At 43.5% G+C, this 53,727-nt stretch overlaps 3 protein-coding genes across 3 annotated transcripts; all 3 read right to left on the minus strand.

Annotated features, from left to right (window-relative positions):
* Positions 1-993: 993 nt before the first annotated feature.
* Positions 994-10,120, minus strand: LOC309700289 (uncharacterized protein; the record flags this gene model as incomplete). The annotated part of the gene is made up of 7 exons (XM_082523775.1): positions 10,038-10,120; positions 2,875-2,916; positions 2,388-2,654; positions 1,959-2,201; positions 1,681-1,875; positions 1,153-1,238; positions 994-1,035 (listed from the first exon to the last, which is right to left on the minus strand). The coding sequence occupies exons 1-7, from the start codon at positions 10,066-10,068 to the stop codon at positions 994-996; spliced, it is 906 nt and encodes a 301-aa protein (XP_082379901.1). The 5' UTR covers positions 10,069-10,120.
* A 10,835-nt stretch (positions 10,121-20,955) lies between these two features.
* On the minus strand, positions 20,956-30,522 carry LOC309703579 (uncharacterized protein). Its single transcript, XM_082528493.1, has 10 exons — positions 30,082-30,522; positions 29,904-29,998; positions 24,425-24,466; positions 24,006-24,287; positions 23,698-23,931; positions 23,369-23,602; positions 22,972-23,040; positions 22,786-22,815; positions 22,661-22,702; positions 20,956-21,786 (listed from the first exon to the last, which is right to left on the minus strand). The coding sequence occupies exons 1-10, from the start codon at positions 30,108-30,110 to the stop codon at positions 21,560-21,562; spliced, it is 1,284 nt and encodes a 427-aa protein (XP_082384619.1). The 5' UTR covers positions 30,111-30,522; the 3' UTR covers positions 20,956-21,559.
* A 521-nt stretch (positions 30,523-31,043) lies between these two features.
* LOC309700305 (E3 SUMO-protein ligase ZBED1-like) lies at positions 31,044-45,977 on the minus strand (the record flags this gene model as incomplete). The annotated part of the gene is made up of 4 exons (XM_082523812.1): positions 31,044-31,075; positions 44,401-44,619; positions 44,815-45,412; positions 45,519-45,977. 4 exons carry the CDS (start codon positions 45,975-45,977, stop codon positions 31,044-31,046), a joined length of 1,308 nt encoding a protein of 435 aa, XP_082379938.1.
* Between the last annotated feature and the right edge of the window lie 7,750 nt (positions 45,978-53,727).

A 53,727-nucleotide genomic window follows, 5' to 3' on the forward strand; every position in this document is an offset into this window, starting at 1 on the left:
TCTGTTATTAATCTCTGTCTCTCTTCCACAGCATGTCTTTATCCTGTCTTCCTTCTCTCACCCCAACCAATCACAGCAGATGGCCCCGCCCCTCCCTGAGCCTGGTTCTGCCGGAGGTTTCTTCCTGTTAAAAGGGAGTTTTTCCTTCCCACTGTTGCCAAAGTGCTGCTCATAGGGGGTCATATGATTGTTGGGTTTTCCTCTGCACGTATTACTCTAGGGTCCACCTTACAGTATGAAGCACCTTGAGCTGATTGTTGTTGTGTTTTATTGTATAAATAAAATTGAATTGAAAACTTTACATTTGTGTGTAAATGTTACCTGCTCTCAGTGATGAATACACAACACCTGGATCAGCTGACTGCTCTGTAACACACACAGAAGGTGAAGTTTCCTGCAGTGAAACAGATCAAGCCTCTTTTCTCTTCTTCCACATCAGTTACTTAGCAAGTGATTAACTCAGAGCTCTGTGGTCTTTCCCCACAGCAACCTGACACCAGAGCAGAAATCACCTTCAGCCTCTCAGACTCTTGAACCCCTCCCAGCCCAGATGTGAACTGTTTGTGACACCACCCTGACATAAGCGCCATCAGAACAGTTTCTTTCTCCCAGTCGTCGTAACCCTTAAGTCTCTCATCGATCCTCATTCTGTGATGTTAAACCTGTTAAACTGTGACTCGCCTCTTGCCAACAGTCCACTTTCTCATACCGACCCCCTTCAGGTCTTGGCTCAGCTGCTGGACTCCCATCCAGATGTTTGTGTTCTATGTACAGTGTCTTGAAAAAGTATTTATACCCCTTCATCCTGTAAAGTGTGGTGTGAATCTGTGTTCAGCCCCATTAATCTGACTACATTTTGTATTTCCTACCTTCTTCCTTGATCTGCTCTGTTTTTCTCTCCGCTGTGCTGCACATTTATTGTTATGAAAAAAAACCTGATCTAACAAAATTAACAAAATTCATTTGATTCATTGGTACCTGCAGTGAGAATCCTCACGTCAGAGTAGACAACATGTGTATCAGCTTGATGTGTATCTGGAAAATACAAACACACACACTCAGGTCATGTTACAACTACAAGCAGAGGAAACACAAACAGATGATGTTTCAAATCTGTAATCAGCTGCAGTCTGCACAGAACCTCAAACATACTGACTCATGCTGAGCCACACTGACGGATTCTGGTTCACCTGTAACGAAGTAGATGTTCTGGCAGTTTGGTGGTCTGGAGCGTTCAGCTGTGTGTTAACACAATACCAACAATAAAGACAGCAGTGATTTTAGAGATACATTTGTTAACATTGTGGGAAGGTTCTTGAAGCCATTTCCAGACAAAGGTAACTGACCCCGAGGTCAAAGCAGACAGCCTTCAGAGGAAACACAGAAACCCACAACCTCAAGCCTCTTTCCATCATTTCAGTCAGATGTTTCCAAACCTCAGTGTGATCACACTTCAGAAATATGACTGCATAGGAAATAAGTCTGGTTGCTCAGCTAGCCTGCCTGTAGTCCAGCTGTTTCACCCACTGAAACATCTGAAGCTTTACCAAACCAAAAGTTCTCTTAAAGGAGCAGCTGAGAGCAACCAACATAGAAACATCTGGCCTCAGACTGCAGCAGCTGGGCTCCTTGTTGTGATGAAAAATAAAACATATGAAGTCAATGTGACAGAGGTCGTACCATTTGCTACATTTTGCTTTTTGCAGTAGAAAAGAAGTGGAACTAGAACCAAGAGCAGAACCAGAAGAACCACAGGAACCAGGCCTGCTATGAGTGCAGTGAGAAAGGAGGTGAGACCCTGAGGAGGTGATGAAGCAGTGTCAGCAGAAGAGTTCACAGGAGGAGTGGAGTCTGAGCTCCTGTGCTGAGGAGGATCTGCAGGAGAGATGATGCAGACGGTTCAGTCATTTTATCAGGAGATCATGTCTGTAAACAGGAAGTGATGTCACTGTTCTGACCTCTGACCCTCAGAAAGCTCTGAGGAGACGATCCAAATGCTTCAGTAGCACAAGAGTAGAGACCTTCATCAGACTGTTTGACCCTTCTGATGACGAGCTCTGCTGCTGTTCCAGATCCAACATGACGTCCATTAAAGGAGAAATAAGCAGCAGCTGTGTCACCGCTCCTCTCTCTGCAACGCAGAGTGACATCACTTCCTGTCCACACAGGAAGTGCAGGAATCTCCAGGATCACACCTTTATCTGACAACAGAAACACAAACAGAGCAGAGTCAAGAGCTCCTCTCAGACGAGCTGCTTCCTGTCTGAATGAGCACCTTGCTGTCTTCCACAGTGACAGTCTCACACTCTCAGCTCACTGACAGACATGTATCCAACATCTGGAAACATCTGCACAGAGACACAGCTGGAACATCTCCCTGTCTCTACCTGAAACACTGATGGACACTTCATCGCTCTGCTGTCCAGATGAGTTCTCACAGAAGTAACGTCCATCAGAGGAGACGGAGTGATCCAGAACACAGGAGGAACCATGAACCCTCCCAAAGCCTGCAGCTGCTCCACAGTCCTCAGTGAGTCCTCCTCTGGTCCTCTTCACTGTCCATCCATCAGCTGTCTGTCCATCATCAACACAACTCAGAGACACTGAAGATCCTCTGAAGACCTGCTGAAGGTTTGGACTGACAGACAGAGACACTGGAGGACACACACACACACACACACACACACACACACACACACACACACGCACACACGCACACACACACGCACACACACACGCACACACACACACACACACACGCACACGCACACGCACACACACACACACGCACACACACACACACACACACACACAGTAAGTGTATTTGTGTTCTTGTTGGAGTCTCACTGATGGTTTTCACTTCCATCAACTCACCTGCAGAAACAGTCGGTGCAGACAGCAACAGCACACACACACCTGTAACAGGAGGACAGAGGTCACTGAGGGTCAGAGGTTACTAAAGGTCAGAGGTCATTGGTTATTAGGGACAAGTTACCCCTGGAAGGGTCTTCCAAGGGAATTTGGTATTTGCATGAGCCATTCTTCTTTCAGGTGTCGAGAAAAACCTGTTATTTTACTGTCACGTTGTTATCATTTACATGCCCTGTCATTATTTCATCATTACTTCATTAGTCTGTGTTACTTATCATCAGTTTATCATGTATCATTTATCAGTTATTTCAGAGCACGCAGGATAAAACCCATTCTAGATGTAATACTCTATCATGTGGTGAAAAAGCACCAGCAGAAGCGGTGGGTCCAGCTGGGCCTTCTACATTCACTTACACACATATTGCAGGTCTACACAAAACATGCACATAGAGAGTTATGTAAAACACGCACGTTCACATACACACTTATTAAGGACAGGGAGGTCGTTTCAGGACATCCTCTCTGTTGAACACATAGTCTCACAAACTGCACAAAATATCACACACTTGTTTGTCTCTAAAGTATCAGCTGATGTTTATATAAGGAGAACTTTGGACTATGGGGAGACTGTTATCATTTCCAGTAAGATCTAACTGTGTGACGTCATCATTGGTAATATAACAACAACAACAACAACAATCTTTATTTATAGAGCACATTAAAAGCCCGGGGCATGCCAAAGTGCTTTACATGAAACAATAAAACAATAAAATGATTTACACTAAAACATCAGAATCATATAGGTGTGGGATTATGTTCACAGGTAAAAACCACTAATAGGAACAGTCAATAGCACACAGCTGTAGCAAAGAGAACTGTACCATCATACACAGTGATAGAGGACATAGGCAACGCAACAATAAAATAATAAAATAATTAAGACTATAACGTCAGAGTCATATAAGTGTGAGATTATGTTCACAGGTAAAAACCACTAATAAGAATAAACTATAGCACAGAGCTATAGCAGAGTAAAGCTGTAAAGCTGAACCATCAAACACAGTGATGGAAAACATTGACAGCACAGGACAACGCAAAACAACCAGACACATTAGAACATTAGAACAACACACTAGAAGCAAGGCGAGAAATTAACTGGTAGGAAAAGCAAGTTCAAACAGATATGTTTTAAGCCGTGATTTAAAAGATTGAATAGAATCAGACGCCCGGATGCCAATCGGGAGACTGTTCCACAGCTCAGGTGCAGCTAGAGCGAACGCTCGATCACCTCTAGACTTCAAACGAGATCTGGGCTGAACCAACAATAACTGTGAGGAAGATCTTAAGGCCCTCGTAGGAAGATATGAATTTAAGAGTTCCTTAAGATAACTTGGCCCTGTGTTATTAGTAATTTTAAAAGTAAACAACAGAATTTTAAATTGAATACGAAATTTCACAGGCAACCAGTGCAGATCAGCAAGGACGGGAGTGATGTGAGCAAACTTCCTAGTTTTAGTTAGAATGCGTGCAGCGGCATTCTGGACTGTCTGTAATCTATGTAAAAGGGTAGAGTGGAGACCATAATAAAGTGAATTACAGTAATCTAGTCGTGACGTAACAAAGGCATGGATAAGCTTTTCCAAGTCATTGTGCGGGATGTAATGTTTGGCCCTGGAAATAAGGCGAAGTTGGTAGAAACTAGATCTGACGACAGCAGATACTTGTTTGTCAAGTTTAAATGAGCTGTCAAGTAGCACACCCAGATTCCTAACAGTGTCAGGGAAAGAACTGGTGAGAAAACCAAAAGCATCATGAAGTTTGGCACGAAGAGCGTCACTGCCAAAGATCATAATTTCAGTTTTCTTATCGTTAAGGATAAGAAAATTTGCCAGAAGCCATTGCTTGACCTCGCACATGCACTCTCGAAAGTTACTCACGGACATAGCTAGATCATCATTCAGCTCAAAATAGATCTGGATGTCATCAGCATAATAGTGAAAGGCAATGTGGTATTTCTCCAAAATGACACTTAAAGGAAGCATATACAGTGAGAACAGGGTAGGGCCTAGCACAGATCCCTGGGGAACACCACAGCAAACAGGTACAGCGGAGGAGGAGGAGGTAGCCAAGTGAACCGAAGAGAGCCGATCGGAGAGGTAAGATTTAAACCAATCCAAGGCGGTGCCCTTGATGCCTACAGTGTGCTCTAGTCTCGCCAATAGTATGTTATGGTCAACCATATCAAATGCCGATGAAAGATCCAATAGCACTAGGACAGAGGGGCGTCCATTGTCAGCCATTAGTAAAAGGTCGTTAAAAACTCGAAGCAGTGCTGATTCAGTGCTATGGTGTTGTTTAAAGGCCGATTGATATTTATCATTAATGTTATTCTCATCCAGGTAGGTCTGAAGTTGAAGCAGAACTACCTTCTCAAGAATTTTAGCCACAAAGGGAAGTTTGGAAATCGGCCTATAATTGGCATAATCATTTTGATCAAGATTACTTTTTTTTTAGAACAGGTTGGATTATGGCATGTTTAAGAGCTGATGGTACATAGCCGGACAGCAAGGAGGAGTTCAATATGGACAAAAGACAAGGTCCAATTGTACTAAAACAATCCTTGACTATACGGGATGGAAGAACATCATGTACAAGATTAGTATTATTGAGTTTCTCAATTAGATGCTTCAGAGTAGAGAGAGAAACGGGTTCAAATTGACAAAAAGTAGTGGAACAATTGGGGGTGGGCATACGGTCGGTCACCAAAGGGAGGGTAGATTTAAGAGATGCGACTTTATCCAAAAAATAACTTGAAAATTTTTCACAAAGGCCCGGGGAGCATGGCAGAGGCATAAAGGGGCAGGGGTTTACCACAGAGTTGAAAATTTTGAATAAAATTCGAGGGTTGTTTCCATTTGTGGTGATAATTTTAGATAGGAAAGCAGCTTTAGCCATTCTGGCAGCTGATTGAAACTTCGAGCGGCTAACGCATAAAGTGTCATATGATGACTGGAGATTATCCTTCCTCCACCTCCTCTCATCCCGTCGACACATACGTCGTAAGGCACGAACAGAATCATTTAACCAACATTGTGAGTAGGTTCTGGGGCGTTTCATTCTGATCGGTGCTACAATGTCAAGGATAGAGGAACATGTAGTTAATAGAGTATTGGCGAAATTCTCAAGCGTATGTGGGGTAAGACAGTCTGACGTAGTAAATGAAAAGTTCACAAAAGAATTAGAAAATTTCAACAGAGTATCGGCATTCACAGTACGCGTAGGACAAAGAGGAGCCTCAAAGCGTGATCCGGTGTTGCCAAGGTCAAGATCGAAAATAACCGGAGAATGGTCGGAAAGTCCAGTGTTTCTAATTTCCTTAATACATATATCCACATCGTATGAAAAAACCAAATCAAGGGTGTGGCCCTTAACATGGGTAGGCTCATTCACCCATTGGGTAAGATTAAAAGAAGCAGTTAGTGCTAGAAAATCGTTGGCCAATTTGTCATCCATACAACAGACATGAATGTTAAAATCACCAGAAATAATAACAGAACCATATTTAAAAAGAATGGATCCCAAGAAGTCAGCAAATTCAGAAATAAACATCTTGTGGTATTTAGGCGGACGATAAACCACAACACACAGAGTAGTCCGAGGGGCAGTCAATTCCAATAACTGGGCTTCAAAGCTAGAATAGGTTGGGGAGGGTAGCAGCCGTGCTTCATGTTTGTTTTTAAAAACCGAGGCTAGGCCACCACCTCTACCAGTGAGCCTTGGTGAGCTAAAGAAGGCACAGTCAGGAGGGAGAAGCTCAGAAAAGGGGATAAACTCACCCGGAGAAGTCCATGTCTCCGTCAGAAATAGAACATCCAGTCCCGTGGTAAGGAAAAAGTCATTTAAGAGAAAGGCCTTATTTGAAAGAGACCTAACATTAAATAAAGCCATCCGAGTCCGAGGAGCTAGGTCATTAGCGGTAGCCCGTCGCAGGGTGTTTAGATTGCTGTGTTGAACACCGCGGCCAGGCGGTGTAATCCAAGACCGAGCAGAGTGATAGGCCACTGGGCAGGTAGGATAGGTATGAGGGCCAACAGGGCATATCCAGCGATGACTTAACAATTTAGCCGCAAAGCAGCTCCTGGAGTAGAAGATAAATCGTGACAGCTCACGACTTGCAGAAGGGTAATCCATAGCCATGGCTCTAATATAAGCCTTGACGCGAACGCGGGCACCACTCCTTCTACCCCGTTTCCTGAAGCGTTTCCTATGCAGAAAGGGAAAAGGTAAGTAGGTCGTTCTGGTGGAGGAGACGGGCGGCAGAGGAGTGGCACCACCCATAGCCCCATAACTGTCCAGACGTTGAGGACAGGAGAACCGAAGATTCAGGAGCGTGTCTCTATCATAAGTTATTAGCGTACAATCGCCTATAGAACATAAAACCAAGGATAAAATAACAAAGAGTACTACGCCGAAGCGCAGTTGAGGTCGCAGACGGTCAGCCATGCACACCGGCGCCATCTTGCCTCCAGACTGTTTGGAGCTCTGCCTTTCACCTGACTTTTCACACCATGTGCTTTGGGACTCGATGACTATCTTCTGTAACTGTAGATACCGGTCTGATACTTCCTGGCTGAGCTGCTGTAATTACTAAATGTTTAAACTGTGAAATAATTTCACTTCCCACATAGCACACAGGTCTGGGCCGGATCTGGTGTCAAGCCGGCACTGCTGGCTGACGTCTGGCATGGTAAGTCATCCAGATATGGGCCAGGCCTGACATAGATGGCACTGTTTATGACACTGCCAGAGGCATGCCGCATCTAGCTCGATTATGGTTTGGTTTATGTGACCCAGGCTCATAGAAAACAGGTCTGACCCAGATCCGGCATCAAGCTGGCACTTCTGAATGACTGGTGTCATGGCAGGGTGTATGTCAACCAGATGTGGGCCAGGTCTGACAATGATGGCACTGTTTATGTACCTATTTTCCTATTTTAGTTAGAAGACCCTAGAGTTGGATGTTTCAGACCACTTTTGGTCTCGTCTTGGTCTTGACAGACTTTGGTCTTGGTCTTGCTGTCTCGGTCTTGCTTTCTCAGATCGACATAGTGTTCGGGAGATTTGGAGTCAACCATCGGTGGAGCAGGGGGGTGGCTTACTGGGCAGAAGCCCGGGGTCTTTTGGAGTGTAATTTGTTTCATAGTTAGATGCCTGACTGACAACTGTATAAAACAAAAACTACACACAATATTCGAAGCATATAGTGTACAGTTGTAAATTCCCCCTAATTTTGGTATGATCCGAGCTCAGGCACTAGGCGACTGAGAGCGAAGGGGGAGAAGCTGCTGCCTGCGAGTTTGCTCCAGACAGAGGAGAGCTTAAGTTTGACCAGGTATCAAAGCAAATCATTCGTACTGAACTAATAATGTAAATATGACGGTGTATCACAAAAGATTGATATCAAACTGATCACTTGGTTGCGTTACTTGCTCTTCGGGTGAATCAACAAATGGATAAATAAAAAGCCGAACAGCAACGCTGATTTTTTAGAGTCTTAGCTTACATTTCATATTTTCAGTTGTTTCCCTCCACGGCTAAACAAACTCTCTAAATCGGTTTCAGTCATGTACTGATGAACACAACAATGGACATAAGGAGCTTCTTTCAAAGAAAAAACTCAGGTAGATGTTATTTTATATATTATGCTTTGGATGTTGTTCAGTATATTTCTATGCAAAACAAGAGGAATTTCAACACACAGCAGTATATTCACAGTTTAAACCAGATATTTACACTTTATGGAGAAAACATAAAAACTTTTTTTTACTTTTAAACATCAATTTAGATTAAACTTGTTTTGTTTTAGATAAATATTGAAATATCTTTCGAATTAGTTAATTGTCAGAATAAAGAGACACAGATGTCTATCACTTTGATCAAATTTAGGAGTGCATGTACACTAAGTTTGTTAATTAAAAAGAAAACTCCAGACGATTCCATTCTGAGCTGAAGAAGCTTCTGATTGGTTCGTAGAGTCCATGTGAGTAAACTGGTGGCACAGCTGTGGATGCATATAAGGCAAAACACAGAGCCTGTTTCTGTGACATGGGAACATCAGGAGATGTCAACCAAAACACCAGGAAAAGAACTGTGGAGCTCCATAAGTGTGGCTCAATTTTGAATACAATTTGAGTCCATTTGCAATTAAGAAATACAAACAATTTCTCTCTTTACTCTTATATTCAACAAATATGTTTTTTATATTTATCAATCTTTTTCTAAAAAAAATCAACATTTAGTCTGATTTGATGTTTGACAATTAAAAAAAGTGTTTTTATCTGAAGAGTTTGTAAATATCTGGTTTCAACTGTATATTTGATGATGTTGGTGTTTGGCTTGATTGTCAGCACACTTGGCCACCAGTGTGTGTGCAACTGGCCTTGTGCTGGCCCATGTGTGGGCCACCTCTGGCAAACCTGATCTGGGCCACCAAATTCGTTGTGGTATGTGGGCCATGTGTAAACTGACCTCAGGAAATCACATGATAGGGTGGGGCTAGGTTTCACAATGAGCTCACCTGAAACCTTGGCTGATTGTGACCTACACCCGTTTCCACACCTTGGCTCATGTGATTAGGTATCAATAGGGAGTCCATGTCCCTCTTGGGGATACAGTCCCATAGGGCTTAAATCTGGCACTCTCCACCATTTGGCCCAAGAAATGAAGAAGCTGCTTGGATGAAACACCTTAAAGGAACTTAAAGAAGTCCAGACGCTCTTTCCAAGCTCCTTAGACAACATTTAGAATAAAAAAATTCACAAACCAACGTGTTTCAACGGTATGACCCTGTTACAGTACTAGCCTCGTGTTCACTGAGCTCTTTAGAAAGGTCCATTCTTTCATTGATGTTTCTAAAAGCAGTCTGCATGGGAACTGCTGGATTTTATACACCTGTGGTCATAAGATTAAAAACACCTGATTTCAGTTATTATTAGCTCTGGCCCACGATTTTTGGTATTTTCTAATGAATACCATCTCTAATTGATGCAGTTACGTCTGATGATAGTCTGGTGTCCTCTATTTCTAATGTAAATGTGTTTTTTCCTCTGCGAGTGTGTGTTGAAGCTCAGATCATGAATCAATGAGTAGATAAACATTTGACTCACCAAGGAGCAGAGAGGCAGACGGGGTCTTCATGGTGTCTGAATGCTTTAAGTCTGAGCAGCGTAGACGTCTTCGGCTTCACAACTTCCTTGGTGACACTTTCACTGCCTGAGCAAACGCTCCACTGATGAGAAGCACACCCACACAGCGCCTGGTTAAGTTTCGATAACTTTTTGCCTTAATAAATGAAATTCTCATTTTAAAAATTGCATTGGTTATTTACTCAGGTTGTATTTGTCTAATATGATATTTGTGCCTTGGTTATGAGGGTGCTGATGATAGCAGTTACTCTAATCCTGGAGACGATGCTTCAGAAAGACTTCAGAGTGTCTGATGCGTCTGTGTCTCTGTAGAGCCTGAAACATACTCATTGCTCAGGTTCATTCCAGCACTTTCAGCAATCTCCCTCCAGGATTCTGCCATCTGTGAGTCTTTATACTGTGATTATTATTCCTCATCCTTGAAGTTATTCTCTCACTCATCCATTAAAACAGAGTCGGCTGTATGGAATAGACCAATCACAAAACTTGAAGATTGTGTCAACACAACGACGTAGGTTTACCTCAAGTTACAGCGCAGAAAACAGGACGTCTCTTAGAGAACTGTGTGGTTAGCATGTAGCTGTGCTATAGAGAAGAAGCAGAGGTAGAACTCCAATGAGTCTTTGCAGATCGAAGGAGAGCCGTTAGTTTTTATTATTTAACTATTGATGCCACAGGTAGTCCTGCTGAGACTCAGTGTCTCATTTTTAAAACAGACCTGGTTCAGCTGAATGCTGGTGTTGTAGTTTGAGTGCAGCTGTTTAGCATCTCTCGTTGGCTCGTGACCACAGGGTGAGGTGGAGATACAGACTGACTGGCAGATTGATAATGTTGCTTTCACTCTGTCATTACTTAAGTTTAATACGACAATTTTAAAAAAGCTCATTATCTGCTGTTTCCAAACGTTTTCTACATTTTACACCTAAAAACATGGCTTAGAAGATCTTTAATCATAAATTCTAATCTTATGCCTTCTCACCCACCTCTAGTCACTTCATACCCCCAGAGCCCACATTTGACCTTTTATGGGCCCAGAATAATTGTTTGACTTTTATGAAATATTTCTAGTAGGAATTGTGATTAATGGGATTCAGGTTGGTTGATGTGTTCAACCAAAGCACCAGTGTCAGAAGTTTAATAGCTTTTCTTTGAAGGTCACAAAGACAGGTGAAACTGTCCAAACTACAAATTAATGAAGAAGTTCCACACACAGATGCAGAGATGATCCTCTCTCATCAGGCCGTGCAACAATGCGTTTGGAGGATGTGATCGATGGTTCAGTTCAGTTTAACGTGGGCGTTTCATTAAAGACAAAAACAACAGAAGATGATTTGAAGGGCAAACAGAGAAGAACAAAGACAGCAGCACAGAGCTGAACTGATCTTATCAAGACTGTCACGTACTGTGTGACAACAGCTCATCCCACCGAGGCGTGTACCTGCTTTCATAACGTGTGTTTAAATGTGCATGTTGATGATGCTTTAGCCTCAGCAGAAGTGACCGCAGAGACAGAGACTGAGATCTCTGACTCTGTGTACTGGAAACATGAACCACAGCGAATACTGACAGACTGAAAGATTTAGCTCAGAGCGCTGTGGTCTGCTAACATTATCACAGCACACTGAGATAATTCAACCACTGTTAGCTCTTCTTATTAAAGTCTGTAAAGAAACAAGTTTATCAGGTCTGAACTTCAAACACTTGATTATTCATTATCTTCAACCATGCACATGTCTTTGAGGATGTGCTCCATGAGTCACTGATGAGCTCCTTTATTTTCTTTGCTTTAAAGTCACAGGGCCCCCCCATCTCCCAGAAGGGGGCTGACAGAGCCAGCTGAGCACCCAGCCCCAAACACCAAGAACCACCAATCTAAGTTGCCCAAGAATCCAACTGAAGGGGGGGCTGGAAGGTTACATTTCAAACACTATGGCTGTACCGGTGTCTTCATCCTTCGCGGTCTACGTGGGCCATGTCCTTGGAAGACCGAGAAGGTCGGAAGCGCAAGGCTTGTGAAAGGGGTGGGTGTGAACATTAAACTTGTTGCTGCCTTTCATAGTGTGTAACTTGAAGGCCCTGAGTACTCTGAGTACTTTCTCCCACACTGGAAACACTGGGATGATCACATTATTTGAACATTACCTAATAAGACTGATTCAGCACAGACAGTTATGTTAAACTTTCCTAGCAGTCCTTCACAAACAGGGAACAGTCTGTCTATTCTCTCCATCTGTCAGCTGCTGCTGGCTCTTCCTCCTCCTCTTCCTCACACACTGCTGAGTTTGTCCTGGTGGATCATCAGGGCTGCAAAGCCTCACAGATGATGTGCAGCAGTGTGTCCCTCAGTCTGTCCTCACTCTGGACACTTGCAGTCGTCACACATGGAAATCAAACGTGTGATAAGCTGCAGGATTCAAACACAAGTGTAACTTATAAACACATGTTCATACTTTTATTCCACAATCAGAGAGAAAGAAACAGAGAGAGAGTGCAGGACAGACAGACAGGTGACAGTCTCAGGTGTACACACTGCTACACAACAGCACAGAGAAGCAGGATTTAGTGTTTGTGTTATTACGAGTGTAAACAAGAAGAGTTCCAGATGGTGCAGTGGACACATGTGTGACTGCTGTGATTAAAGCATCTTTCTTTCAGCTTAACGAGTGAACCGTCAGCTCGTTCAAACACACGTTAAAGTCCGTTTGGCTCGACACCACCGAACAGAGGCAGCAATATAACACAGCTAACATTAACAGTGCAGTGAATCCTGCTGGTGCCGTGATGTTCAGGACTGCAAACCGAGCAGCATCACTGACTTTCAGCTTGTTGTGTTTGTGGATATATGACTGACTTTAATCATCCACAAAATCATCACATCTCTGTAAGATTAAGGTCGACTATTATTAAAACCAAGTAACCGCTGAAAGTACAAACATCACTAATGTCACATCACATGTGGCCGACAGTAATGTTTTAATGTTCTTCATTATTAAACATTCGCACATAAATAAGTGACATAATATTCAGTACTTACTTTTCCAAGTTTACTCTTTGGCCGCCCTCATCCGCCGTTTTTTTTTTTTCTTCGACAAAATTATCCACACCCAACGCCGCGCTATGCATTCTGGGATATGTTGGGCCATGAAGTCTACACCGCCACAGCCTTAAAATTCAGGGAAATGAAGGACGCATTTGAGGGCCGCATTTCGAGCAGCCTTTGAATTGGGACAGCCTTTTTCGCGTTGCGGTGACGTAATCGGCCTTAAAATGCGGCCTTTAAGGCTGCAGACCCTGAATTGGGATACAACCCATGATGCCAGTAGGAAAAGTAAAACTCAGCCCACTGAACATGGAAAAACCAGACTCTTCAAAATAAAATAAAACAAAATAAAACAGGAAACATGGAAAGACGTTGACGTAATAACACAAGCTTGACAATAGGATGTGGAACACAGACATGAAGCACATGACAGGCTGAGGAGATTAAAGCACGGGCGTAACCAAACAGAGGACAAGACAGACTTACACAGAAGACAGGAAAGACTAATAAACCAGGAGACATAGAAGAAAACAGACTAAAACAACTTTGTCATTGTCTGGGTGAGTCTGGGGTTTTTCCACTCTGCTGGGCTCCACCTTCGGGTGGAGACTCCAATCAGCCTTCACACTTGACTGCAATCAAGTCACCGGCATTTAAGACCAGCACTGACGACAACCGTCTGTCAGACAATCCACACCAGTTGGTGGTGGTAATGCACCATGTTGGTGTTTGCCAATAAAACAATATGAAGAAGAAGAAGCCTTCTGTCAGATCTTCAGCTAACTGTGCCAGGCTGCTGGTTTTCTGCTAGCAGGTTATACTCTCTTCATCGTGGCACGTAGTGATGGGTAGATGAGGCCTCGTGAAGCGTTTCAGCACATTCCCCAAACTGTATCGACACTGTGTCGACAGTGTTGCTCCATACTGACACCTGCTGGACCTTAAATACCATTGCAGGCAACTTACTTCTCACAACAGACACTGATTCAATGACCTACTCGTACTTGTATACACTGTAAGGTATTGTACTTTCTGTGGAATCATTTTATATCTTTTACATTTCAAATATTAGGGACATCTTTAAAACATATTGTGAACGACATTAAGTGAAAATTAAAATGAAAGTATTGTGAATGTAATATCATTAACATGCACGTTATACTTATTTCGTGCCCACGAAGTAGTATTTTGTGGCCACAATTTATTTATTTTTTGGACCATGTCATCAGAGTAGGCTTTCACCTGGTGTCTGTGAATAAACTGTTGACTTTATTCTAACGAGCTGGTCTGTGTTACGTTATTTGAGGTTATGAATGTTATCTGACTGGAGGGATAACTCACAGACTTACACATACTAATGTTACTGGAGAAAGGAGAAACACATTATTACATTATGAACACATGTGAATTCAGTCATCTCCATTTTCTGAACACTTTGTAGAATACATTTAATGAAGCAGTTCATAAACAACCCCTAATTTTTATAAAGTGCCATGTGTTTAAAGAACCAAGATTCATACGAGCTTTTATTTGCAACGTTTAAAAAAACGAGCATTACATTCAAACCAGGGCAGATTCAAAAACCAGAAAGCTGGGAAGAGTTGTTATTTCTCCCTCTGTCGTGGTCTCTCATTTGTTAATGTAGACGTATTAATGACGTCATCGTTTATTGTTGGGAAACGCCCCCTGTCAGTGTTTCCTGTCCAACAGGGAGGAGACTGCAGGCGCCTCCTTCAGCAGAGTAACGGAGCTGTGTGGGAGCTGTCGGTGGCAGCAGGTAGTAACTCATACTGTGCATCTGTTTCACTCTCAGCTGTTAATCTCAGACAGCGTTTCCATATGAAACACATCTGTTTGTGTTTCATGTACAACTTGTGTGTCTCCCAGGAGCTGCTGTGCATGTTCGTTTATAGTGAACTAAACTGATCACAGTCAGAGTTTAAACACGTGGAGTCACACAGATATAAACTCATATAGTCACATGATCACAGGAACTCACCTGCCCGTGCAGGTATGAATGTATGAACCTGGTTTTATTCTTGGCTCTGATCCTCATCCCAGTTCCAGCTGATCGATCACAGATCAGAGAACCGATCAGTCTGTTTGTAGGATATTGATCAGCTGGCACAGCTGGGACAGACTCCAGCATCAAACCCACCGACCCATGTGAGTGTCTGACTGCCCTCTGTGTCCTCAGGGGCACAGCAACCTCCGACTGCTGAAGAAACAGTCTGAGGAGGAGGAGCTGGTGATGAAGAGCAGCCTGTGTGTATATACAGTATCTGTTGTTATTCAGCCCTGAGGAAGATGAAGATGCAGCCTTGGTTTGGCCTTCCTCTGCTAACAGCTAACAGCTAACTAACCTCAGCCAGATGTTCTGCAGCTGTTTGTCTAACATTAGAAGTTTATAATGATGATGATCGTGTTTCTGCTGTTTCTGCTGATGGAGTGAAAATGCTTCATTTGAGTTAAAGTTCAAAGCTGCTGACTATCAGGAAGCATCAGAGAAGATCAGACAAACATCATGAAACACCCCTCTGACCTCAGAGCTCCAATCAGAGCAGGAAGGACCCGTGATGAACTAACTTAGATAAACATGGACTATGAATGCAGAGCTGGTTTGGAGCTGTGGAGACTTACTGAGGAGTAAAGTGGACATGAAGGAGTCACAGAGGGAGGAGGAGGTGAACAGTGATGTTTGTTAGACAGGATCAGACTGAAGAGGGAACATAAGAAGAGTTTCATGCTGGATTTGAACAGGACAGGAAGATAAGCTCCGCCCAGCAGCTGAGTCCTCTCTGCTCACACTGGTGTTGGACTGCAACATCAGGGAGTCTGCTTCCACATCTGGTTTCCACAGCTGGAGGAAGCTGTCCCACGAGCACGCCTACGCCCCTCTGTCATTACTGAAGTAGTGATGGTGTTTAATCAGTGTGAGACTGTTTCACTGGTCCAAGCAGAGATTTACATAAATGAGCTTTTATGAGTTCTTATATTATCTGATCAGGCCGTTTGCTCCTGTTAAAGAGAAATGTGCATCGAACGTTGTGGGTATTCATGAGTCTAACAGTTTAAACCTGTGTGTGACGTTGTGTCCTTGAACGGCCCTGACAGACGGCTGTAGTCCATAATATTAATGTTTCCTGCTGACTGAAATAAGCAGCTGAGCTCTGTGAGGGCAGAGCTGCTGCTAACAGGTGAGTCTGTTACCTGGACTGGACTGAGTGAGCTGCTGTGTCACAGCTTTATCAGTGACACACTCAGCATGTGTGTGTGTGATATGTCACAGTGCTTGAAACACACATGAAAATATATTAAAGGTTGAATCTTTGTTCTTTTGGTTTGTGGAACAAAAATCAGCAACGAAGAAACGTTAGCGTAAAACTTGGTGTAGAAGTGCAACAAACGTAAGCCGGCTCATTTGATGGTGTGACGCTTGAAAAGGATTTGCGCACCTACATCATTATTTACGGTTTAAATTGTGCTGCCTTCAGGTGCACCTGGTAAATTCAGGAATCTCTACTCCAAACCACAGCAGGTTGTTTTAGAGGCTTTTCTGGGTTAATGTTGGTTTGTTGGCAGAAACATGTCTGTGATCGCTGTGTTGTTCTTTTTGATGCAGGATTTCATGTAACTCGGTGCTAAAATCATAACAATGAAGTTGAACAGTTCTAGTGCTCATGCGGCAGCTAGCATGCGGCAGCTAGCATGCAGCAGCTAGCATGCAGCAGCTAGCATGCAGCCTGTTTCAGTTGCTCCTGCTTTTACTCTTTACTCTAATTTTTTCTTACTTATTTCTTTGTCCTTTACTGAGTGTGTTCATCTGTTTAAAAACTTTCTTTTCAAACATGTGGATGGAGAGAGTTTTTGTTCTGCTGTTGCTTTCACTGAGGAATGGGACCGCAGCACAGCAGCTACACACCAGAGATCAGCTGAGCCGCCTGATGCTGCTGTTGCAGATTAACTGGTGTCTCAGATTAACTGGAGATGGTCAAACAGATGTGTGACAGACTTTAAGGAGCTGCTGCCAACAAACCAGCAAATAAACACTGAATATTTCATGTGTGACATTTGTGAGGTGGCCTTAAACACAGTCCGTCAGTCTTTTTGCTCTTGAACAGTGAAATATTAAAAACTGTCTGGAGTTTATTTGGTGATGTTCTCGTGCACGAGGCGAAAACAGCAAACAAACGTCACAGTAAATCTTTCCAGCTGATGTTAGGCATCCTCCACCTGCTGAATCCACTTCAGCCTCTTCCTGCTCATGTTCCTGTTTAGAGGCACAGTCGGCCTGTAAATGGAGAAAACTGAACACAGGAATATTTGGATTTGCTTCTTTTTCTCTGCTCATGTTCAACTTGTCTGATTCAAGCTGGGAATATTTATTAGAAACAAAGTGAATAATATTATTTTATTATCACGTTGATGCAGCACATGGTTCAGTTAGCTTTGTATAAACACGTGTTAGAAATGTTCTTCAATCAGCTCTTTTTACTCTCATTTCACAGCCACTACTTTTTACTTTTACTTGAGTAAAGAAGTTGAATTAGTACTTGGAGTATTTTTAACAGTAGTATTTTTACTTAAGTACAGAATGAAGTTCTCAGTCTGCTGTGCATCTTTAGTCACTGAGTAAATGGTAAATGGCCTGTATATTCACACTTCACACTCTCTTAAGTAGAAGAATAAACTATTTAAGTTGGGTATCACTTGGCTTTGGAATATAAAACAAAACTGCTTGTACATAGATGTGGTGGATGAAACAGCAAACAAACATCCAGTTGCCCATCAGCACACGTTGATGCTGATAGAACAGACCTGAAAGCTATACAGCGGGGTTTAGCAAAGGTGGAAGTTGAAGAAAGTGTGACTCCAGTACCTTAGAGTTTTCAGTTTACAACTAAATATTTCTAGGCCAGTGGAACACAGCTCCACTCCTGCAGTTAGATAGAGACTGGTCTCAATCAACATACAGCTTTCAGTCTGCAATTTAAAATGAGGTCATTAAAAAATACTTTAGTAGATATTGGTTATAATTATCCATCACAACATTTAGAATTTAAATTTTAACCATTTTTAGGGTATAACTGGCTGTTTTTGACTACTTTTGATTTTACCTCCACATCTCACCTTTAAAAGTGTTTATCTCGCCTTGTTTGGTCTCATTATTCTCAGCACAACCTCACATGTTTGAATTTACTGTTATCTTTTCCATTTTAACATACTGATCTAAATTCAGACAAAAACATAAAATCAGAGTAGAGAAAAGTTCTTTTTGTCACTGTAAAAACGAATCAGTTTTATAGCTTGAAAAGCAAACATAGATTGTAAATGAAATTTTAAAAACCTATGCACAAGTTGTGCAAAGAACAACGTTACATGCAGATATTTACCTGAAATTGCAGCAAATGTGTTTTTTTTAATAACCATTTCAAACTATTTACAGAACAATACAGGTGTTCTGCATTAAATAAGAAGGCACACAAATGATTTGTACCATTAAAAATTGATTCCTGTCCACTATAAGACAGAGGAGAGCAGGACACCTCCTGCAGGTCTGACAGCAGGAGCTGTATCACTCCTCCCGTTTCCCAGCTGGAGACGGCGTTCACTGTAATCTGCATTTGTGACGTTCATTAGTGCCCTCATTGACACACAACATACAACAACGAATACACTACACACTAATTACACAAGACAACACAACACACTAACACTCCACACTAAACATCACAAATCTCTCTGTCTCTCTCTTGCTCACTCTGTCTCGCTGCCCTCACTCCCGAAACGTTCCCCTCGCCCTACACAAACAAATGCGTGTGTTGCCATTTTTTAAAAAATTGGTCGAGATGTCTTGATGCATCTCAATCATCCAGGAAAGTAAATCTCCAAAAGTTGATTCTGTTCATCTGGACGTAGCGTTTTGTGGGAGAAACGTTTCGTCATCATCAGGTGACGTCTTCAGTCTCAGCTGACTGCAGGTTTCAATCTTATAAACAGTACATTTGCATAATGACTGAAACCACTGAAGGAACAATGGGCTGGGAGGTCAGTTCATCATTAATATGCATTTCTCATGACCACTGACCAAAACCCTCTGATCAAAGCCCACCTGTAGGTGTGAACAGACTGCAGAGTCCTTGCCTGACGAGGTGGCTCTTAGCCAGAGGTGGTTCGATTTCCCCGATGTATAGATCCTGGCAATCTTCCTGCACTTAGCAGCGTACACTATGTTACTCTGTTTGTGTCGGGGGACCTGATCCTTAGGGTGGACCAGTTTTTGGCGCAGCGTGTTTTGGGGTGTAAAAGCCACAGAGATGCGGTGTTTAGCAAAAATGCATCTGAACTGCTCCGATACTCCTGACACGTACGGGATCACTCCAGGTTTTTGCTTAGGCAGAGGTTGTCCTTCTCTCCTGGATCGGCTGGAGCTTTCTTTAGGAGCCTTTACAGCTTTGACATTTGAATCTGATGTGTCGGTCCACCGAGTTAATGTGAAATGTGGAGCATCCTGAGATTTGATTTTCACCCAGGTGTCATCCACATACCTGAACCAATGACTTGGTGGTGTTCATGAATGAGCACAATGAACACGACAGCTTGTTTTTAACCAGAGCTGAGCTTATCTTTCCTGAAGACGTTCATTTCCACATAAACCGACGAATTAGAAAGACTCCTCAGTCCCAGCAGTGTCTGATCAAACCGATCCTCTGTTGAGGAGACAACGCTGTTCCTCCATTGTGGTCTCATCTGGAGGTCAAAGGTCAAAGCAGCTCTGCTGAAGGTCAAAGGTTAACTGAACCCTGAGTCTCCTGATGAGATCCTGTTCTGTAGATGATGAGATGTTCACAGTGAGGAACATGTCTGTCTGCCTGCCTCTCTAACATGCTCTTTCTATGTCAGCCAATTAAAAAGGAGCTCATTTTATTAACGTGGTTCATTTTCTCAGTTTTAACAGTCGACGTTTTCTCTCTTCTAGTGTGAGTTAAATATGCTCAGTAGTTATTTACATATTTCAGCGTCCAGCACAGTTGGGTGGAGTCAGTCCTGCTGCTCTCTGGCTCAGGTCCTGCAGCCGTCGTTGTCTCTGGACAAACCTGGATCTGAGTGATGCATCTGACCTGTGAACTCTGACCCTCGTACGAAGAAGCAGCAAGCACAAACGCAGTTAACCTCAATTAAATCTGAAGTTATTGCTCAGGATATTCCACTGAGAGCTCCACAGCAGCTGGATCCACAGCAGCTGGGTCCACAGCAGCTGGGTCCACAGCAGCTGGATCCACAGCAGCTGGATCCACAGCAGCTGGATCCACAGGTTTAATCTGGTAGTTTTCCTGACCCAGCCCACCCAGGATCTGTGACTCCTCCCAGTCTCAGCAGTCAGGTGGATGCTGTGTAAACAGCACTGCACACTGACATGAACAGAGGAAGTGTTTGTATCTGTATCTGCTGAATACACTCAGTGATGGAGCCTCAGAGGTCACACAGGTCAGATCTACGGTCAACCTTTAGGGATCTCCTTACCTGGATCACTGAGCGTGCATCAGGACATTTTTACGTGGAAACATGTATGATTTTGGTTCAACACACAGTGTGTTTATTTAGCAGTGACCATTTGGGTAATATGTATCAGTGTAGTATCAGTGGGAGGGTTTACAGGGCTGTGTTCATCGTCCAGACCTCAGTAACAAATTTAAAGACGATGAAGTTAGTTTTTCACCTCGTATGCTGAGGTAAACTTACTGACTTACACATCAGAGCTCCACGGCGTCACAATCGGCAACAACACATCATGTGGAGAGAAGAGGAGGAGCCAAATGTAGACAACTGAGGCGAGAGTGAGGTTGAACGGAAGGAGAGTCATTTATTAAGGCTGGAAATGTTGACATACATAAAATGTGAAACCAGGACTGGACTCACTGACTAAACTGGGGAAAATAAAGCAAAAAACAAGGAAAACTGGAACATGAGACCAGGATGAACTAGACCATGACGTGAGAGACACAGGAAACAGGCAACCTGACAGAGGAAAACAGACACAACATAAGCACACAAGGGTCATTAGGGAGAGTGGACCTGACGACACACAGGAAGCAAAGCTATACACACTGAACACAGGACGTGGCACTGTCAAAGTAAAACAGGAAACACTAATTCACACAATATGACACAGGAGACGGGAGGGAAGAACTAGACGAACTTGGAAGACAACGGGAGGAGACGCACATGATGCACTGGGAGAATGTACAGGAGGCACAATACAGACAGAGGACACATGACTTAAGAGACATGCACAGAGGACAGACTTACACAGGAAACAGGGATGAAGCGATAAACTCAAACCTAACTAATCCATACTGACAGCAAACACTAGAACTTTTCTCCAATACAGCAAAAGAGGAACCAAGATACAGAAATACTGCAGATGCTGTCAGTCTGCAGCTCAGAAGGCATGCTCAGTGGTGACATCAGCAGTGACATCATCACCATCTTCAGCCAGTCCCTGACCTCCTCCATCACACTGGCTCATCTCCATGGAGACGGCTGGTTTGTTCGGTGTCTTCCTGCTGCAGCACATGGACAGCAGCAGACCAGTGGAGATGCAGTACGGACAGAAGACCACTAGATGGCAGACGAGTCTCAGCACAGACTCACAGGGAGGAGGAGGAGCTGAAAGAGGAGGACACAAAGGAGGATAGAGAGGGGAGTCAGGAGGAGGACACAGAGGAGGTCAGGGTAGCCTGTTTTGTCTGATTTTAAGTCGTCTGTGCTCTGAGGATGTTGAGTGATGCTCAGTCATGTTGGAGGATCTGAGCTGAACCGTCTTCACCAAACTTTCAGAAGTCTCCTTTTTTCTTCCACCCTCAGGAGGTGGAAGTGTCCTCCTGCAGACAAGAAGTTTCCTTCCAGCCTCCTTAGACGTGTTAGCTAACCCTGAGTCTGATTTAGTTTTATAACTTCCTGTCGTCTGCAGTCCTCTGTGCTTGTTTCTCATGTTTGTAGCTGGTCTCAGAACCTCATACTGCAGTTTCAGACCCTGCTGCTAGAAACACATGACTCATCATCATGGACAAATTTGCAGCCTGTGACTCTTGAAGATCCAACAAACTGCTGCAAAAAGTCCAGGCTCAAGAAAAAGAAGAGCGGCTGTGACTCCAGAAGCTGATGGAGCCTTTTAATGTGTTCAGAATCAGAACCAACACCCCAGTCAGACCCTGAACAAAGGAGCAGACCAGCTTTGTGCCATAACACACATCGTTTTCTCTAAAAAGGTCTCTCAGAAGTTCAGAATGACGTGGTGTCAAAAAGTCACAACGTTTAAAAGTTGTTCAAACAGCAGTGAAACATTAAAAACAGCAGCTCTTACTGTTAGCATGAAAACCTGAACAGAGGAGCTGAAGCTTTATTTATCAGCTGTCAACATTAAGTCAGATAAAGGAGAGAAGAAGAAGAAGAGGCTGACCGAGGATTGTTAGACATGATGATGGAGCAGCCACCACAGAGCACCTACATCACCTCAGAGTTCCCGTTACCTTCAACTCACCTGTAGAAATGGTCAGAGCAGACAGCAGCAGCACACACACACCTGCAACAGGACAGAGGTCACTAAAGGTCACCAAAGGTCAGAGGTCATGATGAGGACAGACAGGTGTAGGAACATCAGCTCACCTGCAGCAGTCAGCAGAAACAGGCCTGAAACTGAAGAACGCACTGATCAGAGATCAAATGGTCACATGACCAAAGAGAAGCATTCAGACTGCAGTGATTGGCTGTTCCCACACATCAATAACCCACAGCGCCCTCCAGTGGTGGAAACACAGATAATACATGTGGAGGAACATGAAGGAGACTCACAGCAGAGGCAGACGCTCCGTCTCAGACAGCCGTCACCTCCACAGCTCCACAGCTCTGCTCCCCGACCTCCTGCATCACACAGAGCACCATCAGCACAGGAGGAGTAATGGTGCACATCGAACTCATGTGATGGTTCGTGCTGACAGCGTGATGGTGTTTGTCAGACAGTAGGAAGTGCTGTGAACTTGTTGTTCCTGCAGACACATGAGTGGAAGGAAACCTGGGACCAGCTGAATGTGTGATGTGTAAACACAACTCCTCTGTTTTCAGACGCACAAACATTATTGTTCCAACTCGTCCTGCAGCAGGTTTTAAAAGAGTTGACGGGAGCGCGGCTGCTCTCGTCAGCTTTAAGCAATAAAGGAACAAGACTTTTACTTCTGTGCAGGTTTATCACCTTTTAGTTTACTGCAGAGGAACAGGACTCCACCCAGAACCAGAACCAGGAGAACCATGGAGACCACACCTGCTACAACTGGGACCAGGAGAGAGGGAGGAGGAGGAGGACAGGTGGATGCTGGGAGAGGAGGATAAGTAAGAGGAGGAGCAAAGTTTGAGGAGGTTCTTGGAGAAGGACAGTGAGGAGGGGGAGGACAGTGAGGAGGGGGAGGATGGATGATTTTGGGAGGATCTGGAGGAGAGATGATGAAGATGGTTCAGTCAGTTTATTATCAGGTCACATTGTTACATCATTTTTTAAACAGGAAGTGATGTCAGTGTTCTGACCTCTGACCCTCAGAGAGCTCTGAGGAGACTTTCTACCCTGTTCAGTAGAACAGTAGAGACCTTCATCAGCCTGCATGATGTTAGTGATGATGTGCTCTCGTTCAAGACCATGGCGACTTCCTTTGGTGAAGAAATAAGCTGCGACCATGTCACCAGTCCTCTGTCTGCAGCGCAGAATGACATCACTTCCTGTCCTCACAGGAAGTGCAGGGATCTCCAGGATGACATCTTTATCTGACCATCAGAGACAAACAGAGTTAATGAGAGCAGAGTCACACAGAGACAGAGACACAGCTGGAACATCTCACCTGTAGTGTCTGATTGGACACTGAGGGAGACGTTGTCACTCTGCTGTCCAGAGGAGTCCTCACACCAGAAGGTTTCACTGGGAGCAGAAAGATCCACAACACAGTAGGAACCAAGAAGCCTCCCAAAGCCCAAAACAGCTGCTCCACAGTCCTCAGTGGGTCCTCCTCTGGTCCTCTTCACTGTCCATCCATCAGCTGTCTGTCCATCATCAACACAACTCAGATACAGTGAAGAAGATCCTCTGAAGACCTGCTGAAGGTTTGGACTGACAGACAGAGACACTGGAGGACACACACACACACACACACACACACACACACACACACAGACACACACACACGCACGCACGCACGCACGCACACAGTAAGTGTATTTGTGTTCTTGTTGGAGTCTCACTGTTTCACTTCCATCAACTCACCTTCAGAAACAGTCGGTGCAGACAGCAGCAGCACACACACACCTGCAACAGGAGGACAGAGGTCAGTAAAGGTCAGAGGTCACAAGCAGGCAGAGTTTCTCAGCTTTGACTCTGAGCATCGTCACCATGTTTGGCTCCACACACTAAAGCACTTTTCTCCACACTCAACATAATCACAGCTAAATGTGGTTCCCAGCTCATCAGTGAGCTCCTCCACATGTGTGTGAGGCTCAGAGTCAGCCAGGGTTAAAATCCTGGCAGCACAAGCTAGAGCTCAGTTTACTCACAGAGCAGAGACGTGCAAAAGCACAGGAGAGTGGAAACTGTGGTTCAGATGTGTTACCAGTATAACTGAGACACAGTCAGTGTGTGAAACAGAAAAGGGGAAGTTCAAGTTCTTTCTCTTTTTATTTATCCCCCTTTGAACATGCATCACATTGTGTTATGTTGAAATGGAGCATCATGCATAAGAACAGTCTTACATGTGTGTTTACTGCTATGTTGCATCTACATCTACATCTGTGTATTTATGTTTGATCCTCTGGACTTCAAGACATCGTCTCTGACACGACCTCTTTAAACTATAGTTTAATACACCTGGTTTACATGATCATTACACACACACGCACACACACACACACACACACACACACACACACACACACACACACACACACACACACACACACACACACACACACACACACACGCACACACACACACACAGTTACCAAGACTACATGAAGTACCCTCAGAAGATCTACTAGATGATGTGAATGCAGGACCACACCTACTGCAACCAGCTCATCTACACCACGGCAGGAGAGATCAGTGAGATGCTACTAGCAGCAGTGGCCTCCATGGAGAAGGAGACTGGAGGCCAAGGTCAAAGTATCACGGAGGGAGGTTGAAGTGCTCTTGAGCAGCAGTTCTCCAGGGTTTATGATCAGCATTCAAGTTTTTTCTTTGGAAATATTTGGTTGTTTTCTCACTGGTTTCCAGTCGAGTGGAAGTCAGCAGGAAGTCACATGTAGTTAGTAGGATTAGCATCATATTGAGAACAGGGTGCTCTCTGTGGCCTGTGCTGAGCTCTTTAAGGTGGATGGAAGAGTCAGCACTGAAAATCCACCCACGCACAGACCTGTACCTACCCCCATCACTCCCAAGACACATGGTTTTAAAGGTGAGTGAAATGAGGCAGCAGTAATACAGACATGCTATTTCCTGAGGAGTGTGCACTTTTTCACGTATTTACCTGAATGTTCCTATTTTCCCTTAAAGGAAATCACCTCCAGGAAGGCCTGTAGTCTTGTCTGTGAAACGGTGACATTGGTTCTAAAGACCAATCACATACATAACAGTGGCATAGTCAGGCTACCACACTGAATTTGGTCAAAGGACGCCATCATCTACCTCCTGCACCGAGCTCTGACTCACCTGGAGAAGCCTGGAAGCACTGTGAGGATCATGTTCTTTGATTTCTCCAGTGCTTTCAACACGACTTCTGAGAGACAAGCTGGAGCTATCGGGAGTGGACCACCACATGTCCCAGTGGATACTGGTCTACCTCACAGGACGCCCACAGTATGTGAGGACACAGGGCTGTCTCTGACACGCTGGTCTGCAGTACGGGGGCCCCACAGGGAACTGTGCTGGCACCGTTCCTCTTCACCCTCTACACTGAGACCTCTCCATCAACTGCCCACGCTGCCACCTACAGAAGTTCTCTGACGACTCTGCCATTGTCGCCTCATCACAGGTGAGGACGACTCAGAGTACAGACAGTGGACTCTGTGGACTGGTGTCAGCAGAACCACCTGCTGATCAACGCCGGGAAAACCAAGGAGTTGGGGGTGGACTTCCGGAGACGCAGACCCACCACACTGACACCGGTGAACATCCAGGGAGTGGACATTGAGATAGTGGACTCCTATAGGTACCTGGGTGTTCACCTGAATAATAAACTGGACTGGAGCCACAACACTGATGCTCTTTACAGGAAGGGTCAGAGCAGACTCTACCTGCTGAGGCGGCTGAGGTCATTTGGAGTCCAGGGAGCGCTTTTAAAGACCTTCTATGACTCTGTGGTGGCATCTGTCATTTTTTACAGTGTTGTATGTTGGAGCAGCAGTTTATCGACAGCTGAGAGGAAGAGGTTGGGTAAACTCATCAGGAAGGCCAGCTCTGTGCTGGGATGCACCCTGGACCCAGTGCAGGTGGTGGGAGACAGAAGGACTCTGGCCAAAATAACATCTCTGACGGACAGAGTCTCCCAGCCCATGCATGTAGATGTTGCTGCAGAGCTGCTGCAGTGACAGACTGCTGCATCCTCGATGCATGAAGGAGCGTTTCCGCAGGTCCTTCCTCCCTGCAGCTGTCAGACTGTACAATCAGAACTGCTCCCAACAAACATAGATGTTTACATCTGCGCTGTAACTGCAATAAGTTAATCAACCGATTCACACTATAACCAAGGTTTGTCTCTTATCTGTATTTAATTTAATTTTATTTAATAATGGTATGGTACTCAGTTTTTGGTAACCATTGTCCTTCATGTAAATATGTAAAAATTGTGTATGTTTCTGTCCTGTGTCTTGTGTACTGTTTGTTTGTATATGTGTCTTTCTTGCCGCTGTTAAACCCTAATTTCCCCTGTGGGACAATTAAAGGATTATTCTATTCTATTCCTTTTTAATGAAACTATTTTATGGTTTAATCACCAAGTGTTGTGTTTTATACACCGTTTCATGTACACAGTGTCCTAGACCACTGAAATCAGTATTTTAAAATGCTTTTCCTGCTTGTTTAACCATAATTATTAGCGTGTAGTCACTCTGGTGTACTGGCGAATTATTAATGTGTATAAAAGTCCAAAGTTTTTATTTAAATTCATGACCTGATGGCATGGTTTTTGTAAACTGTTATTAAACGATGGTAAACATTAAGTAGACCAGTGGCGGCTCCTGAAAAAAATCTCAGGGGGGGCAATTTTTATGATATCGACTAAAATGACCCATTTAATGAGTACATCAAACAACACAATTTTAATTTAAATTTAAAATGAACAAGTCGGTTTGTCCAGATTGTGTCCACGTCAAATCACACTTGTCACTTTTGAACAGTATGCACGGGAAACAAAAAAGTGCATTAGCTGTTCCACAGCCTGTCAGCCACGACTTGCGCTGGAACCAACTCCGACAAAAAGTCCTGTTGTATGCTTTTGACTTCTCCTTCGTTGCCTGGGTTAGTTGAATTTCGGGCTTGTCAGGTCCCAACTCTTTAACTTGCAGTTTTTCTGCCATTGTCCTTCTGGCAAAAGGGTAGGTTAGAAGCGATCTAACCGAATTTGGGGGAGGCTGTGCCTCAACCGTTAACAATACCGCTGCCATCGTCTCTCTCTGACCTTATAGCTCACTTAGGCTACTGACTGAGGTAAAATTCTAGAACAGCAAATCTTCGCGCGTTTTCTGCAGGGGCGCAATTTTAAGCGCCCCCAAACCATTTAATTCAGCGACGCTGATAGGTCAAATATTTATTATTTTCCCCTGGCAACCATTTAATGATAGGCTATTTCGCTGCATATCAAGGGCGCTTTGACGAGCGCCCCAGAAGAAGAAAAACACCGTTTGTTGGTTGAACTTTAATGAGTCAGCTGGTGAAAATGTTAAAATACGCCTGGCTGTATATGGGCACACACATAGTAAAACTATCATTGATGAATTTTTTAAAAATATATATTTTTACTCCTCCACATTTGGGGGGGCGGAGCCCGAGCGCCCCCTATGGGCCAGCCGCCACTGAAGTAGACTGAACTCAATTTTCATCAGCTTGTTATTAGATCTCAGGTTACGTAAGTTACCAGTACTTTTTATTCAAAGAGCTGATCAGTTTATTTGAGTTGTCTTAAATTAGAAAAACTCAGTAAGCTGGAAGTTTTGACTATATGGTTTGAAAATGCCACGTCACCACCGTCCTCCTCCTCTCACAGATCAGTCCGCGTGTTCATGGTGTCGCCATTTTTTTCTGGAATATGTTGAGCAAAGCTGGAGAAGCTTCAGCTCAAGAGATCATTGTTGGCATTGCTGTGGATCTTTACCTGATACACTGACTCAGTGAGTAAATCTTTACTCTTATTCAAACTGGTTTTGTGCCTTCTCTCAGTTTAGCACCAGGTTTATGAACTTGCTAGCTAGCTAGTGTTAGCCTAGCGTTGCTGCTGCCTCTGGGCTCATGTTACTTAAAAATTAAGCCACAGCTTTAAAAACATTATATAAAATCTCTCAGTGAAGTTTTCTGTTGATTGTTTGAAATAGAAACGTGAGCAGATACCAGATAAGAGCCCAGCTGTTAGGGGCGGAGCTTGTTTTCAACCCACTTTTATAACATATGAACTGCATCTTCTTAACCTCTGTATTTATTTTAATTCTTTGTGGCAGCTTTTCACATCACATCAAACTCTTACAAGTCTAGAAGAGCAGCTGTTGGACAGAAAGACATCAGCTGAGTGGGAAGTATTTTGGTTAGTTTACTTCCCACAATATATTAGTAGCTGTCACATTTATATTAATCAGGCTGAACTTTAATCATACTTTACATCAAACTGCTTTACTTGCTGTTTCCTTTATGCTTTAGTTTCCTGTCTTCTGTTATTAGACCTGAGATGTGACTGCTCTGTGCTGTTGCTGATGACTCCAGTTAATCCTACAAGACATGCTGTGTAAGTAAATACAACGACAGTTTGGTCTGCATTCATTCAAAGATCATATCCTACAGACTTAGTTTAGAGGGTCCACACTGTCTGCACTGTATATAGTGAAGTCTGCAACTTTTTGAACAGTGACATTTGTTTTGTGGCCAAATTATTCTCCAGATCACCAGAATAAAGTTGTGGAAAGCCTAAACTAATAATAATAAACTAATAATAAGAATAATTAAATCTGAGACGTTGTTTCATTGTAACATTATAACAGTGATGACAGCATAACTGTTGTTGTTCAGCAGAACAGTGTCCAGGATGTTGGCTGATATATTGTTTTACATTTCAAAATAAAAGTTGTGCTGATTTAAACACCCCTACAAGAAGTGTTGTTAATTATTCTCTTTAGTTCACATTTGCATACAGTGTTATATTAATATAAGTTACTACAAGTTGTTTTTTGATGTAGCAGAACTTCATGTTTGTCAGTGGGTGAACAATCAGTGTTACACAGTCAGAATCATCAAGTTATTCTTAGAACTCTACACTTAATGAATAAGTTGTCCTAATATAGTCGTCTTAAGCTTTACTCAGTTTTTTTGAGGCAACAAGTTTTATTAGTGTTTTTTAGTTCTGGGAGCTGATGAGATTTCACAGTGTGGATTTAGTGTCTGTGTCTCTGTCCTGCATCACAGTCCTCCACATTCCCGGCTGTGTGTAGCAGAGGTTCCCTTCAGTTTAATGCTGATGAATAAATGAGCAGCAGCTCTGAGTTTGACTCACCGAGGAGCAGAGAGACACACGGAGTCTTCATGGTGTCTGGATGACGACTGAACATCAGTCTGAGCAGAGAGACGCCTTCAGCTTCATCACTTCCCCTTTAACAAGTTTAACACATGAAGTGTTTCACTGGCTGAGCTCCATGTGGCCACACTGTGTGGTTGGTGAGGGCGGGGCTTACTTTACTGCGCCGCAGCCTGTAGTTATCATGTACCAAGCTAAAGTTCATCATTGTCCCAGCATACACACCACTCAGGAAAAGGACAAAGCCCACCATCAGAACCATTAACACCTTTTCTGAGGAAGCTCAGCTGCAGGGCTGTTTTGCGCACAGAGTGTATCTGAACAGGATGACCTAGAGACTCACACAACCGCAGTGCTGGGTTACATCAAACACTGCATGGACACTGTCACCACGGAAAAGCGTGTGCGACAAACTGTAAACCCTGGATGACAAGTAAGCTTCAGGCATGTCAAAGGCACACAACTCTACACGGTGGGCCATTTATATGGATACAGTGTAATAACATGGGAATGGTTGGTGATATTAAAGTCCTGTTTGTGGCACATTAGTATATGTGAGGGGGCAAACTCCTCAAGATGGGTGGTGACCATGGTGACCATTTAGAAGTCGGCCATCTTGGATACAACTTTTGTTTTTCAATAGGAAGAGGGCCATGTGACACATCAAACTTATTGGTAATGTCACAAGAACAACAATGGTGTGCTTGGTTTCAACGTAACTTTATTCTTTCATGAGTTATTTACAAGTTTCTCTTTGTTCACAGCCATTGACATGTCGAAGAGGTTAACACGTGAGGAGCGGATCAAAATTGTAACTGGGTCATTGCAGCAGATTTCAATGCAAGACACCCTACAAGACCACCCATCTCCATGCTACAGTTAGCAAACTGCTTGCTAAGTTTCGTGAAACTGGTTCAGTGTTGGATTTGCCAAAATGTGGACGCAAGAAAACTGTCAGTAATGAAGAAACATCAGTGGCTGTCCTAGCTTCATTCAGCAAGAGCCCACAGTGTAGCACTCGCCGCATGTCACTGGAGAGTGGCATTAGTCCAACATCCCTTCGGCGGATATTAGCTAGTCACAAATGGCACCCTTACAAACTCCAGCTGCTGCAGCATCTCAGCGAGGATGACCCAGATCGGCCACAGAATCTGCAGAATGGGCAAAACAAAAATTGGAACAGGACCCTCAGTTCACACAGAAGATTTTGTTCAGTGATGAGGCAAACTTTTATGTGAATGGTGTTAACAAACAAAACCACCGCTATTGGTCTGACACTAACCCACATTGGATGGATCCCTCCAAGACTGTTGGAACAACAAAAGTGATGGTTTGGTGTGGTATATGGGGTACAACGATAGTGGGTCCATTCTTCATCAATGGAAACCTCAAGGCCACTGGATATTTGAAATTGCTACATGATGATGTGTTTCCCTCTTTATGCACTGAAGCTGGCACGTTCCCTGAGTTTTTCCAGCAAGATGGTGCACCACCACATTATGGGTGCCAGGTCCGAGCATTCCTAGATGAACAGTTTCCTGGAAAGTGGATTGGTCATCGTGGGCCTGTTGAATGGCTCCCAAGGTCTCCCGATCTGACCCCCTTAGACTTTTATCTTTGGGGTCATCTGAAGGCAATTGTCTATGGTGTGAAGATACGAGATGTGCAGCACCTGAAACTACAGATACTGGATGCCTGTGCTGGCATTTCTCCTGCGGTGTTATTATCAGTGTGTGAAGAGTGGGAGAAGAGGGTTGCATTGACAATCCAACACAATGGGCAGCACATTGAACACATTTTATAAGTGGTCAGAAACTTGTAAATAACTCATGAAAGAATAAAGTTACGTTGAAACCAAGCACACCATTGTTTTTCTTGTGACATTACCAATAAGTTTGATGTGTCACATGTAGGGCTGCCACAAACGATTATTTTGATAGTCGATTAGTCACCGATTATTTTTGCGATTAGTCGACTAATCAGATCATCATCCACTGGACATAAAACGTACAGCTTACTGCACAAGCAGCATCTGCTCTTATATAACTATCATTAGCTTACAGCTTTAAGTGTGTAAGGTGCTAACTAAAAATAAAGACAAGATGGTAGTTTATTAAATTTTAATAAAATTTGCAGATTGTTTCGGTGAAGTTTAATAAACTCCTTGCTATCTAAAATATAACAGGACACCGGAGTAAATTCTCGAGCATCTCACACTTCTGATAATCAGCTGTCTGCTTGACGTTTATTCAGCTGTGTAAAAACTATAACTTTAATCTCAGCCAAACTGATTTACTCAGGAACAAATAAAATACTGAAAAAAAGCCAAACAATAACATTGTTAAGTTATCTAAGTGACTCATATATGTTTAACCTGAGTAGCGAAAGACAGTGGTGGGTTTGAAAACGATTTGCCGGGTGTCCGGTGTTCTCACGGATTCTAGTGACCTAGCCCCCGGCTAGCTATCGAGCTAGTGGGTAACAGACGTCTCCGAAAACGTCGGAGCGCTTTTGAAAATATGTGGTGTCCTGATAAACTGAGCAGATATTTGAGGTTTACACAGCTACATTCTCGCCTGAAAATATGTTAAACGTTTATTTTGTGACCCAGAAAGAATAATAAGAGTAATATTAAAACTAACTAGCTGCCGCCATTGTTGGAAACTGAGCTGGGCTGCGCTATGAATTCTGGGACACAGCTTCTTCTTCTTCGGGGTTTAACGGTAGCTGACATCCTTGTACATGCAGTGCTGCCATCTTCTGTTTCAGTCCGTTATTACACTCTTAAATCCTGCTACTTATTCCTGCGGCTTTTGTGATCTTACAAAGCTTCAAACGACACGTCGACTATTAAATCAGTCGTCGACGATTTTGATAGTCGACGTAATCGTGACTAGTCGACTAATCGTGGCAGCCCTAGTCACATGGCCCTCTTCCTATTGCAAAAACAAAAGTTGTATCCAAGATGGCCGACTTCTAAATGGCCACCATGGTCACCACCCGTCTTGAGGAGTTTGCCCCCTCACATATACTAATGTGCCACAAACAGGACTTTAATATCACCAACCATTCCCATGTTATTACGGTGTATCCATATAAATGGCCCACCCTGTACATACAAATCTGGGGACCAGGACATGTACAGCAGAGCAAGAGCAGCAAAACTGGACTATTCAAACAAGTTATCAGATCTCCTCTCTGAATACGACTCCAGAAGGGTATGGGAGGGCCTGAAACACATCACCAACTACAAAGGCAATGGGACAAATACAGATAACATGGACATCTCATTAGCAGAGGAACTCCCCGCTTCAAGAGAACTGCAGACATCCCCACCATGCACACTGCCCACAGCCTCCTGTGAGCACAGCCCCCACACATTTAGCCTCCAAGAACACCAGGTTCACTGTGTGTTAAAGGCAGCTTGGAAATAGGCCTATAGTTCGCTAAAACTGTGTGATCAAGGCCAGGTTTCTTAAGCAGTGGCTGTACTACTGCATGTTTAAAATTAGCAAGAACCACACCAGAAGACAGACTGCTGTTAATAATGTCAAGGACATACTGTCGTATGCTAGAAAAACATTCTTTAAAAAATTGTGGAGGGAAAGGATCCCGAGGGGAGCCTATGGGCTTAATATGGCAAACCACATCCTCTAACGTGGAGAGCGTCACAAGATCAAACTAAGTAAAAACAGCAGTGCAAGGGACAGAGGCAGAGGGGTCAGAGTCAGGAGCTGTGATGAGAGCCCTGGTGGAGACAACCTTTTCAATAAAAAAGTCCAGAAAATGATTGCAAATCTCAGGAGAAACTTCCAAACAGACATTCAAAGGAGTATTAAGAACAGTGTCAATGGTCCTAAATAACACACGTGGGTTATGACAGTTGGAAGAAATAATATTTGCAAAATATTCCCTTTTATCCTCTTTAACGGTGTTCTGGTAGCGATGCCAGCAATCTTTGAGAATTTGACATGCAGTTTATCCTTTTTCCATCTCCGTTCTGCTCGATGACATTCCCTCTTAACAGCACGAGTGCTCTCATTCACACAAGGCTCAGGTTTGGCCTTGGGCTGCCTGGTTTTTAAAGGAGCCACAGAGTCCAAGACGGTTTGACAGCAAGAATAAAACCAGGAATTAAGCTCTTCTGTGTCAGAGGAGACCAAGTCAGAACGGCCACCGAGCTGATTAAAAGCAGCAGAAAACTGCACAACAGTGGAGGGGTTAATAACCCGACAGCGCCGAGCAGAAGCGCGAGATTTAACTGCATTATGTTTAAAACCAACGTTGAATAACACAGCCATAGGATCTGAGAGTCCACAGTCACAAATCTCCAAGTTAGTGACAGGCAGACCGTATGACAGAACAAGATCCAGTGTTTGTCTGTGCTCATGTGTAGGGCCAGGCATGGACTGTATGACGGACTGTAAACAGTCGCTGTGCCTCCACCTCTGCCTGACGTCCATGGCGAGTTAAAAGAGCAACAATCCACAGGTAAAAGTTCAGATAGAGTCTTGGACTCACCAACACTCAGTCACGTCTCAGTCGCACACAGAAAATCCAGATCACGGGAACTGAAGAAGTCCCAAAGAATAAAAGGTTTGATTAAAAGTGATCTGGCGTTCACCAGGCCAATCCTGGCAGGAGCTGGAGCCGGAGCACCAGTTTCAGCAAGTTGAGAAAACCAACGCAGCGACCTCAGGTTTCGATCATGTTGACGGTGGAGGTTTAGCCTGGGAGGGCATGGGCAGCGAGGCCGAGGAGCATCATCAACGCCGACCACAGGCACCAAGAAGGCATCAATAGGATCCAGGAAACGCCGAGACACAAAAAATCCTGGAAGTAATCCAATTAACACAATTCCTTAGTAATTCCTTAGATCAACCTTTAGCTTCACCAGCCCACCGCTTTGTTTACCCCGGCGACTGTGACGCCTTTGCCGGGAAGGTAGCGTGGAAACCCGGTACAGGTAACCTGAGATACAACTGGGGGCAGGGTTGCTGCCCACCAGCTCCAAAGGACACAATATTTTCAGGTTGGAGGTCCAGTAGTGTCTGGTGATGATGCCCCAGCAGAGACTTTTTTTTGTTGATCACACAAATTAGAAATAATATAAACATGAACAAGCTTGACAACGACAGACGAGCAGCCACACACACCGGCGCCATCTTGTCATCAAGTATAATGCAGATTATACAGATACAGATTTAATCTCTCAGCTGGCCCCGTGACCTGGCCCTGGATAAGTGGAAGAAGACAGATGGATGGAAATCAAAAAAATGATTTTCATGAATTTTTTAAACACAGTTAAGAACAAAGAAATAAATGAATATTTTTAAAAAACCTTTGTGTCTGACATTTAAATTCCTCATTCATTCCTCACTACTTTTGTCTTTCCTGTTTGCTCACTGATTAGCACATACACATTATATTAGCAACGAGATTACCTTTGGGTTAACAATTGGATTAGCTCCTGGATTAGCTATCAGATTAGCTCTGATTATGTAAATAAACCACACTGTGTGATGTAAGGAGCCCTCTGATTAGTTGGACACACTGGGATTTTTCTACCCTGCTGTTTGTGCTCGTAGCTTTGTCCTCCTGTGTGAAGACCCTCCAGGTGAGTTCCCACTGAAACGCTCCAGAGTAGCAGTAAAACAGCTGTATGAACATCTGCAGAGGGATGGTTTATTAAAGAGTGTCAGTCACATTCAGAGCTCAGCAGCATCGGTGAGCTGAACTTTTAGGCTGCTGTCCCTGTGAGCTGGAAATTTTTACAGATTTAGGACATTCAAGTCTGTGAAGATCTTTTCAACTTTAAAGTCAGGGCTCACAGAAGAGTCAAAGATCCAGGGAGATGGAGTTAAAACACACAGGAAACCTGGGAGTGTGGGCTGTTTATAAGAGAAACATTCACTTTGTACTGACCACAAACTGAAATGATTGTGAATATTATAAACAGCTAGATGGAGCCACAGGACTGAGAGACGGGGCCTTTACTCTGACATGTGACTGATGCGACAATCGGGAGCTGGGAGGTCAGTGTGGAGAAACCACAGATATGTTTGTTAGTGACCTCAACAGTGGATCCTGTTGTGGATCCAACAGGAGTGTTTTAAAGACCTGTGTAAACATGTGATGAAATCAGCTATGATTCCCTTGATGTTAAATCCATCCATCCATCCATTCGCTTCCACTTATCCTTTTCAGGGTCATAGGGGGCGCTGGAGCCTATCCCAGCTGTCATAGGGCGAGAGGCGGGGTACACCCTGGACAGGTCACCAGTCTGTCGCAGGGCCAACACACAGGGACAGACAACCATTCGCACTCACATTCAAACCTATGGGCAATTTGGATTAACCAATTAACCTATCCCAACAAGCTGGACGGTGGGAGGAAGCCGGAGTACCCGGAGAGAACCCACGCACACACGGGGAGAACATGCAAACTCCACACAGAAAGACCCCGGTCTGATGGTGGAACTGAACTAGGGACCTTCTTGCTGTGCGGCAACAGTGCTAACCACCGTGCCACTGTGCTGCCCATGTTAAATATAATCGTGTTTAATCCCTGACATCTGTCACAATCTGAAGAGGAACCAGGAGAGCCCACAGAGCCGAAACTCACAGTTAAAATAAGGACAGCTGTCCTCAGATCAGCAGGAAACCACACAAAGAAGAAGTGATGCAGAGGGGAGATGGGAGGCTAAAAATACTGCAGGGCTGATAGAGAGGAAGCTGATGAGGCTGACAAATGTTCTTAAAGACGTTTTCACACTGCAAACATCAGCTTTATGACTCTGTACATAGATCAGTGATCAGGTCCATGGTTGGACACAGTCTGAGTGTTTAAAAGAAGAAACCTAAGATGACGAGTAAACATTTATCCTTCAGACTTTATCACCTTTGAGTCAAAGGCAGAGGCTGAAACCTGAATCTGTAAATATACCTGCTGCACCATTATGACACACATGTAGTCATTTATACACACTGTTAGCATCCTACAACATAGGAGAATACGACAGGACGCACAAAGGTACAAGAGTTAAGAAGTGCACGACCGACCCATGGGCCACCAGCAACATGGTGAGCATAAAATCAGCCTCACAGGGGCTCTGAGAGGCAAACAGACTGGAAGAGGAAAAAAGAAAAGGACTAGTCCTCATCAAACCAGACCCCAAGACATTATTTTAATTGCTTCACTCTTGATTATATAACTTTAGTTTAGTTTTATTCCTTTCCCTGTAAAAACACAGCCTTGGTCTGATCCAATGAAAATTTAAACCCCCACTCATGTGACCATCCTTCAGCTTCAAAATCACTTCCTGTATCTTTGCAGTAATAAACTCTAAGTTCCTTCCTCTCTTCCACACACAGCACCATCATCTGCACGAGGGGAAAATCCCATCCCACTGTCTATATTATGAAACACATCACTGATCATCAGTGAAAATAATCAATAATAAAGGACTGACTCTACTCCATATTCTACTGAACACTTATTTCCTTCCTGTCTTCTGTAGAGAAACTCCTTTCTCCATGTGTACAGTTGCCCTGTGATACCTGTGATCTTCCCCACTTTAATAATAAACACTGTCCACATCATCTCATATATGCTTTATCATTATCATAAAACACTGCTACAACACTTTCTGTGTTCACTTGGGCTTTTCTCATTTCAACACTTCAAACTGCATCTATGACACTGTAGCCTGCTTACAGACCGCTCGTCAAAGCCACCAAACCGGTTCGTAAGCGGATACAAGTGTGGCCAGAAGGGTCTTCAGAGGCTCTACAGGACTGCTTTAATACTACAGACTGGAACATGTTTAAGCAGGCTGCCACCTATAACAACACCACTGACCTCCAGGAGTACGCAGAGACTGTTACAGCCTACATCAACAAGTGTATTGAGGATGTAACAGTCACGAAAACCATAACTGTCCGGGCCAATCAAAAACCATGGATGACAGGAGAGGTCTACAGGCTGCTGAAAGCTCGGAATGTTGCCTTCAGAGATGGAGACGAGGCGAGCCTGAGGACAGCTAGGGCCAACCTTTCCCGTGGCATCAGAGAGGCTAAGAGACAGTACTCCAGGAAAATATCTCATCACTTCAAAGACAGCAGAGACTCACGGAGCCTGTGGCGAGGCATTCAGACCATCACAGATTACAAGCCCCCACCACAGACCTGTGATAGCACTATCCCCCTGCTGAACGAGCTGTATCCCCCTGCTGAACGAGCTGAACACTTTCTTTGCTCGCTTTGAAGTCCGAAACAGCACCACTGCACAGAAGACCCCACCCCCTCCTGGTGACCAGGTGATGACTCTGTCCCCGGACAGCGTGAGGAGATCCCTCAGCAGGATCAATGCACGTAAAGCTCCGGGTCCTGACAACATTCCTGGTCGTGTACTGAGAGACTGTGCAGTGGAACTCACTGATGTCTTCACAGACATCTTCAACATATCACTCATCCAGGCTGTCGTCCCCACATGTTTTAAAGCCACCACAATCATTCCGGTTCCAAAAAAGTCATCTCCCTCCTGCTTTAATGACTACCGTCCTGTTGCACTTACTCCCATCCTGATGAAGTGCTTCGAACGACTAGTCATGCAACACATCAAGACGGTCCTGCCCCCCTCCCTGGATCCCTTCCAGTTTGCGTATCGGCCCAACCGCTCAACCGATGATGCCATCTCCACTGCACTCCACTCGGCACTCACACACCTGGACAAAAATGACTCATATGTTCGAATGCTGTTCATAGATTTCAGTTCAGCATTCAACACTATAATCCCCCAACAGCTCACTCAAAAACTGGTCCAGCTGGGGCTCAACACCTCACTGTGCAACTGGCTGTTGGATTTCCTCACCGGAAGACCTCAAGCAGTACGGGTCGGCAGTAATACATCCAGCACCATCATTTTAAACACGGGGGCCCCGCAGGGATGTGTGCTGAGCCCCCTCCTCTTCACTCTGCTGACCCATGACTGCACTCCATCATACAGCTCCAACCTCTTCATCAAGTTTGCGGACGACACAACGGTGGTGGGTCTCATTAGCAACAGGGATGAGACCGACTACAGAAGTGAGGTGAGACGCCTGGCCACGTGGTGTGCTGACAACAATCTCTCTCTGAATGTGGAGAAGACGAAGGAGATTGTTGTGGACTTCAGGAGAATGCACACCCAACATGCTCCTCTGACCATTGACGGAGCGTCTGTGGAGAGAGTGAGCAGCACCAAGTTCTTGGGTGTGCACATCACAGAGGATCTCTCCTGGACGTACAACACCACAGCACTGGCCAAGAAATCACAGCAGCGTCTCTTCTTTCTCCGCAAACTAAGAAGAGCAGGAGCTCCAGCCCCCATCATGTACACTTTCTACAGAGGCACCATCGAGAGCATCCTGTCGAGCTGCATCACTGTGTGGTTTGGAGCCTGCAATGCGTCCTGTCATAGAACCCTCCAACACATAGTGAGAGCTGCAGAGAGGATCATTGGTGTCTCTCTCCCCTCCCTCCAGGACATTTACAGCACCCGTCTCACTAAAAAAGCCCTTTGCATAGCGGCTGATCCCACGCACCCAATGCAAAGCTTCTTCAAGCTGCTGCCGTCAGGGAGGAGACTGCGGAGTCTCCAGGCCAGGACCAGCAGGCTGAAGGACAGCTTCATCCATCAGGCTGTCAGGAAGCTTAACTCCCTCCCGATTCTGCCCCCTCTCTCCACCACGGTCTCACTGAACTGTCACACACACACACACACACACACACACACACACACACACACACACACACACACACACACACACTCTCTGACGCACTCACTGGCCTGCTCCAGTCACTTTGTGGAGCATTGGACTGCCATTACCTCATAAGACTCTGTTGTTACACTATCTCTTACCGTATACTACTAAATCTCCATTTGCACTATTTGCCTATTTTGCACCACTATGCCTCCTTACTTGAATATTGTATATTGTATATTGCATAGCTTTTTTTTGTTATACGTAAAATTGTATTGTATTTATTTAAACTTTTACTTTTTAATTATTTTATTTGCATTTTTCTAATCACTAGGGTTTGAGAGTAACGCAATTTCTATTCTCTGTATGTCCTGTACATGTGGCAGAATTGACAATTAAAGTTGACTTGACTTGACTTGATCAGTGGTCATGAGAATTTGCAATACTGTGATTAAGGAACTGACCTCCCAGCCCATTGTTCCTTCAGTGGGCTGGTTTCAGTCATTATGCAAATTTACTGTTTATAAGATTGATGCGTCCAGATGAACAGAATCAACTTTTGGAGATCTGCCGCTTTAACGTCGCTGTAGTGCAGCTGCACGTCATTTCACGCCAGTTTGCTGCACAGTCGTATTCTACAGCGGAAGATGTCGGATTCGGCTGAAGCGAGTGGCTGTTTCATGACATGGACATATTCCCATCTCTTCACTTTTCCTGCAAACCCGCAAACAAACACACACACACACAGCAAAAAGGGTTCAATTTATGCAGGCCACTTCTAGTGCTGTTTGTATCATTCACTACAATACTTGACTTACATCTCAGTTTCCAAGCAGCAATGGCTTTTCGTGCTTGAACTGGCCTCAAAGCTGAGTGCAAATCAGATTCTTCAATGAACTGAAAATCATCATTTGTCTCTACCCCAATTGATTGTAAAGTTTCTTCAAGAATATCCTTTGTCACTTCTGGAAGGTCAGGCAGGACCTCATTGATTGCAGTCCTTAGAAACGTTGGTTCAAAGTCAGTCATTTCTGGAATCAACGAAGAATGACGCGCTGACAAAAGGCAAAAGTAATATTATATTTAGTCAAGTAACACTGTGCATATATAAATAAGATGAATTTCTGCTTTCGGGGCACAAGGGATGGTTTACACCTTTTATTTTCTGCATATATAAAAGGAAAAGGTAATTCACCTTCATTTTTCCCCTCCCATCACAACATTTTTAATCATTGCAGTTATGCATTTTAATATGGTTTCCCAACAACAGTGGCGACATTAAAAAAAAAAGCTTATTTTGACAACACACTGTGTTTAAGAGGAATGACTTGGTGGCCATTAACAAAGTGTGATGGTAATGGATAAAAGTCAACCAAGTCAGTAATGTTAAGACATCGCAGCCTTGTACTGTCCTTTGTCACAGAGTACACGTGGTATTCAGAAAGATACTCAGCTTGGTGTGCATCCAACACAAAATACACTGCTGCATCATTTTTGATTAAAATAATAAGAAGCTCTCCAAACTCAATGGACCCCTCATTTTTTGACACAAGTAAATTCCCCTTTTTATACGATGTACCTTTATACTGTATCTCTGTGCAAACACTAGTATCATTTCCTGCAAAGCCAAACTGTCTCACTGCATATTTCATGGCATCACTGTAGAGGTCGGGGTAGAAGGTGCAACTGTCTTTCACTTGCAGAAACTGACTGCATCCTGGCCCAGCTGAAAGATATGCCTGAAACATCTGATGTCTTTCAGATAAGGTTTGGCAGATGTTTTTAAAGTTTTTCAAACTCCTGGCACATCTTTTGAAGTAACTATGTTTACTTTAAAAACACACAAGTGCAGGATAGTGACGGAGGAAATGGTGTTTAGGTTTTAGTACACTCTCTGGAAATAAACACTTTCTTGAATCCAAATATTCATGGATTATAATGTCAACATAGACCACCTATGACAGTGAGATGTTTTGTGCACAAATCATTTCAACTATGTCTTTAAGCTGGAGCATTAGCTGCCTTTGGATTTTGGACTTTATCACCAATTATAACAGGTAGCAACCTTAAGAAATTCCAGTTCTGAATGGCTTGACCTGAAAGCTTGGTTAAATCTGGGTTGACAGCACACGGCTCTGTTAGCGCATCAGCTCCTTTGTACTTGAACTGTTTAATGCGCCGGTTCAAAAGTGCACATGTAAACCATTTCTTTGTCTTAATAAAATACTTCAAGTACAGTGCACTATCATAGGCTAAGACTCCCTCAAATATGTCAGGGCCAAGACAAGGTGGTAAACCAGGTTGGCAAACATGAAAAGATTTCAAGGTATTAAAAACAGAGTTTACCTTTATCCCTTTGATTTCTTGACTGCCTTCAGCTTGTAGATCGCCCACAGCAGAATTGTAGCTTTCAGGTGTGCGCTGTGGACCACAGACATTTGGATCATTACTCTGAAACTCACTGCGTGTGATTTCACAGTATCTGCAAAAGTATTCAGAGCGATTGAAGTTCTCAATAAACCCACCAATGTTGTGTGAACCCAAATTATCACCAGCAATGCTGTACAAAGCTGCTTTGACTATTTCATCACCAGAAACGATACCATTTTCCTCCAAATCTTTTAAATCTTCTACCACTTTTAAGAAAACCTTTGCGTTTCCAAATTTTTTAAGGTCATTGTCTCCACATAGTAAGACAAGGGACATGTGATCAGTATTGGACTACAAATGAGCAGGCAAATTTGCCACTGACAGATAGACTGCAACCACTCTGTGTTTTTTCTTAGCGGAGCCAAGAGGATTGATAGGTTTGTAGCATAAACCTATTCGCTGGAACGTTAAGGACAATCTGCTACACAGCAAAAAGCAAGACTCAAGGCACCAAAGTTCTCTGGTTTACTCATGCATGAGGGAGACCTGGCTGGAGCCAAGTGTCGTTCCACCACTTGACCACATACAAATGACAATAATAAACTCTAAACCCAACAAGGATTAACAATTTCAAATGCATCCTGGTACAGAATTAGCTTCAGGCGTCCTGGATTTTCAATGAAAAACTTGTTGGACTTAAAGCTTTGTCCGTCACTTGTGTCTCCAAAAGCCTCAGAGTCAGTTTCACAAGACTGCTGTGATACTGAATTCTTCCATAATTCTGATTCTAATGAGCTGCTTAGTGTTTGTTTCACTGGTATGTAGTAGGCAAACCGTGGCTTCATATTTCCAACATTTCCAAGGATCCAGATCCTGAATTTGGACAAGCCAAGAGGCTTCAGTTTTTAGGCCCCATCTTATCTTAATGACCTTGTAGTACCATATCACCCTATTAGAGCACTTCGCTCTCGCTCTGCAGGCCTACTTGTTGTTCCTAGAGTATTTAAAAGTAGAATGGGAGGCAGAGCCTTCAGTTTTCAGGCCCCTCTTCTGTGGAACCAGCTTCCAGTTTGGATTCAGGAGACAGACACTATCTCTACTTTCAAGATTAGGCTTCAAACTTTCCTTTTTGCTAAAGCATATAGTTAGGGCTGGATCAACTCTGTGGAGATGGACAAGTCTGTGATGCTTCAGTGTTCAGTTATTTGAACTTGACAGATGAATGAATTAAATGGATCAATCACTCTTACTGACCCTGACCCTTACTGGCCCTCAATCAGGACCTGGGTGGTGTAAATCCACATGTTCTTTGTTTCTCAGTGTAAAAAGATTAAATGCTGTGATGGTTTTTTTTGTTTTTTTAGGATTTCAGTTTAAAAACAGTTTAAATGAGGCGATGTATAGTAGTCAGACATGAACGTCAAGGAAGGTAGAGAAGCAGACTACGCAGACATTTCAGATTTCCAGAGGTGATCAATTTATTTACAGTGAACTTAATTTATTGTGTAACTTGACAAAACTTCCCTTCAATTCACAAAACTCAACATACCATGGCTCTGATAACACGGCTCACCTCCTCCTGCATCTGGTAGAGACTGGCTTTAAATAGGGACATTAATTTCCCTCCAATTGCCCAGCCTGTACCACTCACTCAAACTGAGGGATCTAAAACTCTACACAGATGATCTAAAAACACAAAACCTCTACACACTTCTAATATGCACATTTACACAACTAAATGGCAGTATTAATGAAAGGAAAAACATTCAACAAATCCCTTTAAACCTTAACACAAGCAAAAGGAAGCATCTCTATGGAAAAACAAACCCCTCCACTTGGTTTGACCTGTGACATCAGCAGGACTTTAAAATGAGGAAATGCCAGGCGGGCGTTTCCCCACACCTGACCCTCATGAAGACTGAAAAGACAAACAAAGTATGAACGAATGACTTGATCTGTAACATAATAAAATATAAAGAAACATGTAACTGAGTATTTGTCTTAATTTGCAGAATGTTTGATTTGCCGGCAACAAAACGCTTCCACTAGTGATGGGCAGATGAAGCCTCATGAAGCACTGAAGCTTTTCATCCAATTGGTTCACCCCAACGCGAAGCTTCTTGAAGCTTCATTTGCTCTAGTAGGATTATTTGGAAATGCTTAAAATGGAAATGATCATTTACTGTGAGGTGAGGTGTGGACAGTGGTTGTGCTTTTGTAACATTGAGGCAAGGACAGTGATTAGTGTTTAGGGGACACATCATTGGTTTTTATTTAAAAACAACAGTTTGTCCACTGTGGCAGGTCGTAGGCGATTTCTTTTTTTGGACAATATTTCCCCTGCCTTTGAAAACACTCGCTCACAGGGCACAGATGAGGCAGGGGTACACAGGTATGTCAGTGATAACTTATATAAGTGAGGGTAGACATATTGCTGTCTCTCCCAGTATTTAAGGGGGTCCTCCAGCCTTCCAATATTTGGCTCCATCATGTACCGTTGGACCTCAATATTTGCGTCTGCTGTCACATTTTGTGTCTGTGTCTGCCTGACACTCTCATCCAGGCGACGCCACAGGTTGTTACCTAAACAAAAAGGAGAGTCTTATGAGATACTACCAATTCAATTTTCAATTCAATGTTATTTCTATAGCGCCAAATAACAACAACAGTCGCCTCAAGGCGCATTATATTGTACAGTAGATCATACAATAATAGATACAGTGGAAAACCCAACATTCAGTTTATATAAATGCAACTAAAATGCAATAACAATGGTACCGTGGGAAACAGCCTCAACAGATTGTGACGTTGATGGCTGTGGTGGTGGTGCGGAGGAAGAGGTGGTGGAGGCCCTCATTACGGAAGCACATTCTGCTTTCAGTCTTTTTTCTGCTTCGCTAGCTCTTGCAGGGCTGAGAAACCCGAGTTTTCTGAACCTTGGGTCCAGCAGTGTCGCAAGGAACATAATGCTCATGGTCTGTATTTTATCTAGCTTCTCTCTCAATAGCATCCTCAGCTTCTGAGCCAGGGAAGATCCAATGGATGGTGGTTTTTCCATTTGTTCATTGAGGCAATGATCCAGCATCGTGAGCAAAGGTATGACCTTTGACCCAGACACCCTTTTTTCCTGAGAGAGCTCAGTGGTTGCATCGTTAAATGGTGCTAGGACAACCAGACACTCTGAAATTATACCAAAATCCTCAGATGACAGAGGTGGGATGTCTGTTGTGAGACTTGCCAAAGCAGCACCCACTGGCTCCCTTTGCTCGAAAAGTCTTTCCAGCATATTGTAAGTGCTGTTCCAGCGGGTTTCCACCTCCTGTAGTAGTTTGTGTTGAGGCTTCCTTAGTTGTTCCTGCACGACTGAAAGCCTCTCCTTACAAAATACAATTTAAAAAAGCATACATTAGATTGTCAAGGGAGCAGAACTATACACATAAGTAGCATTAAAGAAACTGTAATTAAACCACTTAAGAACTTACCTTTGCAGAGGTACTGCTCCTGAAATATCCCACGATCTTCCTGGACTTGGCTCGGATGTCAGAGAGCTCAGGGGTCTGGTCAAGGGCCTTCTTCACCACTAAGTTCAGGGTGTGAGCTATGCATATGGCATGTTTAAGTCTTAGCTCCCTTGCACAAGCCCCCATATTGGCAGCCCCATCTGTTACTAGGCATGTGACTTTGTCAGTAATTGCCCATTCTGCCATGAGTGAGCCTTTCACCTGTGCAATGTTTTCTGCAGTGTGTGCATTAGGAAAATATTGCACTCCTAAAACAACGGTGTTCAATGTGCTGGACTCATCAACAAAATGGCAGGTGACTGCAAGATAGGCCTCTGTGTTGATGGAGGTCCACATATCTGATGTCAGACTCACAGCTGCTGCCTTCTCAACGCTGGCCTTAGCTTTCTCCTTTATCTCCTGGTACCTGGCCTCCACCATGACTTTCAGGACCTAAAGGAAAGTAAAAACATTTTGTTCTAAAGTACGACGTGGCTGTGAAGCAGTGTGTAGTGTAGCTACACACTGAGGCTTTGAGCCTCAGTCCTGCCTGTTCACATTTTACTCTGTAGAAACTAAATTTTCACTGCTTTTATGACCTTTTTAGTGGGGAGAACATAGCTAGGATTTAATGACTTAACAAATCTTTTGAATCCTTTGTCCTCCACAATGCTAAATGGCTGGGAGTCCTCAATCACCATGGTAACCAGGTCTTCATCTATTTGAGATTGCTCTGCTGAGGAAAGACAATAAAGACAAAGCACAAATATAAATATCACACACGTAACTTATTACAGCTGTATAATATTGTTATATCATTTAGTAACATTACTGCATGCTGTATTATCATGGCATTTGAAGGCTCACCTGGTCTTGCGCATCGCGGAAACGCCCCCTCCATTACTCAACACAAGCTTTGAAGCCTCGATACAGAACGTCACATCACTAAGGTAAACACATATGGGACAAATGGAGACCATTGCAACTGCTCATCCACTTTGTCACAGGCGACAGCTGCAGGTTGTTTTTGCTATTTTCTTCCTTTCAGTTTAAGACAGAGTAAGAAGTCTTGTTCCTGTTTTTCCTGTGTGATCTCAGAGTTGAAGAGATAAAAATGTGCAAACAATGAATTTATTAAAACTAAAGAAAAGCAGAAGTCCTGTGAAGGACAGTTTGACACCTCAGCTGTGAGTGAACTGTTTTCACATTAAAAACAGAAGTAACCATCATGATAAGATCAGCTCTGTTTGTGAGGACTCGTCTTAGTTTGAGGTGTGATGTTTGTCTTTACTCTGTTCCTGTTTCCATCACAGCTTATTGATGCACACACTTTAAGGCTACGTCCACACTAGCCCGGATAGACTTGAAAATGACGTTTTCTTCAGAAAACGCTCTGCGTCCACAGTAGCGTTTTCAGTCATTTTCACAGAGTTATGCATCCACATTGAAATGGCCGAAAACGCTTCTGTTCCAGTACTGCGCATGTGTGAAACGCAAGATGATTCGACCTGCCTCATTTCTTTCTGCCATTTATTTACTTACTATTTACTTTGAAACTGAAAAAATATTTATGGGGGCCCCTAGAGATGTAGACCTAGAGATGATCCACAGAGGACGCCATCGCCCACGTCCTACACACCACTCTCAGCCACGTGGACAAGAAACAGGGTAACTATGTGCGAATGCTGTTTGTTGATTACAGTTCAGCGTTTAACACAATAGTGCCCTGCAGACTGTTCACAAAGCTCAGGGATCTGGGACTTAACAGCCGTCTGTGTGCATGGGTGTTGGACTTCCTCACTGGCAGAACTCAGGTGGTGAGGGTGGGCAGGTGCTTCTCCAAAAGCATCACCATCAACACAGGAGCACCTCAGGGATGTGTCCTCTCGCCACTGCTCTACTCCCTCTACACTTCAGACTGTGTGGCCACCCATGGCTCCAACACCATTGTGAAGTTTGCTGACGACACAGTGGTGTTGGGTGCCATCTCCAACAACGATGAGGCGGCCTACATGGATGAAGTGAAGAATCTGGCATCGTGGTGCCAGGACAACCACCTCCAGCTGAACGTCAGCAAGACCAAGGAGCTGGTGGTGGACTTCAGAAGGGGTCAGCACAGAGACTACAAGCCCATCATCATCAATGGAGCTCCAGTGGAGAGGGTGCAGTCCTTCAAGTATCTTGGTGTCCACATCTCCTCAGACCTGACATGGGCTGCCCACATTCAGGTCCAGACCAAAAAGGCTAGGCAGCGCCTGTACCACCTACGACAACTGAGGAAGTTCAGGGTCTCTCCAAAGATCCTCAGGATTTTCTATACAGGCGCTGTGGAGAGCATCCTCACACAGAACATGACATCGTGGTTGGGGAACAGCTGTGTGAAGGACCAAAAAGCTCTCCAGAGAGTGATCCGTACAGCAGAACGCTGCTGCAGGATGCTCTCCCCCCGCTTCAGGACACCTACACCAGGAGATGCCGGACTAGAGCAGCGCAGATACTGAAGGACCCGTCCCATCCTGGCAACAAACTGTTCCAACTTCTGCAATCTGGTAGAAGGTTCTGCATCTTCCGGGCAAGGACAGAGAGACTCAAGAGGAGCTTCTATCCCCAAGCCATCCGTGCCCTAAACACACACACCCGCCCTCTCACATCATCTATAACTGACTGAGACAGGACTCTTCCAGACACTAAACCAAGGCACAATGTACATTTCAATTCCTTTAATTTTAAATATGTTTATATTGTCTATCCTGTCTATTCATATTAATGTACAGAATTCACCTGCTTGCTGCTACTACTGCACATTCACCCAGTGTATATACTATATATATATATTTATAATGTTCTTCCTCTACACCCCCCCCCCCAATTTTTGCACATGTCGAGGAGCGTGTCAGGCTACATTTCACTGTGTGTTATACTTGTATAACTATGCATGTGACAAATAAAGAACCTTGAACCTTGAACCTTGAGGTGAAACACGTACAAACTCCAAATCACATTTATAGCGTTAACTGAACTTCCAAAGCAGAGCTACTAGATCACTTAAATTACACAATCGATTTCATATGTGTATTGTTTTTGTATTAATACACAAACACTCATATATATATATATTCAAATAATAAAAAAAAAACTTAATTTACCTGTTACTACCACACACCCAATCAGATTGTTGGTACTTCCTGGCTTGTGTAGCCACTAGGTAACAAAAGCTCAACACGGCCCCTAGCATCCTGGAGCACTTCCGTTGTGTTTTGGACTTTGTATGTGCTTTGTCTCTAGGGGCCACTGTAAGAATACTTTTATTTATTCACTCCACATAAAATGTAATAAATAAATTATAAAATACAGAAATATATACATTTCATACATTTCAACTTTTAACTACTTAAATTTTCAGCTTTTTCCTTTTAAACAACACAAAACACTGCAAACCACAACACAATAAAATAGAAATTAAAATATGGGGAAAAAAGGGGGAGGGAAAAGAACGCCCAGATCTTTAATTAAGGGAAAGTTGTCATTTAGAAATATTAATGTCACACTCAACTGCCTGCGATTTATCTTCCCATTGCACTGATGGGTGGACAGTTCTAAGGTGCCTGTGCGTGCTGTTTGTGGAGCCGGCTCTGTATGATATCCTTTTCTTGCAGACTCTACACTCTGCCTTTGTTTTCTGAATAAGATTGAAATGGCTCCAGACTTTGCTTCTTTTCTTGGTGTCCCTCATTTTCTTTACTGTACCTTTCCAGTGTGATGGTGTTGTCTCTTGTTGTTGCTCCCGGCTCTCTTTCTTTCCCTCTCCCTCCTGCTCTTGTTGTGTGCTACTGCTGTTGCGAGTGTAACTACCGCCCCGCCCCCTCAGCTCAGCGCAACGCAACGCTCTGTTTGCCGTCTCTGCTCAGCGCAAACACAAGGGTGACTTTCAGCGTGAAGTGAAAAAAAGTGAAAGAGAGGGAAGGAGAAAGAAAAAAAAATCCCAGGGCTCCCAATAAGGAGCCGGCTCGCATCGTTCACTTCAAAGATCCGGCTCTAAGAGCCATTTCGTTCGCGACCGACCCACCACTACTGACGATACTAAAAAATATCAAAGTACTGAGCTGGTACTACAGTAATCTTTGTACTGCCAAGTACTGCCATCAACCGGAGTGGGCAATCCACCCTTTTCCTGCTTAGACCATGGCCTCAAAGTTGGACGTGCTAATTCTCATTTACACTGCTTTATACTTGGCTGCGAACCGCTGCAGTTTGAGTTGGAGGCCATCAACTGAGCCAACAAGATCATGCAGAGATGAGACCACCAAAGTTGAAGCTTTCCCGCTCCTGGCTACCCCTACCCATGAACACTATGAACAGAACTGGTGACAAAGAGCAACCGTGGCAAACTCCAACATGCACCGGGAACAAGTCTAATTTATTCCCAAAGTGTTTTCATGGTGTTTTCTTGTTGCTTTTACTAAAGGAAGGCTTCTATCAAATTCTTCCAAATGTTGTCAAACTGAGCTGTGTGATGAAGTGAGTGTGACAGAAACACTCAGACTGTGTTTTTCTGCTTCATCAAGTCAAATCTGGTCCTCAGAGACTGAATAAAGTCCTGTCCCACTAACAGCAGCTCCAACAGTCTGTTCACTGCTTTCTTCCTGTCAGTCTTCATCTTTCTGCTGCGTCTCCTCTTCACACTGACCACTTTCTATCTAACAGTGAGCTCCCAGTGAAGCAGAACAAATTGGAATCTATCAAATAGACATGATTTAAAGTATATTGTAATCAAATGCTAAACTGAGGTGCAGAAATACAGAAATAAGTCCATTTTGTTCGCGAACGACCCATCACTAATAATGACCTCTGCTAGCTTAGTTTAATTGGTCATATGACTGCATCACATGACTAAAATGCGTCATCGTTTTCGATGACGCATTTTAGTCATGCTCCGGGATCGCTGTCCACACTGCAACGCGAAAACTGCATTTTCACATGTATCCGCTTTGGAGAGCGTTTTCAAAACGCTGTTTTCATTGACCAAAAACTCTGTCTCAGGAGGCCAAAACGAAGAGAAAAAGATGAAAAGAAAAGAAAAAGATGTTTTCAAATAAAAATGTATTACTGTGGACATGGCCTCAGGCCAACCTAATCAGCATAGAATAAACCTAATAAATAAATATTCCTCTTATATCAGCCATAGTTCACATTCCTGAGTCACTTTAATCCTGTTTCTGTGAGGATGACTCTGATTCTCTGTGTCAGTATCTGGGCTGTAATGTTTGTTTTATTGCTGCTTAAAGCAGTTAAAGCAGAAAACATCACAGAAACTAGTCACTAAGACACTCAGACAGTTCCCACGTCAACTCCATCACTCTGAGATCCATCAGGTCAGAAGTGATATTCAGTGGCGACATCAGCAGTGACATCATCCTGGACAAAGGCTGACTCATTTCCATGGAAACGACAGGTGTGTTACCTGTGGGCAGGGTTAAGACATCAGGACGGAGCACCCATTTCATCCCTAACTCAAACACGGCAATGGCCAAAGAGCGCGGCTAAAAACTTTTAAATATTACTCTTTCTGGGTTACAAAATAAACTTTTAACATATTTTTAGGTGAGAATGTAGCTGTGTAAGCTTCAAATATCTGCTCGATTTATCAAGATATCATATATTTCCAAAAGTGCTCCGACGTTTTCGGGGACGTCTGTTACCCACCAGCTCCTTAGCCGACCGGGAGGTCGAGACTCTCTAGAGCCGGCGAGAACAGGGAACTGCTGGCACATCGTTTTCAATCCCCCGCGGTCTTTCACTACTTAGGTTAAACATGATATATAAGTCACTTAGACAACTTATATTTCATATAAGACTTAGATAACCTATATACCGTGCTGCCCCATGACAACACTGTTGCTGCACAGCAAGAAAGTCCTGAGTTTGCATGTTCTCCCCATATTTGCGTGGGTTCTCCCCGGGTACTCTGGCTTCCTCAAACAGTCCAAAGACATGCACCTAGTGGGGATAGGTTAATCGATCAATCTAAATGTGAACATGAATGGTTGTCTGTCCCTGTGTGTTAGCCCTGCGACAGACTGGCGACCTGTCCAGGGTGTACCCCGCCTCTCGCCCTATGACAGCTGGGATAGGCTCCAGCGCGAGTGGATGGATGTTTATGTTTGGTTTATTTCAGTGTTTGATTTGTTCCTTAGTATATCGGTTTGGCTCAGATTAATGTTCAGCTTCATAACTGGACCGTTTTATTTTAAAGTCATACTCGGAGAGCTGTCAGTATATTTGAACCTGAATATTTCACCTAATTTAAATTGTGCTGTTCTTATTTAAACAGCTGAGTCTGAATTAAATCTAACAGTAAACATATTTAATTCAGGAGGAAACAAAACCAGCATGTTGATACATGGAGATGCTGAAGGCTGCTCCAACAAGGATCTGTTTATATTTGAAATATTAGTTCGGTTCTCTTCCAAACCCCGGCAGCTGTCTGTTGTAGGTTTGAGTCTTTACTAAAAAAAATGTTCTAACATCTCACCTGTTTGTTTCTATTCACACATACATGTGTATTATGTTTATTAACAGAGAGATGAAGCTTGCGTTTCTGTCATGTAGTGATTGTGCTTACCTGTATGAAGCTTATTAGAAATTATGAAACAGATGATGAGCATATGTAAAAGCGAAAGTGCTTAAGATACTTTTTTAAATGATCTTTTTTGCTTAAAATAACTACTACTACTTCATCATGTATAACTTTTTCATGTCATGTGTAATTTCCATTGCAAATATTAATCAGTGTTAAGTTAAGAGGGGGCGGCAGTAAAAACTCCAGACCTGTGATGTCATCAGTACACTACCATTCCAACTGTAGAATGATCACGCTGCATTCTTGGGACGTCTGGACTGGCGAGAACGCGAGTACGGACTTGCGTACTTGAGAATTGAGAAATGGCCGAAGAAACTGGGAGACTAGGAACAAGAAACCAGGTGTGAGGAAACCCAGGAACACAGGAAACCCCACGCAGCAACATAGGACAACACGACAACAGGCAGAGGAAGACAGAGGAGTAAATACACAGAGGCTAAGGGATGAGAAACAGCAGGGAAACACAGCTGAAACAGATCTAACATAATGGGACAGGGAGGAAGCCACACTGAAGACACTGAACAAAAGACTATTAAAATAAAACTGGAAACATAAGACACACACTGAGATTAAGTGTTAACTCTGATGACCCAGCCTGTCTGTGTTGTACTCTCGTTGTTGGGTGATGTGAGGTTGCTGTGGCCTCCTGCTGCTGCCTAAACACAGTGCTGGCTCATGTTCTGTAGCTTATTTTAAGCACAGCACAGAGCTGAGCTGATCTTATCTGCAGTCTGACTTCTGCTTTAAATGCTGTGAAAACAGCTTGTTCACACCTAAAGTGACAAACTGTACAAGACAAAACCTCTGCTGTTTTATCATCTGCACAACAAATGTAGTCTCTGTGAAAGACACGTGGTCATCATGATCATCTCATTATAATCATATAATTAAACATTCTTCATTTAACTCAACTTAAGTTGGTGTTAAATCCAGAGAAATCCAAGTTCATGTTATTCTCAAATGGCAAAGAGTTGTTAGCTACGTCTCCTAAGATTAAAACAATTCAAGGATCTGAAATTGAAATGGTCACATCTTACAAGTATCTAGGGATCATTATAGATCAGAATTTGTCATTTAGGACTCACATTCAAAGGCTTGTGTCGAAGTTAAAACTAAAACTAGGTTACTTTTTTAGAAACCAATCCTGTTTCTCCCTCCAAGTGAGAAAACATTTGATTCGTTGAACCTTTTTACCTTTATTGGATTATGGTGACCTGCTTTTTATGAATGCACCTGCCCACTACCTAAAGAGCTTGGATACTGTGTACCATTGTGCTTTACGTTTTATTACTGGCTATGGAAGTCGTGTACATCATTGTTCTTTGTATGCTGCTGCTAAATGTCCATCTTTGCATATTCGCAGACTCTCCCATTGGTTGATTTTTATCTATAAATCTCTCCTTGGGCTGGTTCCATCTTATTTATGTGTTTATATGTGTAAAAACCACAACCAATACAACCTTCGTTCGAACAAAATCATACAATTGATTGTCCCAAAAATCAGAACAGAATGGGGGAAAAGGGCTTTTAAATACGCTGCCACTGCTTCCT

Source organism: Aulonocara stuartgranti (assembly GCF_965226115.1).
Source record: "Aulonocara stuartgranti genome assembly, chromosome: 3".
In the NCBI taxonomy this organism is placed as follows: domain Eukaryota; kingdom Metazoa; phylum Chordata; class Actinopteri; order Cichliformes; family Cichlidae; genus Aulonocara; species Aulonocara stuartgranti.

What these genes read in the sequence shown, in the direction of transcription:
- LOC309703579 (XM_082528493.1), bottom strand. Translation starts at nt 30,110, where the DNA reads ATGATAACTACAGGCTGCGGCGCAGTAAA. An exon ending in GTGTGTCTCTCTGCTCCTCG is followed by an intron (nt 24,467 to 29,903) that starts GTGAGTCAAACT and finishes CTCCTGTTGCAG; the next exon opens with GTGTGTGTGTGCTGCTGCTG. An exon ending in CCTCTGCAGTAAACTAAAAG is followed by an intron (nt 23,041 to 23,368) that starts GTGATAAACCTG and finishes TGTGTGATGCAG; the next exon opens with GAGGTCGGGGAGCAGAGCTG.